This window comes from Tachysurus vachellii, chromosome 12 (genome assembly GCF_030014155.1).
Source record: "Tachysurus vachellii isolate PV-2020 chromosome 12, HZAU_Pvac_v1, whole genome shotgun sequence".
In the NCBI taxonomy this organism is placed as follows: Eukaryota; Metazoa; Chordata; class Actinopteri; order Siluriformes; family Bagridae; genus Tachysurus; species Tachysurus vachellii.
Window position 1 is genome coordinate 15686182 of NC_083471.1, and position 72089 is coordinate 15758270.

Sequence of the window (72089 nt, forward strand, 5' to 3'; positions counted from 1 at the left end):
GGACCTTGGAGATCAAGATACATCAATGAATATTAGATGAAAGAAAGCATAGTATAATTTGTTTCAGCTTCAGTTGACCCTAAAACAGAATAAAACACAAAGCGCTTTCATGCTGACAATCTGACATGGCTTTAGAATGCTATGACAATATACGTATATTGTTTTCTGGTATTATAGGTCACAGTACAGTTACCAGATTTACATTTAAATAATGCTAGCTTGAATTGACACACAAACATCAGCCTTCTGGCTTGTGGAGTGAGTCAGTATCAGTATCAGTATCAGGCTGTGTAATGCAAGCAGTGATAATTAATGTACAGTAGCTTTATCTTCACATGGCTGTTTATCACTTTGGGAGTGTATTTAGAAAGCAGAGCTAAAATTTAAAGTGACGTTAAACTAAAGAGCTAACAACAAACATTTGTCAAATAAGCTACACATACTCACATACTGACACACTGTTTGACCAAATGAAGCAGAAGAAGACTTTACTTGTCATATACACATTATAGAACAGTAAAATACTTTTCATTACATATCCTAGTTTGCCATGATACAAAACTACTGGACAAAAAACACACGCATATGTTATTTCTATAATAACCTCCACTCTTTTGGAGATGCTTTCCGCTAGATTTATGAGCATGGCTTTGGGAATTGGTGCTTATTCAGACCCAAGAGCATTAGTGAGATCAGACACTGATGTTGGGTGAGAAGGACTGGGGTGCAGTCTGCGTTCTAGTTCATTCCAAAGTTGTTGAGTGGGGATGATGTTAATGCTTTCTGCAAGAAACTTGGGATCTTCCACTCCAACCTTGCCAAACTAAGTCTTTATGGACCATAATGTCATGGATACACTGGAAGAGGTTTGAGCCTCAGTTAAAGTAAAGCAAAATTATAATGCTACAGCTTATAATGGCATCTTATAAAATGGCAATAAACACAGGAACACTGGGCTTGAAACTGGATTACAGGAAACCAAACACACACACACACACACACACACACACACACACACACACACACACAGACACACACACATTCAAATAATTATTCATATCTAGGGACAAATTATGAATCATGAGGACCTGAAGGAAAGTCATGTAGACATGAAACAAGAGAAAAACATGCAGAGAACTCCACACAGATAATAACGTGAGCTTTGATTCAAACCAGCCAGGAGCTGTGAAGTGCTAACTCTTTGAATATAAAATAAAACGTAGCATGAAAGTAAACAATTTATATGGATTTCAGTGACTTGCATTTATGTAGCATTTCCAGGATTTTCAGTGTGAACAGGTCTGGAAGAGTCCAGCAGTTTAAAGCTTGACATTCTCCAGGAGCTTCTTCAGTCTTTGTGTTTGTAAGGGGTGTTGCCCCCAGCACTTCCCCAGTACAGAGCTGAACCAAGGAAATAACGGGTAAAAATAGCATAGGGCAGATGCACAGCTTGCTGAAAGCCATTATCAGTCATAGGCGAGGTGTTGCTCTGGGGCTGCTGCAGAGGTATGTGCTCACACTAGGTAGGCAAAGAGGGGGGATGGGAAGAATAAGGTGAGATAAGCCAAGAAAACCATAATATATTTGCGCTGGTTCTCTGGTATTTTAATCACATCAGCATCCATACAGACGTGAGATAATGTTGAGTAATCAACCCAATACCCATTGTACCAAAGCTGGCTTTCTTTTTTTATTAACATTTTTGTTTCATGAAAATATTGTACTCAAATGATATTTTACAAAATGCTATAATGCTCTGGCTTCTACTTTGAAGTTTGCAGATCTGTTACTGGTAGCAGTGATGAGATTTTAAACCTCATATATTCATTAGCAGTGGGTACATTTTTACCTCAGGTGTAAGTGCCAGACACGAGAAGGTACTTAGTGTGGTTCGAAACATCTGGCATGTAAAAGCATTATGCAATAGAAAGAAGATGAGAGGAACTGTAAGCTGATTATATTATTTCTTTAAGAAAATGTTTGGCTTTGGTTTAAACTGTTTAAATGTCTCTGATGTTCTACATGTAGTAACGCAAGAATATATAAATCTAAATAGAAGGCAATGTTTATTGAAGCATAAAATGTGCTCAGTGTGGTTACTGTAAAAAAATGATTTGAGATGGAAAAGTGAATTGCCTCAGTATATGTGGGAATTTAATTAATAAAACAGAGCACATGAGAAAACACACAGCGCAGATGCCTTTGTAAGGTTTAAAAGCAAATACATGAGATGGCAGGAACATCCTATAAAAATGCAGTTAAAGCAGTAGTTAAAAGCAAATCCAGCCATGAGGGAATAGAGCGGGAGGATTCAGAGAGGAGGGGGTTGGGTTGAAGGGTAGAAACAGCAGAAGAAGACACTACATGCTGTCCAAGTCTAAAAGATAAATGCACATTTAGGATGTCTACAGGGACAACCAGACGCTGTCTTATTTTCTGATGAATTTACAGTCATGCACCCTTTTCTCGCATCCATCATTGACTGGCAAACACCCAGATTTTACTGAAATAGCCCAGTTTTTGACATACAGTACAGAGACAAACAACAGATAAGTAAGCAGCTGTGTTTTCTGCCTGATAAGCTTGATAAAACATAGGAATTTTTAGCTTGAATGGACGCTTCAGAGATTAGGCATATTAAATATCAGTCCTGTTGTTTTCAGTTAAAAGGTCAGAAAGTGAATGAAGAAAAGCACTGATTATATAATCCACAAGCATTTTTCACAGTAATGAATTTTGCCTCCAGGGAACATAATGACTTATTGGCTCTAGTTTCATGGTCAGAACACCATCTGCATCTATTAGGTAAAGATTATGCGGCAGATTTACTAATGTTTCTCTTGTTGCAAACCGTATTTCAGTGTTAAAATCTGCAGGTCTGATTTGCTAAATAGGTGTATAGGGGTAGAATATGTTCAGTGGGTGGTCACTTCTGCTTTGTGCTTATGTCTGTTTGTATAGCACAACCAGAGCCGATCGGCCCTATACGCTCACTACGCAAGTTGCGTAGGGCCCCGCAAATTATGCAAGGCCCCGCCTCCCCCTGCCTCATTTTACAGCGCCTGTTAATGTTTACTGTGTAGATGACAATATGAAGCGGAGCTATCCATCTGGCCATTAAAAGAGAAAAAGAAAACAAAATGAGAGTGAAATGCGAGAAAATCAATCAGGTAAACTTGTGTTCTCTTCAAAGTTGTGATTCTGTCTCTAGTCTCTATCTGACTAGCTAAATTAGCTGTGCTGCCAGTGCATCTCTTGGCCTGTCTGTCACACAACAATTTATTGCGTGAACATTCGCGTGAATAAACGACCGTGTTTATAAACGGCAGCTCGATAACCGCGCCGCACGTGAATATGCGTTCCTAAGTGCGTGCAATCGTGCACGAGATGACACGCTCACTTTCCAGCAACATCTGTGTGGGGACCAGTACAAAAAGTAGCGTGATAGCACTCCTAAATGACAATGTTTATAGTCTCTCAATCAAGGTTACAACAACGTTAATGCAATATGGAAACCAATGGATTTATATTGTAATGGACATAATGCCAGGTCAATATGAATGCACATCCCTCAGTAAATAATAACCATCAGGGATCAAGTATTGCTCTCATGCATACTATAAAACATAGTGATACGGTATGGTAAGCCATTTTAGCTTTTATACATTCACATGATATGGATTTTTGATATCAAGAATTCAGTTTTCAATACTAAATATTAAGAGTGTGATTTCTAGTAGCAACCATAATTTTGATATCAGGAATTACATTTAAATTCACTTGGAGCAAACTTTTTTAAAAGGAAGGAGGTTTGTAGTGGGAGCAGTGGGGTGTCAAGTGTGAATGTGTGGCAAATGGTTTACATAGCTCACGGGTCAGGTAGGAGGGTCCCTTAGCAGAATTTTGCTTAGGGCCCCAGTGAGGTCAGGATCGGCTCTGAGCATAACCATGAGCAATGTATCAAGGCTCATAATGACTTTGTCCTAGACTTTGTTTAATTGTGGTGTAGGTAAAGTTTAAGCTAGAACGCTTTGTTTTTCAGTATTTTTTACATTCTGGAAGCTGACATTAAAATACCAGCTCAGAGAAAATTTTGTGTAAATCTGTGGTGCTGGCTCTATAAAGGTAGAAAAACAAATCAAATGAAATCACTGCCTATACCTGTAACAGCTGTTAAAAGCTGTCAAAAGAGACATCAGCATGCTTGAAAAGAATTTAAAAACGGTTTTTGAACACATATTGATTTTATTTATTCTCCAAAGAATTCATTGCTAGTAAAATCTCTGCCAAAGTGTGTCACGGTCTCTGGTTCAAACTTGAGCTCTGGTTCTTGTCTGTTTGAGCTTGGAATATTCTCCTTGTATCTGCATGAGTTTCATCTGGATTATTTTATTTCTTCCTACCTCCCTAAAAGGTGATACATGGACTGGTAGTCTGCTACTTACTGAATTGTTCCCTTGGTGTGAATGAGTGAGTGCATGGTTTATTCTCACCTTATGCCATGACCTTAACCAGGAAGTGGTTGCTGAGAAAGAATGACTAAATAAATAAATTTGTCAAGTTGATTATTAGGAATTTATTGAAAAGAAAATTTGAGCAAAAGCCAAGTTCACCTTTGACTTTTAAATTTTACTGGTCTCTTAGCTCTCATGTCCAATATGCCAATATACAATAATCAATTTTCAAAAAAAAACAACAACAAACAAACAAACAAAAACAAACAAACAGGGGTTTATATTTCTTAAACTTTTTTTTATAATTTTTATATGATTACCCTTATTTGGGTATGATGCTTCTCTGTACCCATTTATTTACCAGTTCTTAGTTGAAACAAAACACATGTTAAAACTGAGGTGATTAGAGCTTAACTTAATAAATATGTATCTAACAGGGCATCTACTTTTTTATGAAGGTTGCAGTGCAGATGTTATTTAAAACCTGTATTATTTCTGAGGGTGAGGCTGCAAACTACTTCTGAAATGTCACTATGAAGATAAAGATTATAACTTCACTCCTGATTGAAATTCTGCATGTTGACTAAGGTTAAGATCCATGTTCTATTTCAATCAAAATCTCATATAGAATACAGCCAGGTCATACATACTGCCCTCGTGTATGCTTTAAAATGATATGGTTTAATTGGGACTGTTGGATGAAATATTTGTAAGATACATTAATTAATGGTACAGAAATGATGAAGCTTTCTTTTAAGGTATAAATTTTAATACATTTATTTCTTCTTTAATTGTATCTACTTTGTGTCTTATTTTTATTCCTTACTTTATATTATTCTATTTTTAATTCTCTACCTTTGTGTAATTGGTTATTTTTATATAAGGACAGTCATAAAAAACATTTCACTACATGTCATACTGCGTATGATTTGAATTTGAAGTTCTCCGATCTGAGAAAACAAGAAATAAATTATATGGGTCTGAATGCTTTAAAAACTAAATGCTCACCTTATGTAAAATAATTATTCAAGATATCAAAATGCTACCTAATACAATAGGCGATTAATATCCAACAAGATCAGAACTCTGCTAAAGCTGCACTTTTGCTGATGATTCTTTTGTTTAAAAGGGGAAACCCTATTTAAATCTGAGGTTTGCTGCCAAGAACGCTGGTCACTTTTAGAGGTTCCTTCTGTGTGTTACCAGTAAAAATTGATGCTCACATTGCTATGGCACAGGAAGCCTAGACAATTCAATTTTATTTCTCCTTTAGGGTACTGCACATGGCTAATGAGGCACTTTGTCTTACAAGACAGAGCCTGCGTCTGTTTCCTGATCAGCTGTTTCCCCCTGGTATAACAGATGAGGTCATCTCATTCTGGCATAGCTGCTAGAAAAATTCATTCAGGTTAGTCACCTGACATTTTCCATCAGACTTTTCAGGCTAATCTGTTTATCCCCTGGAATTTTGGGACTCACTTAGATCTTGAGAAAGATTTTCATCTCCAAATTAGTGACATGACTATATTTTTTTCCCCAACATTTGTTTTTAGCTTGATGTTATAGGTACATACAGGATATTGTAAATTGCACTTCGTTATCTTTTTTTAATGCACGCATTTGAGTTTTCCTAGCCATGACAAGGCACGTATAAAATAAAGTTCGGTTTTATTGATATTAATCACATTGCAGATACAACACATATGCAAGCGCAACAGTTTTAGATGTCACCATCAATCTCTTCTAAACTACGAAGACAGTTGATATGTGAAGTCAGTTCTGAAATACAATCAAAGTATAGACTGCTATCCCATAAATACATTTTTATTACATTCTATTGTAATACTTTTTTTGCTGACATATATATTATTTTGATAAATTCCTTTTTTGTTACATTCCAAACTACCAAATAAAAACTTTAAATTCTATGGACACAAAAATTTCATATGCACAGTTAATGTCAATGAAAAGTAGACATAAATAAAACACAGCAAATAATGTAACCCCATTGCTAATCTACCCTCCTTGTCATATACATGTGCCATATTACTGAGAAATACATACATCCATGTGAACCTCAGTGCTATCAAATGTCCATGCAAAACTTGAGAAAATCAGAACGGTACATACAACCACAACAATACTGTTTTTTTTAACAGGGTTCCTCCAACAGTCGGTGCCTTCATATCTTTAGTTGGTGTTGAAAGGTTATCGATTGCTTTTGATACAAAGGTTATGATTGTGTAAATAAACAGTAATGTCTTCCTTTCTGCATCATAGTACATCTCTCTCTTTCTCTCTGCCAATAGGATGCTTTATTTTATATTCATAGACAAAGCTGTACAAGTACTCTGTGATACAAAATTCAGAACACAATCAAAGAAAGTGTGACCTCAGTGTCCAAATATTAAAAAAGAAAGGCATAACCTTTTGGCAGCTGTTTATATCATTGCCTAATATTACTTTGAATATATTTTGACGTCTTCTATTATTGAACAATCACTGGTTATTTTTCTACTCTTCAGTACTTCTTCAAATCTACATCTCACGTGGCTTGAGAAGGTCACTCGGACAATGTCTACTCAGAGCGGATAAGGTGGTATAGAGTTACATTGTATAGCACCTGGTGCCCATTGTTCCACGCATACAGTGCTCTGTCCTTTGGGTTGTAGTCCAACATAGAGATGTGTGAATACTTATTCTGGAAAGGGATGTCGATGTACTCGTAGGTGGAGGAGTTGGTGTGGAAGGCATAATAGACCTTTGTTCCTCCAGAGTAGCCGTTTGTTACATAGAGAGTTCCGCAGATCATAAAAGCCTCCCCGGCACTCCTTTTCGGGTGGTTAGTGGTCCAGCTCTTGATTACCTGCAATGTAACTGGGTTTAGCTTGCTGATGACGATGTTCCCTGCATTCTGATTGGTGGCGTACACTGCCCAAAGTCCTCCTTCATCCACCATCAGATCAATATCGGAATGACCACCCCATGAGTAGTGGTAGCGGTTGTTGAATCCAGCATAATCCAGCTGGCTGGACTTACTGATCATGGAGGTCTTGATGTCAAACTTAATTATAGTGTGGCTCTGGAACTTGTTGAAGTAAATGGAGCCATTGTAGACCACCTGACCTGTGCCAGACCAAGGGTGAGGGAGCCGATGAGAGGTGAAGTTATCAGTGTTCATGAATTCCGCCATAGACGGGTACTCACGTACAAAACGGTTATTATGGTACCCGTCCATGTAATAAACCTGAGGGTGGAAAAACACCATGATATGAATCACACTATAAATATCTAGACTATATGTAGAGATATAGACTCTCAAACTCAAAGCTACTCCCAATACATCTTATACAGATGCTACATGTCAACCGATTATCCTGAGACAGGTTAAATCTAACCAAGATAGAACTGTTCAAGAAGCATGAACCTGCTATAATGTTTGGCAGACTAAACAAAAATAACAGATTGGTTATGCATGTAGTTCACTAAAGGATGAAATATATCAATAAATATGTGAATAAATATGCAAATATCAAATAGACTTAAGACTTTAGTAAAATGTTTAAAACCTATTGTACATTTTATATACAATAGATAAATATACTGTATAAATATAAGAGGAGATCATGTAGTGGAAGGAATGAAGAAAGTGATATCTCCCATGGCTTATTCTTGTCACTTTATATGATACAAAACACATAGACTAGGTTTGTGCATGCCTGATCATCACACCCATATGTGCTTTTTGAACATCCCATTTCATATTTATAATCTGAATGAAATGTAGGTTTGAGAAATGTAGCCATTTGCTGTTAGAATACCATCCATCTTTCTTGGAAGGCTTTCCACTAGATGTTGGAGAGTGGTTGTGAGGATTTGTCATTCAGCCACAAGAGCATTAGTGAGGTCAGGCACAGATGTTGGGTGAAGAGGTCTGGCATGCAGTCAGCTTTCCAGTTTATCCCAAACATCTTGGTGGGGTTCAGGTCAGGGCTCTGAGCAAGAGACTTGAGTTCTTTCATGACATTTTTCACACTGGCATTGTCATGCTGGAACATGTTTTGGCCCCTTAAGGCCTTTTTCAAACTTGAAATAGCTGGGTCATTTGAAACCTCAGGCAAGCAATCCTGGGTTTGACGTTTTACTTCATATATAGTTTACTTTAACCTCCTACGACCTGGTGTCCACATACGTGGACATCACTGCATCTAAAATGCAAGGCCAAACCAAAGCTCGGGTCTTAGGTTAATCGATCCTTACTATTCCTAATCTAACTTTTCACATTGTACATTCCTAAACCTTGGGTTAATGTTCTTACACTGTATCTGCAGTGTCCCGGAAGCATAACTGGATAGATCTGATTAAATATTGGCATGTGTCTTGCTTTCACATCAGTGAAGAAAATGCTGCAACTACTGTTTATACAACATACAGGGTTTCTGTAACAGTCTAAGACCACAACATTTCACGCTGTACACATTTGGCACTGCAATGCAGGGCCCTGTAAAAGTTCTAATTCTGCTTCAGAGCAGGGTTTCAGCTTAAGCTTCTAAATTACAAGTGTGAGATATTTCTTTATAGGCTTTAGAAGGACAATAACCTGGGGTTTAATGCACTATACCTAAGCTTTAGTTCCAAGCAGTTTAGTGATTAAAAATCTTAATGCTAGAGCACACAGACAATCATGTGCCTCCAGGTTTGTGCCCAAAATACTGGGGTAGGCATGCATGTGGGTCCTACTGATGTGTCCACATAGCATACTGTTGGCCATGTAGTGTATAACCAATTACATAGGTTTAGTTTCACTCTTGTCAAATGCCATATTGATCCTTTAATGAAATTAGATATTAGCAATTGTGTTGGTAATTTTGAAATTGATGTAGGTTTCAAGAGAAATGTGTGCAATCCAATGTGGAATATCTATAATATACAAAGAAATTGGAATCAATACTGATGAACGCCCAGTTTTTCCGGGATAGGTTCCAGATCCACTGCGACAGGATAAATTGGTTACTGAAGATGAATGAATGAAATATATGATTGCTGAACTGTGTATTTAAATATTATTATTCATTCCCACAATCCTAATTTAGCATCTGAACATGATAATTATTGAGATAGATGTTCTTTAAGCTTTGCTGAATGCCTTGTGGTTTTTAAGATGAGTCTGACCCGCCAGTTCCAATAGTCACTTTTCTATCAGATTTTATTCAGAGGAGTAAAAATACCTACAGGCTCACCTCAGGCTATTTGCTTTGAAGTGATTAATATATGAAAAAGCTTTAGATTAGTTCTCAAGCACCCTACTGATATTTAACCGGGAGTTATGAGTTGGTCATGTTCAGTAAATTACAAAAAGTTTTAAAAGAAAGAACCAACCTAAAAGAGCCTATTCGTGGAATATATATTAATAAACATATAAACTAACAGAAAACTGCAATATATGTGTCACACTGACACAGGTGCTCATTTACTTGGCATTGGGAATGATTCTGCTGCCTCGTTAATGATATCTTTTGAGATTTATACCCAGCATTTGCATCTAAATGAGCGTTGGTAAAACAGACCCAGCCATGGAATGTTCAGAAGAATATATACTGTTGGGACAAAAAAGAATGCTGATAAGGTGCAAAAAAAAAACAAAAACGAAAAAGATCTAAAACTGCAGCGTCATGAACCAACTCAAAGTCAAGGGCACAGTGTTCAATGTTAATGCAATTCACCTTCTGTTTTATGTGCTTAATCGTTCCTTTGAAACATTTACACAGAACATTGTTTTTTAACTTACCCTGGTGTCACCATCAGGGGCAAGGGGATCAGTCATCCATGATCCGTATCTTGAGCCGGATGTCTTAATAGTGACAGGGTCGCTTATTCCCGTTAATTTTCCACATGCTGTAAATAATAAAGAAAATTACTGCAGATTATATGAGTGAGACCATTAAGTGCTAAGCACATCACCCCAACCCTGTCTGCCCCTTAACACACTCTCTCTCTCTCTCTCTCTCTCTCTCTCTCTCTCTCTCTCCCTCTCTCTCTCTTTCACATACACACACACACGCACACACAATGGAACACCCTTGAGCTAGTGTCAGGATCAGATTCTTTGTTTCACAAGCGATTTCAGCCATCCTTCCATGGCTGAAAATAAAATCCACTTGTCATTATTTCTCTCTCTCCTCATATGACATCCTTAGGGAGAACCAGACACTGCATTCTCTCACCAAACCTCCATTTTTAGCTCTTCTACCACTTCCCCTCTGCAACATTATCTCTATGGCTTGGCTTAAATAAACCCTGATTGCAAGCAATTCAGACCAGTGAACTGTTTTAAATATTCTGTTATGTTTTTGGTTTTCTTTCATTTTCCTATATTTAAATAGGTATATAGATATTCACCAAAAAGGGGAAATAAAGATTTTATGCTGTTTGGGTGGTGGAACAGCTTATGCTTTATGGTGACATATAATATAATTTTACATCATATTAAATATAAGCAGTTTAATGTTGCATAGAGTAACATAGTGTAACACAATGCTCTGTACAATGTACACAAGCAATCTGGTATTATTGACCAGTGTAATCCCATAATCTATGTAGGATGGTGGGGGATACGTTTGCAAACATGACCCATTTTCAAGCAATTCTCTGTGGAAATTAATACTTAATATATAATAGTTAGATGTTTGTCACAGATGGGAAATCATTGGAAGGCATCTGATGCACAAATGTTGGTTAATAGGCTTACATGTTAAAAAAGAGTGTTATTACCAGCATTTTAGCTAAGATTTAAGAGTGCATCCAACTAAACAAAGCCATTAAAATAGTAGGTCAAAAGACACAGCACTTAATCAGTGAACATGTCGATGTAATTATTCTGTAATGTGCAGTAAACAAGATTGAGGTCATGTCCTTTTTTAGCTTCTATAATACTACCCTGCAAAATCACTCATTTATATACTATCTGGGTCAGACAGGTGCACTATATCTCAAAGGAGCTGAACTCCTCAAGAATAAAATATTTAAAAATTTAACAGGACAAATGGGGGCATTAAATCCTTCCCACACTATTACTACTGTGCTTCTAAATGGGAACTTATTTGTTGTATGCAAACCTTAAGTCACCCCTCAGACTGATAACATTAAAAAAGAGTACTACTTCCACAAAAAATCTACTTCCTACGTTTGTTGTTTTTATATAATCTCAGTTGGCACCAGATATTGTTATTTTTGAGGTCTTTGTGATTGTGTATAAAGTTTCTGTTTCATAGCACAGGCTTCATTTAATGAGAACAGGCAACGATTAACCTTTTTTTTAGAATAATGAACCATGACCAATTCCTACAGGCACAATATACTGTAGCAAGTAAGATAATCTTCCACGCTTTAAATCCTTTATTTATAGATCACTGTCTCTACAGCTTGATGTAGCTTTTGACCCAGAAGAAGACATAAGTGTGCAGCCCACTTAGATTTTACAGACCACAGTCAAATCCCAGCATGGTTTCTGCTCTAAACTAATGCAAAAGAGGATAAATTACATCTTGCGCTGGAAACAACTGTGTAGTTACAGTTAAGATAAACAACCAAAATATTTCATGAACCACCCTGTTTCACATGGGAAATTGTATACGATGAATTCCATTTTTTTTTCTTTGTAATTTTGTTAAAAATCCAATTTACTTTTAGACGAATCTTTTATTCCCAAGAACAGTTTGTGTTAACTGGACGATATGTCTAACTGCACCATCTGATCCATCCTACTTCAATGGCATTAAGGTTATGTCTCCAAAGGCATTTATTTATTTAGTATGGCATTGTAGTTTTTCTTTGTATATCTGTGAAAATGTCCTATTTGCTTTCAAACGAATCCCCTACTCCCAGAGTAGTTTGCTGAAATGGAGGTTCTGTCTGCATTCAGCAGCACCATCTGATCTATCCTCCCCCAACAGCTTTAAGGTTATACTGTATATCCAGAGGTCCTTGATTTATTCATTATGGCAGATTGATGCTCATCACTTCATGCTAGGTGTGAAAAAAGAGCTCCATCACTCAAGGTCAGCCCAAAGACTGTATGATGACAATGATATTCACATTTAATAAAAATAGCTCTTTCTTATATGATGTCCTGCACATTTATGTCATGGTAAATAAAGGCATATTTTGGAGTGAATTGTAAAAGCTTTTGTATCCCCATCTTACTAAATAATAGTATTTGATTACTAAATATGCATTCTAACTACTGATTTCTATTCTGTTCAAATATGATTTAAACTTACCTGTGTACTCTGCTTGTCAGTATTAATCTTAACCATGTTAATAGTCATATTACAGTATATCCTGTATATGCTATAACGTTATTTTTTGCGTCTTTGTGTGTTTAAAAGCTCAGTTACATCTATTGATACAAATATATCTGACTAATGTGAACCCAACAGATTTATATATCTGACTAATGTGAGTTTAGCTTGAAGGTGTTGATGTTTGTGCTCAAACTCAGCCTACCTAATTTTTGCATGCAGGCACGAAGCCTCTCCTCAAGATTTGACACCCTGCTGTGGAGCTCCTCGTAGTCAAAGGCTCCGATCTCCTCCTGCAGCTCGCTTAGCACTGACGTCAGATTCTTGACCTCCTCTTTAAACTGCAATACCAATTTTGCATCGGCCTTGTATTCCTCCAACACTGGTATCATTGGCCTAAGTTCCTCCATTTTCGCTTTTATGGCCTGTAAGGTTAAAATAGGCTTGGTTCAGTAGGCATGTGTGCAACCGTCCTGTCCAAACACCTATCCAGCCCTAACATGCCCTCTCTGTCTAACCTAGCCTGAGTGCAATGTGTGCCTGATGTGGGATATGACATATCAAAAGAATCATAAAACAACTTCTCAGTACACAAAGAACAATTGGTAAAACTCCTTTATTTTTCAATGTTTAAAATGCAATGTCTTAAGTGATTACATGCTTTGCATCACATACAACATTGTTTACTCATTACTTTGTTCCCCTGGTAACAAAATGTGCATTAACAAACCTGAATGAGGAAAGACACGAAGAAATTCACCATAACATAAATAAATATTTAGTAATGGAATGCTTCTACAATGGCATGCACAGAAAGAGCGCAACATGAGCTTTAAAAGTGCTTATTGGCTTAAAATAAACTAAATGGTGCAAAGGTTCAGTAGACCAGCTCGGGATTACAATGGGATTGAACTTGCTCTTCAGTCTCTGCAGCTTTGATATTCATAATTCATAATTTTAGCCCTGCAAGCAAGAAAATGAGAAACTGTTGAATAGCTAACTCACTAGCCTGTCTGAAACATAAACACACACTATACCCAGATACAGGTGTATTCACAAGATGACACATTAACATAAAAATGGGTAAAAGATGCAGCATGCAAATAGACACACAAGGAATCGCTGTGTAACTGTGCAAATAATTGTGATAATGACTGTGGTAATTAATTAAAATAACTGCTACATCAAACATAGCCAGCGAAGCTATAAATAAAGCTAATATTTAAAGAGGATTAAAATCTCATTAAAGATTCATAAGGCACTATGGAGGACACAGAGGACTTCTTAGGAGAAGTGCCTTAGGAGAAGTGACTATTTCTATCATAATTCACTCTGCCCTTAAATAAATAATAAATTAATTAATTCTGTAACCAAAATATCACATTTGTACATGCCCTGTACATGCAGAAATAAACAGCATGTTAAATGTTAAATGGTTTGGAGACTGAGCAGGCTTTTCATGCAGATTAATTATCAGGACTGCATTTTAATTCGTGATCCAAGAAACTGGTAAAGTAAAATATTTTCTCTCCTTGTTTGATTTATTTTTTTTCCAACACAAACCAATTAGTCTTAAGCACATTAATCAAAGTTATTCGACAATAAAGCAAATAAAGCAGGGAAACATCAAAAGCTGTTAAAATGCAGACAGCTGTCATGGCTAAAAATGGAATCGATTAGTCTAAAAGAATGGATGGGTGAGCACAGTATCTTGCCATACCTTGTATTGCTTAGCAATATTTTGCTTGTGGTTCTCCTCCACCTGTTTGAATTTAGTCTCCAGGCCACGCAGCTGCACCTCCATTCGATGAACGTACTGCAGGTCTTTCTGTGTCCTCTCATCTAAAGTCTGGATGGACTGGGTCATGTTCTGTACCTGTTGGAATTGTGAAAACAGACGGAAAATGACCATGCACCACGTACTTAAGGAGAGCATTTTGTACCTGGGAGCAGTGCCAAATCTGCGCTTCTCATCAAAATATTCCCAGTGCTTTACATAATAAGAAAGTACTGGAAGATCATTTCAGATACATTTGTGCAAGAAGGTCTATATATATACTGTATATGTGTGTGTGTGTGTGTGTGTGTGTGTGTGTTATACTGAATATGAATAAAGGTTACTTTTTCAAGGAGCTGTCTCAGCTGCTTAGTCCTGGCATCCCGTGAGCACATGGTCTGCTGAGGAGCCACCACGGTGCACACACACCTGCCCTCACTGTCCTGTGCTGAGCTGTACACCTGCCACGACTCCTCCGGGTTTGCAGGCAGCACCTGGACATAGCAGTCAACAAACAAAAAGACAGACAGACACAGAGACAAACGAGGTCAGTGTGAGAGAGTCCAGACTCACATCAGAGGCACTGTGCCCAATCATTTTACTTCTTTAATAGGTGCCCATAAAATTCTTCTGGCACAGCAGAAATCCTAATTATTTTTCTGTGTCTCTGCACTAATCTGTGCTCATACTAGGAACCCAGCAAGACTTTTCACTTATGTCATCATGCTGGGCATGTGCCATGCATTCACACAAGCTGAACGCTTTCCCCCAGAGAGCTGCATGTACAAATGAAGGGCCCTCACACATATACAACTCACAGCTGCTGGGTTTCAGGAGTTTTCACATATGATGCATCAATTTATAATCATTTTTTCTTCACATCTAAAAAAAGTCATCTGGATTTTTGCAACAGCAAAAATGTCCTTTATATCCAAAATTCCAATGACCACAACAAGAGACTTTTATCACGCCAAAGCTTGTTATCAACATTTTAATAGCTGAATAATGAGTTTATGAAATAAAATTACGTTAAGAATATCTAGAAAGCCACAATATTAAATCAAGATTTTTTTAACTATGGCTGGATTAACCCAGTAGTAATCCATTTAAATGGACCTTTATAGCAAAATGCCTTTGAAAAAGCACATTCATGCTGACTTTCTTAAGAATTGTGTATTTAGGGAGACATTTAAAAGAAATTCTCCGCCCTTCAGTTCTCTCTCACTGTCTCACTTGCAACTGTACACTCCAAATAATTATAGCAGACAAATTTGATGACACTATTTACAGAAACCAAACCATATTGCTTGCTTTTTAAAAAATCCCAATCATATTTGTGTAAACCAGGACTGGGTTTTAAACCAGCTGATTAAACAGCTCATCGTGGTTTTCTAACATTTCACATGCTGAATGTTTACTCTTGATTATTTCATTCTGACTAAGTGTGCAATTATAATTTAGGATCTCAGACAAAATATCCAACAAAGAAGAGATCCTAATTAATTAACAAACAAACAAAGAAGTATTTTTTAATTGCTTGCCTTCTGTATTTGGTGCAACTGTGGAATGTCTCCAAATGTATTCAAAGAAAGAAAAAAACAGTGATGACAATTACAACAGTGTTACATTATCCAGTTATTGTTGATATCATTTCAGAAATGTCAAAAGAAATCCTGATGCAATGTGGAAAGCAATAAACGGATCAATTTAAGAATCACACAAAATTCTATATAATGAAATGAATTCCATCCTTGTTCGCAAAAAGGGTTTTTTTTTCTGCAATTAGCTCTACGCGCTGCACATATGCTCTCCTGATCATATGGCATCAGTTTACTGTGCTCAGATGTGTGGAGTATGATATGAATCTCGGTAACTCACAGCCGTGCTGCGGTCCGCTCCTGCAGGCGGAGCCGCCATCAGCCTGGTGCTGTTCAGGCCAACGAGCGAGGGCAGAGTCTGCGACATCCAGTTAGTGATCATGGCCATGGTGCTGAGCACAACTCCGATCTTAAGCAAGGGCAATGACATCTTTGCGCGCCTTTCTTCCACGTCAAATCCTTCATTATACGCGCTCCATCACGGCACGGATCTGCATCCCAGTGTTTCCCAGCAAAGTTTGGTTGTGCATTTGAGCCCCGGCTGGGGACAGAGTCGCTTGGGACATGATGGCTGATCTTTTCCCTTTCACTCACTGTGAACCCTGCGGTATTGCGCGGATGCTCGCTGTTCGGCTGCACTGATGATGGATGTCCGCTCCGTTCGCCTTCTCTGTTCGAATAACGAGAACTGCGGAGACTCAGCCGAGCTTCTCATTGGTCCGCTGTCCACGCCCATCGCGCAGCTTATTAAATATTCATGAGGTTCTCTGACTATACGTGTATTTTTCCATGCATTACACATATACTAACATATCAATTGATATTATGCGTGCTTTAAAACATTTAGTCCCCCTTCCTCAGCTTGATTAATAAATGATTATTAAATCATTTTTTGCTTCTATTACAGTAAACCTTACTCAGTGTTCTTGGTAAAATGGTGTCAATGATTCATAATTTGCACACATTCATTACATCAGTTTTATTCCAGGCATTAACAGGCAAACAGATTGCAGCAGAATAATGACAAAAGGCAAAGATACCGAAAATGAAACAATAATAAAAATTGTCATAATGATCAGAGTGTTTAAGTGTGTTTAATTTTTATAGTCTGTCTTAGGACACTGACAATTGCTCATTTATTACCCAAGAATAATTCTCCAGTGTGAAAAAACATGACATAAATTAGCCAATAGGGGGCAGTGCAAGTTTCCTTATCCTTTTAAACTAGTGACCTTTGTTGATTAGTGTTTGTCTCTAGACAACACCAGGGATCTTTGTGTTGTTGATTACCACTTAAAATATTCCCTTTTATGGTTCTTTTTACTAGCTGGTAACTGTTGGGACAGGAATGTAACCAAGCTAGTGTTCAGTTCTCAATGCTTTAAATAAATAAACCAGTTGCAGTGAAAAAAAAATTAAAAGCACTAGTCTGATACGGTGAAAGGCATAATAACTATATAATAAATTAGAACTGCCATTTCTTGACAGTCAGTTCTTCGTAGCTTAAATCCAGTAACATGGCTGTCCAAATGGTCACAGGACATGAGCCTTCAAATGTCACCACCAAGTCTCCTGCTTCAATTTACACATTAATGTTTCCCTGAAAAAATGCCTTCAGTGGTGTAATTCCCTTCTAACAATGTTCCACAATGTGTCCGTTGTATCCAACAGAAAGCCGCGTTTCGATCTGAACTCTATTATGTAACACTATTTTTCTTTTATATTTTATACTTTTATTTTATATTTTATATTTCGTTTTTACTATATATATAAGCAATGCATTAATCATAATGAATGTTTTATCAGACACACAACTGGTGACACTTGCATCTTACAAAAAAAGATATGTTTTTGAAAGCAGTACTGAGGAACCTGTGAATTCCGACACAGAACGAGGTATAGTGTGATTTTTGGTTGTTTGTTTTTTTCCTTTTTTTTTCCTTATACTTTAAGAACTAGAGGGTATCCTAAAAGTTCCCATTTGTTGAATAAAATGACAATTTACAAAGATACATATGAAGGTGACATTAAATTAGTATTTTGGAATTTTCCAGTCTGGCATAGGGCTGAGAAATGCTGGAAATGGGGAAAGGGGAAAAATATGCAGTCTAGGACACAAATTTAATCTTCTGAGTCAAGAAAAGTGCAAACCCACTGAGATCATGCATGGCATTTACTGCTTAATATGAGAAAATATATTCTTAGTTATGTTGTTTAATATTGTGTAAGTGGAGACCATTCAAACATACATCACTACATTTCAACAGATATTTCAGATCTCACTTTTTAACTTCTTAAAATCTTAAAAATTGGAAAGCAATGCCCTCCTCTTCAAAACAAATTTCAATATTTATCTGCAAAAAATCGCCATGATGGTATTATAACTGTACACACAAACAGACACACACACACACACACACACACACACACACAATGTCCTAGTGTTTTAATGTCTTCTGTAGATACTGTGACAGACAGAATTGATCTCAAGGTTAATTTGATATCATTTGTGTTAATTCTGCGATGGGATTTGTGTAAATATTAGGATAAATATAATATCTGTGTGATGTTAGAGGCGGAGGTCCCACTGCTTTGAAATAGGATCACCATCATCACTACGGCAGGCTTAAAAACCCCTAATCTACCCAATTATGATATGTGTTTTGCAGTGACATATGTGGATTATTTCGTGTCATATCAATTATCTCGTGCCAGTTGGATGGAGAGAAAGAAAATGGCGTTTATAAACCTACTTGAGTGAGTTCTGTTCCCATCAGCACCAGCAGGATGAGACTCAGGATCTTGCTTGCAGGCTGCATCTTCTTGTCGCCGGTGGCACCTGGTCCGAAGCTATCGCATGCAGATCTACTTTAGTACAATCGTCCAGCTCTGTTTTACGCGCCCGTCTTGGTTATTTTCTTTAAGTATTCGATGTCAAAATAAGGAAAGGGATGAAATCAGGGTAGCGGAGCTGTCTTTTAGCATATTTATCGCGTCTCGGTTTGCCGACGCGTCCTCGACCTGTTCCTTTGGATGCTTCTGAAAACGGCAAAAAAAAAAAAAAAGAAAGAAAGGAAAGCGCAAACAGGAGGCAATGTGTGTGTGTATATATATATTTACTTCATCGCTAGCAAAAGTTGGCTTCCTAATGCGAGAAGGGCAGGTGTGGGAGGCGAATTTGAGAAGCGAGGATCTAGCCGTGGTGTGAACCGGAAGTGACACGAGAAGGCGTGGGAGAGTCAAGAGCGGCGGGGCGCAAGGGGTTTTGTCCAAACCGCATACTACACCACTGAACACGATGCGGTACGGCACGGCCTAAGGCGGTGTGCCGGTTTGGTATCTCCTTAATAAAAGCTAATGCTGCGTAAAATAATGGCGCATCATCATGCTGACAATTTGAACAGTGTTTTGAGTAGCGGTACTTGTGTAAATGTGTCTCGATGAAGTAGGTTGCTATGGCAACTGCGTCATTGGTCCTCGATTGCATCCTAGTCGCAAAAGCGGTTACGTTATTAAGTGTTTGTTTGTTTTTCCCGAAATGATCAGTACTGTGACTATTGTGTGTGTGTGTGCTGAGCTAAGAAGACTTTTATAAGTAATAAAAGTAAAAAGATGTAATTCTTCCATCATATTTTAAAGTAATATGTGAAACACCTCCAGTTGTCTCCTTACTTGACTTCATACACTTGTATTTATGCTTAGATATTACACATAATCAAATGGACTTTATTAAACACTATAAGGTACAGTATCTAAAATATCATTTAAATTTAGAACTTTAAAAGAGTCAAAATGGTTAAATCTAACACACAAACAAGATCTTTGGTTTGATCCCTCTGCAATAGCCATTAAAGGATTCACATAGTATATTACTTTAAGATTTTTATTTGAAAGGATCTAAGTGCAACATCTTTAGAAATTGAATCCTTAGACATTAAAAAAATCATATATTTTTAAAATTATGCCTAGGACTAAGACACTAAATCACACATCTCAATGTCTCTCCGAAGATTTTGTGGTCATCAATATTACCCCAAGTAGTGTTTGATCAAGCTATTTTCAGAAGCATGTAAAACTATTCCACCAGAACAGAGTTTGTCATGAAATTGCATATTCTTTTATGGTTTTCTAATGAATACATAAGCAGTGCTGTACCAGAAAGAAGCCCTTGAGGAATACAAGACAAGCATGCCCCACTTTCTCTACCTTCCTCTCGCCTGCTTTTTGATCCTGAGATCAGTGGAAGAAAACAATGTTGGGTCTGTACACCATTTAACCATTTCCAGCACTGAGAGACTTAGCTACCATCTTATATGGGTATTATATTTTTCTCTTATAATTTCCCAATTATACTGTTTATCAACAAATGAAATAAATAATCAGTCAGTTTTATACATTTAACACACACACACACACACACACACACACACACACACACACACACACACACACACACACACACACAAAGTTGTAGACAGGTGGGAAATGAAAAGTAAGAGAAAAGAAAGAATGCTTTAAAAATATATATATTTCTATATTTATATTTTTATTATTTTTGTCAATTTACAATATGTAAAGTGAACAAAGAGAGGGAAAATCTAAATCAGTTCAATATTTTTGGTGTGATTACCCTTTTGTTTCAAACCAGCATCAATTCTTACACTTGCACACTTAATACACTTGCACAAAATCAGGGATTTTGTATAGTGTCAGGTGAATCAATTATACCAAGCAGGTGCTAATAATCATCAACGTCATATGTAGGTTGAAATATAGTCAGTAACTAAAACAGAAACAGCTATGTAGGAGGTTTAAAATTGGGTGAAGAACAGCAATACTATGCTACTAAGTCGATGTTGTGGAAGACAGTTTTGTGTCATAAGACATACATCATGGCAAGACTGAACACAGCAACAAGACCCAAGGTGGTTATAGTGCATCAGCAAGGTCTCTCCCTGGTGAAGATTTCAAAGCAGACTGGGGTTTCAAGATGGGCTGTTGAAGCAATTTCAAAGAAGCAAAATGAAAAGGGTAATGGTGAGAACCATAGATGCAGTGGTCGGACACGCAAATTTAATGCATCAGAAGAAAGACACATCATGCTTACTTTCTTTTCACATCAGACACCAGGTGGAGGTTCCTTGCAAGTTTGGGGCTGCATTTCTGCCAATGGAGTTGGGAACTTGGTCAGGATTAATGATCCTCAATGCTAAGAAATACTGCCAGTTACATATCCATCATGCAATACCATTTGGGAGTCGATTGATTGGCCACAAATTTATTATTCAACAGGACAACAACCCCAAACATGCAGCCATTGTCGTTGAACTATCAGCATAGAGAAGAACAAGGAGTCATTGAAGTGATGGGACTACTGTCTGGGATTACATAAAGAGAAAGAAGGATTTGAGGCAGACTTCAGCCACAGAAGATCTGTGGTTGAAGCTCTGAAGATCTGTGCTTCTCCAAGATGTTTGGAACAACTTACCTGATCGGTTTCTTCAAAATCTGTGTGCAAGTGTACCTAGAAGAATTGATGCTATTATGCAGGCAAAGGGTGGTCACATTGAATATTGGTTTAATTTGGACTTCTCTTCTGTTCATTTACTTTCCATTTTGTTAAATGATAAGTAACAAAATAAAAATGAAAATTAACTACCAACACTATTTTTAAAAGCATTTTACAGATCCGTTACAACACTGAGTTTTATTACTTGGAGAGTGGGAGTGACAAAGAGTCATTGGGCTGAAGTGTGTATGTGTGTGTATGTGTGTGTGTGTGTGTGTGTGTGTGTGTGTGTGTGTGTGTGTGTGTGTGTGTGTGTTTTATGCAAGAGCATTTTCAAGACGAAGGCAACACATCTACTTTCTTGCTTCATGTTCGTGTGTGTCAGAGAGTCCATGTCCCAGGATTAGATTCTTCCCCCTTTTCATTAATATTTTATGACTGAAATCATGAGGTGATATTATCTGTAATGAAATGAGCACAAAAGCATATCAAATATTTCAGCAGTGACAATAGCCACTTGATAGCCCCAAGGGATTACTAGAAAATTAAAGCAAGGCTGAAGCGTGATGAGATATGAATGAAAAAGCCAGATTATTATCTCAATTATTCTAATCAACAACATTCTATGGTCAGCACCAACAGCATCCAGCAGCAGCAGTTTTATAGCTTCATTAGGAAAACAGCACTGCAGAACATTGCCAGTATGAAGCTCTGGACACAGCTCTGTGGGGTTTTCATTAATAAAGTGCACAAATCTAAAGCACTGACACCTAGAGTATGTTTTCTTTTACTTAGTTCACTGCATAAGCTATATTCTGCCAAAATATTTTATACAATCTTTACTGTGTATTAGTTTCTAATTTCACCTAGAATTCATACAAAGCAAGTACTGTACATGCAGTCCTGTGCAAAATCTTAGGAACCCTAATAAGTTTTTTAGATGTTTATGAATTTTGAATTATTGAGTCAGATTCCGGATATAAAAGTTATCAGCCAATTTTTTTTTTAAAACTTCACAAAATGGATACCATACTTAATTTTGACTTCATTATATTTAGGGAACATTTCCATCACATCATCACAGCATTTCCTGTGCTTAAGACAGTACAATACTGTATTTCAGTATACTCTGCAGTCAACCCAGACCAAGTTATGATATATGACACAAATATTGGTAAGTGTTGCAAATGCGAAAGAATTCGAAATAGAATCTAGGTAGAGCTGGAGAAACATGCCGGAGTACTGACGTCAGTCAAAATAAGCAATGAATAATTAGATTCTCTCAAGCTATGAAGTTGCGAAATCTCTTCACTAAATAACAGGTAAATGCCATCTACACCTTCAACTTTTCAACACATTATTCACAAACACAACACTATCTCACCCTCACACGCTGTTTATAGGAAGTTCTTGAGACACTTTCAGGAAAGAGAAATGGCTAAACATGGTAGTTTTCAGGCATATACAGTCCCATTATGAGGTGACAAAGATATGAATAATTCATTTTTAATGCTATTATATATTTTTTAAAAATCTTCAGTGCTATACAGTTAGATAACATACATTCTCTAGCTTTCCTTTAATAATGAAGTTCTAACCACTTCCACTGAATAGTCTACAGCATGTCCAGAGTAAATGTTTGACCACAGTTCTGTAAAGCACTATTAAGTAAGATCACTCCTGGTCCCAAAGGTTTACTAAAATCCTTGACTGAAAACATTTTTCCAGCATCATCATTTCATAAGCAGGACTTAATCAGTAACAGGGATAAGAGATGACAGATGTCAATAGCATCATTTCCATAAATACTAGGAAAACAATTATTTATTTAAACTATTATTTCTACTCATTCATTCATTCATTTTCTACCGCTTAACCAAACTAACTCGGGTCACGGGGAGCCTGTGCCTATCTCAGGTGTCATCGGGCATCAAGGCAGGATACACCCTGGAAGGAGTGCCAACCCATCGCGGGGCACACACTGTCATTCACTCACGCAATCACACACTACGGACAATTTTACAGAGATGCCAATCAACCTATCATGCATGTTTTTGGACCGGGGGAGGAAACCGGAGAACCTGGCGGAAACCCCCGAGGCACGGGGAGAACATGCAAACTCCACACACACAAGGCGGAGGCGGGAATCGAACCCCCAACCCTGGAGGTGTGAGGCAAACGTGCTAACCACTAAGCCACCATGCCCCCTTTATTATTTCTACTGTTTATTCTTATTTTTCTGTACAAAACAATTTTGAGTTTGCAATTTTGTGTTTACTAATTTGAGTCAAGTGGTCTTTTTTTTATACATATTTTTGTCAAGCTGTTTTTTTTGTTGTTGTTTGTTTTTTAACATATTGTCATGCTACGATTTAAGTAAAGTTTTATCCGAGAGCACTGCTAAAGGTTTTTATGCCATAACCCAACAATCCCATGAAAAACCTTCTTCCTCACAGAAATTTATAGTCATAAAGTAAGTGATAAAGGATTTCTAAAATGACATAGGTTTCATATCTAATTACATGCAAACAGACTGGCATTCTTGGTTCATAGTAAAATTTAAAAACAATCACTTTGTAGTTTTACTGTCTGACACAGTTATGATTGTCAAGTTAAATATATCATAAAACTGCAAAGATCACTGATCAAAGCATTGCTGACTTAAGGTCTTCTTCCGGTCATATCACTCAGGCTGGAGTGAAAATTCTAGCATGAATGATCACACCCCTCATTCCATCCGGCAACTCCAGGTATTTCAATCAGTGGAAACTAGCCACAACAAAGTCATTCTTTGAGCATTAGTAATAGGAGAGGCAGCTTCACAGCCATTGATTGATCATAATAATGCTTTTACAAACCCCAAAAGACATTATATGTTCTCTCCGTTAATATGCCATGGGCTGTGAGAGACTGCACATTAATCATGGAGCCAGCAATAGCACTGTATGAGTGGTGGTTTGCTGTGAGCCATTTCAGCTGCACTGAAATGGCAATGGAGAGAATATTGGAACAATATCATGTTATCATGTTTCTTGTATAATACAGTAGATCAGAGTGGCTGTTCATTCATTTATTTCATTTTTTATTCTAGGATTATTCAAGGAAAAATTATGAATAATATTATACATAAATATATTCACATAAAATGCCACGGCAATATGGGGCCATTTTTAAAACTTGTACATTTTTGACAACACATGATATAAATGATGATTGAACATAATTTGAAATTAAATACTTACAATTAAATAATAACAGTTATGAGGATGTGATCTCCTCTCATCAGTTTATCCCTTCTGCTCTAAGTAGAAAAGAGGTTTCATAACAAGATTTAGATAGCTGTTAGACCTAAGGCAGCTGTTATGTTTTAGTTGAAGGGTGTGCAAAGGGAGTACAAGAAAAAAATTAAAGCTGTTAGAGTAGACAACTTGAATGATTTGTGCTTATGGCTTTAAAACTGCTCATATACTACAGTCCTTCAGATTTTAGATATAAGATTTTAAAATCTTAGTCATACTTCTATAGCTAAATGTGTGGAGCACATGTATGTGGTTCCAGGAAGCGCTGTGACTTGAGTCATAGACTGTCATGTCTATCTGCCAAGATGAAGAGAATGGAGATGCAGCTCTGGCTGTGAGACCATCTGTCTCCCTCGTCGGTCCATGGATGAAACAAGCTCCCCTCCCTTGTGTCTCTCCATACTCACAGTGCACTGCTGAGGAGGAGAAGGTGGTGCTGGCACCAAGCTAAAGAGCAGCTTATTGAAACCTTTCCCAATGGATAAAGTATTGTTTGTGTTGATGATAGAGAAAAGCTTTGGTTATGCCTTCAGAGAGCATATTAATTAGTAGTGGGCATCAGAAATTCAGGCTAATGAATGCAGACTCAAATCCAAGGTCGCATGCTTTATTCTCAAGCATCAATACTGCAAGCATCGTTCTTACACAATGCAAGCTGCTCTAAATCTTTTTTGCAAATGTTTGATTAAGGATGTTAACAAGGTTTGATTAATTTATCCATCTGGTCAGTTATGCTTTTGAGCGCTATGCTCAGACTAGTCTCAAGGCTCTCAGCCATTTATGTCCCAGTCATTCATCTATCATTAAATCGGCTACATTTGATTTGAGCTACTTTATATACCTATATCATATATAATTAACTTTTTCTGCAATAACTAGCACTTCTAATATGAACTTTTTGAGAATAAATTGCAAAAAAATCCATGTTAGTAATTTACATAAGCTCTGACTTTGATTAGTAATAAACAAATCAGTTTGACATTTTAAAATAAACCCAGAGCTATACCATAGTTTTAACAGTTAAAGCATGGTTTTAAAGCATGCACTTCTGTGCAACTGCTTTAGTTTCCATGTAAGAGGTGGGAGAGGTGGTAGATCAGATATGTGTCACAAGTAGTGATTGAGCTAAGATTTCACTCTTCTCTTCTCTGAGCTGATAATAATGGATGGCATGAGCAAGCCTCCCCATCTGTCATCCTTGTGACAGCCAAGTGAATGCAGTAAGCCTTGAAGCTGTTACACAAGCTAAACCGAACAGCCAGGAATACCAAACCCATTAGTTCACAAGACATAATGAATACAACTGACAAAAAGAAAGTGAAGGGAATGTCAAAAGAAACTGACCATTAGACCTACACAGTGCACATTATCAGTCTGAGGGTGAGGGGAAATTACAGCATTCTAACCAAGTTTCAACTCACCTTCAACATTAGGTTTAGTATTGGACAGTGAAGGCAGAGGACTGGGAATAAGCATCATATAAACCAGCAAAGCCCACAAACAAGTTCTTAAAATATTTATGACACCACACCTACACTTTGCAGCACCCTAAACGAAAGAAAGCAAAATAACCTTGGAAAATGGAGATGGGTGCCAAGTTATTTTTATGATGCTAACAAACCTTAGACCCACATTGCACAACTTATTTTAGAAAAACTGATAGCAGAGAGCTTATATTGCATAAAGGAAAATTGTAGAATAGTCTCTGCAGTTGCAGAAATGAAAATAGGAAGGTTACATGTAATACTACAGGAACTGTTCAGCAAACCGATTAAGGATTATGAAACAGGAATTTTTGTCTCATAAGTCTCATAAATGTAAACCTTGAGCTTGTTATTCAATATTCCACTTTTTTCAGGGAAGGATTTATGTGACATGAAGATATATCTTTTGAGAGTTTAACCAAATAACCAAATACAACAAATACAATTTAGGCCAAAATTTTACATACACCTATACACTGAAATGCAGTATCTTTAATGTTACTAAATGTTTCCTGTGTCAATGAGCACCTTTCCTTTATTTCCATGAGAGATCATTTCAAAATGATAGCTAAGTGATCTTGTGCTCCAGCAGATTTCTTTGCTTCAAAAGTATACAATTATTTGGTTTTCACAATACTTAGTTTTTTCCAATAACCATTGTGTTACAATTTTGGAGGTATGTAAAGGACAACTTGACCCACTTAGAACAATGTATTGATGTCTTGTGTTGTGGTTCAGTATATCTGGATAGTCTTCGTTTTTCTGACGTGCCCCAGTCCCTTTTCAGTTAAATAGCTTTTTTTAGGGCAGTCTTGGTGTAGGTTCTTTTTGTTTTGTGGGACATCCTTTCAGCCCCTGGCAGTGTAGTACTTTTTTAATCCTGATCCTCTAGCATCTGTTGTCTTGGCTTGAAAACTGAAAATTTCTTAACTTGGTTTAAAAAGTAGAAACTTTCATCCCAGTGTTCATTCATCCCATGCATCTTTCTGAAATGGTTGAATGTCGGTGTCTGTGTGGTCCAAATATATTTTTACAAATATTTGCATACAGTTGTTCGAACAGATGCTAGTAGTAACTTTGAAAATTGCTGCTACAAAGAAAATAAAATGGCTGTTTTGCTTGAATTTCCCATGGTATCAAAAGAAAAAAAAGCACTGGCTTGAAAGGTCAGCCCTTAAAACCAGCCACAGGTGTAAATCTGTCGCTAATCAATTATTTTAAAATGACCTCTAATAAAGTAAATGCCGTAACTGACTTGATAAAATGTATGATAACTTGAGACTGAATATATTTAGACTGGGTGTATGTGAACTTTTGGCCTCTGTAAGTACTTTCACATTTAGTAAGCTACTCTGTAAATTGCTTTCTTAAATGTATACTCATTGTTTTTTTATTTTAATCGAATATCCAAGGCTTGAAAAAAACACTGAAGATATGCCAAGAAAAAAAACATAATGGGATTCTAGTGATTTGTAAATGCAAGACAAATATGTGTTTTTTTAAAATGTTGTGTTTTGCATGCTATTGAGCTGGACCCATTTCTAAGCCAACAGAAGATGTTTGTTTTTACAGGCAATTTGCAGAGATAATTCTGCTCTCTCTCTCCAGCACACAATTCTTCTTGGTTAGTAGCTAACTATTAGGAATCATTGGTATCACAGGTAAAAATGGTGTTTAAAAATTAACATACGTAGCTTGCTACAGTAGTTAACAACATTTATATTGTTTTAACAAACCTATGTAACTCTCCATCAGGACTGTCAATCTAAAAATTTGGCTCAAGCTACATAATTTTTGTGAGACCCTGAAAAGTTGACTGGGGGAAAAATATGCGCGGGTTAAGCTATTTTGAAGAAGCACAAAGAAACAGGCAATGTTGAGGAACGTATATGCAGTGGTCAGCCAATTAACTTAATGCAGCAAATGAAAGACACATCCTGCTTCCTTCCCTTCAACATCAGAAAAAGTCCAGCAGGGCCAGAAGTGGTCTTCATGCAAGAATTGCGCGCCATACATCTGACATAGAATCAAGGCTAAAGCCTTGCAAGTCTTAATGCTCAATTCGGATATTTTTTTGTTTGGCTGTTCACATTACCTTTTAAAATGTGGCCTATATCAGATACCAGTGTGAACTGTTTGCTGTTTCAAACTGACCCGCATGCGCAAACGAACAATAACAATGACGTCACACGTAGCACGCTGTTGCGCTAAAAAGTTGGCGAGGTTATGGAGGAAGTATTGTATCATCTGGTGCAAGCAAACATATCATGTAATGCTATAATGTGATGTATTCAATGCAAGCATTATGAGCTGGTTCACGTAACCACTTTATATAACACTCTTAACACACACATTACCAGTCACGTTTGTGCCATGTTTTCGCATAATTGTGACGAATGTCGATGTAGATTGACGTAAAAGTCTCATCAAATCCGCCTTGTCTGTTCACACTGCGGCCACATTGGAAAAGATCAGATTTGGGTCTGATTCAGGACCACATATGGAAGTGGCCCAGATCTGATTTGAAAAAATCAGATCTGGGCCAGATTTGAGTGTTCACACTACTCCTGAAGAAGTCTGACCTGGTCACTTGACCCCAAAAAAATTGGATTTGGGCCACTTTTACCTGCAGTGTGAACGTGGCCTAAGAGACTCAAAAGCCACATTCACACTGCAAGTCTTAATGCTCAATTCGGATATTTTGCTCAGATCTGATTTTTTTGTTTGGCTGTTCACATTACCTTTTAAAATGTGGCCTATATCAGATACCAGTGTGAACTGTTTGCTGTTTCGAACTGACCCGCATGCGCAAACGAACAATAACAATGACGTCACACACAGCACGCCGTTGCGCTAAAAAGTTAGCGAGGTTATGGAGGAAGTATTGTATCATCTGGTGCAAGCAAACATATCATGTAATGCTATAATGTGATGTATTCAACGCAAGCATTATGAGCTGGTTCACGTAACCACTTTATATACCACTCTTAACACACACACGTTACCAGTCACGTTTGTGTCACGGTTTCGCCGGCGCAAAAAAAAAATGCAAAAATAAAAAAAAAAAAGGTTTCGCCGGCGCATAATTGTGACGAATGTCGATGTAGATTGACGTAAAAGTCTCATCAAATCCGCCTTGGCTGTTCACACTGCGGCCACATTGGAAAGTGGCCCAGATCTGATTTGAAAAAATCAGATCTGGGCCAGATTTGAGTGTTCACACTACTCCTGAAGAAGTCTGACCTGGTCACTTGACCCCAAAAAAATTTGGGCCACTTTTACCTGCAGTGTGAACGTGGCCAAATATGCACAAAAACATAGGAATTTAGGTGCAGAAAAATGCCAGCAGCTGCTCTGGGCTGATGAGCAGGAGGTAGGTTGTTTGCCAAAGGGCTGGAGAGCAGTAAAATAATGAATATCTGCAGGAAACAGTGTAGCATGGTGGAGGTTTCTTGCACGTTTGGGGCTGCATTTTTGCAAATATAGTTGGAGATTTGGTCAGGATTAATGATGTCCTCAATGCTGAGAAATACAGTCAGATACATATCCATCATGCAATTAGGGAGGGGACTGATTGGCCCCAAATTTATTCTGCAGCAGAACAAACAACCCCAAAAATACAGCCATTGTTATTAAGAACTATCCTTAACGTAGAGAGGAACAAGGAGTCCTGGAGGTGATGGTTTGGCTCAACCAGAGCCCTGATCTCAATATCATTCAAGTCTGTCTGGGATTACATGAAAAGACAGAAGATCTACAGCCAGATCTGTGGTTAGTTTTCCAAGATGATGTTAAAAACCTACCCGTCGAATTCCTTCAAAAACTGTGTGCAAGTGTACATAGAATAATTGATTAAGTTTTGCAGGCAAAGGGTGGTCAGACAAAATATTCATTTGATTTGGATTTCTCATTGGTTCATTTACTTTCCATTTTGTTAATCAATAAAAATCTATTAACACATCTATATTTTATATTTATACTTTTGTACAGTATAATATATTCTTTTCTTTTTATATAATATTCATTTATATATTCTTTTGACTAACACAATAATCTATAATTTGTTTCTATTGGAAAAACTGTTGGGCTGACTGAAACTAAAGTGTATACTTTATTCGGTAAGAACTTTAGTATCCTCATTTTAAAAAAATGTTTTGTAAATGCATGCTTTTTTAATCACATTCTGTTGGATTGTGTACTAGCCACTGTGGTAAGAAACAGGATTTGGCAATTTATGGTATTAAATTTTAAGCTAGCCTTCGAATGGCTAGGATACAGATATGCTGTGAATTTTGGGCAGTGTACAAATTTGTAATATATTTTCCAACCTCACATGGGACAATTTGATAAGGCTGTAGGCCAGATTTGGCCTCTGGTCCTTGTGTTTGTCATACATGATCAACATCCCTAACATTCTTATTGAAAAGCTGCCTATTATATAGATGTATATTTTTATCTACATGTATATCTAGTTTAGCTTTCAAAATTATTTTCTATCATCTGGCTGCCAGCATGTCAGCTTTAAATGTAGCAATGTCCTTGATGTAATTGTGAAACAAAAAACACCCCAAAAACATAATCAATATGCCTGTACATACATTTCTCTCTATAATGAATTCATAGAGTTATATATATATATAATATAATATATAATGAATTCTATCTATCTATCTATCTATCTATCTATCTATCTATAGATAGATAGATAGATAGATAGATAGATAGATAGATAGATAGATAGATAGATAGATAGATAGATATACAGCTAGGCCACCACTTAGCCCCATTTAGCGCGTAACAGAATACCAAGCCATAAAAATCTTGCAGATTTACGCCATTTGATAGTGTTAATTCAAGTGAATAGCACTCAATGTCTTTTCCTGGTATTGCATAGTAACACCTGGATAACATTTTTGTTATTCTGATTCCTAAATAAATTCTTGACAGATATTTGACAGACATCTTGTAACCAAGCAGCATATTTGCTTGGCTAATTAGGTCTCTTTTAAACATGTAACTACTAATAAGGTGGCTAGTAAGGGGTGTTTGGTAAATAATTATGAAGCATTGCTAGCTACAGTAACATCATGGTAGTTATTTGTGTTGCTAACTTATGTTATTTAGCATAGTGTAATTTTAAAGGATTTACAGTTGCTTTCTGTTTGCTTCCTCTTGCTCGTCTCTCTGGTGCAGTTCTTCTGTATATTCTGTCTCAAACCTGGATGATTGGATATCATTGTGCAGCAGTAACTCAAAAAATCCTCACAGATCAACTTGTTTCTGTCAGTTGAGTAATCCAGCTGATCAAAATAATTTACTTACAAATCAAAATCATAGCTTATTAGCAGTAGTCAATTAGTTATCTTACTTCCTTGATCATACCATTATCTAGTGAGTGCCACCACCCAAAGTATCTAAAGTGTGAAATCTTGCTACTGAGCCTGCTGCTCAATCTTTACATTTCACAAGAAAGCATGTTCACAACAGATCTAGCAGTGAATTAATTTTTGACTTGGGTAGGCATGTAATTTAAAAACATGATTCATTACTTGTATTGGAACATGCATTAGCCAGCTTACATGACTCAAAGGCACCTGAAATAATTATGCAGCAGTAGCTGGAAATATAAAAATCAATACAAATGTGTTTTTAAAATCTTGCATTTTTTTTACTGGGAAAACTGGTTAAGGCATAGATTTCATTGTCAACCAATGCACGGATATGTGAAAGAATGGAAACAACAGAGACAGTACCAAAGAAGTCATTCAGCAGTACCCCAGTAAAGAAAGCTGAGACGTGATAATTCAAAGAACCATAATTGCCTTTTCCTCTATATTTCACTCTGTGCTGCTGCAGTCTTAGCTACAGAGTTGAATAAAATATGAACACCATCAAAGTTCTAGGCCACAATGATTGCCCATCTAAAAGACCTTATGAGTTAAAGAGAACTTTTATCAAGGAGTACAACATTCCCATGGGTATAAAATCTGTCATTCGTTTCTCATCTGAAACCAGTTTTGCCATGTCTATTACACTATGTAACAGAATTGTTACATCTTTCTTCCAACAATGAGGGTGTTATTCTCTCTTCTCTTCTCTTCACTGCTTCAAACCCTATCCATGTTAACAGATGGTTTCAGTCTGGGAGTCTATAGTGTGGGTGTATGTTTTGGTCGGCTTCATCACAGCTCTTAGGTCCCAGGCATTGAATTCATTATAAACCAATATACTGATTTCTTTACTCAATGATTAGGGCGTTTGTTCTTTGCCACCTTCATTAAGCTATGATCTATAAAACTTAACTCAGACATTTACTTTATTATAAATTAGATTTTAAATTTAATTAAATAAAATATGTATAAAATTAATTTACAAATGCACAGGATAATATTCTAATTAAACAGCACAGTACAAATATTAGAAATCAGTATCAGTAGTTTATAGACCAGCCCGGCCCAGTTGGCTGTGCAAATAACGAAATCACTGGTTCCTTTTTTCCCTCTTTCTCTCACCTTGTAGATACACTGGCTCTAAATGTAGTCCTACACATTGCTGAAATCACTTTCACACCCTACACTCTCCCTTGTTGTCATAGCAACATGATCCAAGAGATCTTTCAGCATTCTATTGAGCAATAGTGTTGTTTTCCTAAGTCAAAGTAAGGCAAACACAACAATATGCATGTTAACAAGTGTTTTTCAGGTGAAGTTTTTTGATATACAGTACACACACGCATGCACGCACGCACACACACACACACACACACACACACAAACACACACACACAGTGTGAGGTTAGTTAGCCTATAAGGCGCACACATATAAAATATTTTGACATTCAAACATTTAATTTAGAATAAACAATATACTATTTTGGCCAGTACTGTTTTTTTGAGGGATTTTTTTCTGTTTTTTTTTTTTTTTTTTTTTTTTTTTAATAAAGCTTAAAATAACTTTATATGTTTTAATTATCAATAATACTGTATGGAATTTTACATACAAGGTTTGATTACATATGAAAGTACATCACTACTTTAAAAAAAAATGAGTTAAAACTGCAGTTTTAACTAAACATTACAAATCAACTAAAGAATACAAATGTCCCTGCTTCTGTCTCAGCACTGCAGAAGATTATCACACATTGTGACTTTCAGCAACAATTAGCATTTTCAAATGCTATACTGTATGTTGTCTGAGCATGCATAATGAATGATATTTGAAGCGGAAAGATATCCTGGAGTACAAACAAGATGACCCTGGCACCACACACACATGCACACACGCGCACATGCGCGCACACACACACACACACACACACACACAAACACGCAGTGTGAGGTTAGTTAGCCTAACCAACAGACACAGAGAGGTGAGAATAACAGTCCATTTGACAGCTCTGCTACCCCAGAGCCATAGATATATAGTTCATGTGAAAATGAACTTATATATTGCAGTTTTGGTGTTACAGCTGGGCTGTAAAACTCTCATTGGTGAAAATTTATTGTTTCATTACAACATCATAGACAACATAAAGCAATTCTCTGGAACTGACATCAAGGACAGGGAAGATTTAATCTTTGATAAAATAATATTTTCTGTATGTTTCTGCTGTTATAATGAAAGTCAATTCAACATAAATTATGTATGTTGAATATTAAATTTTTTTTAATCATGTATGACCTATGAATCAAATTGGAAATTGCCATTAGAAAACACTCTCTCTCTCTCACTCATTTTCTACCGCTTATCCGAACTACCTCGGGTCACGGGGAGCCTGTGCCTATCTCAGGCATCATTGGGCATCAAGGCAGGATACACCCTGGACGGAGTGCCAACCCATCGCAGGGCACACACACACTCTCATTCACTCACAAACTATGGACAATTTTCCAGAGATGCCAATCAACCTACCATGCATGTCTTTGGACCGGGGGAGGAAACCGGAGTACCCGGAGGAAACCCCCGAGGCACGGGGAGAACATGCAAACTCCACACACACAAGGCGGAGACGGGAATCGAACCCCCAACCCTGGAGTTGTGAGGCAAACGTGCTAACCACTAAGCCACCGTGCCCCCCCAATTAGAAAACATTTGTGCTATATATCAGTCTTTGCATTATAGTGATAATTCAGCAGTGATAAACCTTTTTGTCTAGGATCAAATGCTCACTTTCAAATATCTCTCTGAAGCTCCATACATGTCTAATCCTCAAAGCTGCTCTTCAGAAGTTGTCTGTGAGATAGAGTGAAAGGCATATTGATTCTCTCTTTTCTTTCATGGTTACTCACAGCAATTTCCTAAATGGAGATTAGATAAGAGGTATTTGAAATCACAAGTAGTCTGACATGGCCTCGGCACACATGAATGAGTGGCTTGCCAAAAAAAGGAAATTTTACGTTTTTTTACTACTCAGCCTTTTGAGCACAGAGGTATGCTATTCTAATTTCATCTGGAAATGGTGTCATGGTACATTAGGTTTTATTGTGAGGTCCTAGATGGATCTTTCCCTGTCTGATAGTTGCTTAATAATTTACTGTGCTGCTACAAAAAGGTTACAACAGCAATTAGTATATCTGAGGAGAAAATTATTTTGCAAAGTGCCACCAGGAGAAACATCTTTTAACTGTCCAACCAATTTATCTTACCCACAAATTACTCAACAACAGGACTGCTGAATGGATTTAGAATTTAGAAACTGGGATGATAAAATTTCTTAAAATCATGTATTTAACCAGAATGAATAATAATGGATAATTTACAATTGTAATCAGTGCACTTGAACATGTAGAAACTGTGATTAGATATTAAAATAGTAATTGTGTTCTAAAAATAAAATGAATCTAAAGGTATATACAGAAACAATATGGAGATTTAAACAGAAAATCAAGCTAATCAGCACATTGTTTCAGTGTATTAAGTGTATTAATCCATTTAAATTTTAGAACAATTTCCAATAAATGTATCACAGAGATTTTTATTCAATGATGAGGGCACTGAGCAGCTGCAGTTCTGTGTTCTAGGCTGGGTGCCTGCTATTGATTTCTTCCAGTCGATACAAAATAACAAAGGTGGCACATAGCAAAATTATATATATATATATATATATATATATATATATATATATATATATATATATATATATATATATATATATATATATATATAATTTTTTATTTTTTTTTTTCAAAGTGTTATGCCTCTTAAAAACAACTGACCTGGATTGGCAAGTCTTACACAAGCCCCAGGTGAAATCTATACCATGCCTTCATTGTAGAAAGCTGTGAGAAATAGGAAATGGAACAGAAATAAAGAAATCAATAAAGAAGGGAACAGAACTGCTATGCATACATAGCATATACTTATGTTTACAAAAAAGGGAGATTAAGGGAAAATGCTATGCTTTTATTTAATGGCATCTCTGCGGAAGCATATTGATTGACACTTTAGATCAAATATGAGCACTATTAGCAGTAATCTCAAGGCTAAATTGTGATAACGACTTTTTTTAATTAAGGCATGTGATCAAATGATTAAAGAAATTAAATAGCAAAGGCACTATAACTGAACAATTATAAAATTCTTGAATGTGATCTCAATAAATTGTGATTTTTGTACACTTTATATGATTAACTAACATTTAACATTTTGCCATTTCAATCATTATATATCATTGATTTTGTTCAGTCTGTAATGATTATTGACATTTTTGCATGCATTTTTATTGACATGATGATGTGCACTGAGACCATGTAAAGCACAGAGATGTTGGTATGTGCCCTCTGTTGGAAATATTGTGGAAGTGCATCTACTGAGCTGCTCCTTATTACCAAAACTGACCATCATACACTGTATTAGGAACCTGTGCAACTGCCCATTTATGTAGCTATCCAATCATCCAATCATGTGGCAGCAGCACAATGCATAAATTCATGCAGATAAAGGTCTTTAGTTCAATTAACTTGAGGATGTGGAAAAAGTGTAATCTCCATTACTAAAACCAAGGCATGGATGTTGATACCAGATGGGCTGATCTTAGAAAATGTCAGTTTCCTGGAAAATTCATAAAAAAGTCTTTCAAGTTTACACAGAATGTTGCGGAAAAAAAAGTTTTTAGTTTCATGCCCAGTAAAGTCAAAGAGATCACTGCATGAATGAGCAGGTTTATAGTGTTCATTTTAAAGTTCACTGACCTGGTTGAGTAAAACCATTATATATATATATATACCCTGCTCTGAGAGAAGAAAGTTTTAGAATAATGCTGTCTTATGTATCTTAGATTTTTTTGAAGTTTTTTCTTTATAAACTTGGCAAAACTTAAAAGCCAGCCACATGCTCTGCATACCTTTGATAATAGTAAACAGAAAGGTATTTTCTATCTCGTGTCATATGTGGACAGATGGGATGCAGTCCCATGAGCGCTTTCAGTCATTCTTCCTCAAAGCTCAGTAAAGCATGATGAAGGACACATGCCTGTGACATTGGTGACATCTCATCCATCTGAGAGATTCTGCTCTGCATCACATTTTAATTAATGAATTAATTAACCTGGTGAAAAATTAACAATGAAAATAGTATTTTAATTACTTTACCTAGTTTCAAATGTAACAAATATATAACCTGTAGTGACAATAAAATGAAATGAATATTGTAGGCTTTTTATAGAAGAGGTATAGAGAGAAGTTGCCCCTTTTGTGTCATCACAATAGACAGTGCCTTCTTTGTTCTTTCTTCTGTTGATGTAGATACTGGTGAGCATGCATGTTTCTTCTGTGTTCTGACTCACCAGAGTACAGCCCCAGATTGTCTGCCCTCAGGCTGCCTCTGCTTACAGCCAAAGCTCTTTATACTGATTTCAGAGATCAGAGCCCCCTAAGAAACCTCCTGTCACTTATGTTTTATTCATTGAAGATCACAAGCCTTGGGTATCATAGAGCAATGCTTCTGAACTCCAATCTTAGGGACAAACTGCCTACTCTGCTTACAAGTTTTCTTTGTTCCAAACACACCTGATTCATCACAGTAACTAAGTATCCATCCTTTGGAAACTGAATTAAGTGTGTCCTGGAAATAAAGAAAATTTGATGTTGTGAAGGATAATGGGTGTCCTGGACTGGATAAAAGTCACAGTCTAAGTGGATATTTTCTTAGAATGACATGCAATTACATTTGGTAAATCTTGAACTCAGATAATTCAATTTAGATGGCATCTATGCAATTCTTACATTTCTACACTAGACCATAATAAATATATGAGAGACTATGGAATAATAATGATCAGCCACACCTCCTTGGATCAAGAGGTGCAAGCTTTTTGTTGGTACATGGAATAACTAGACTATAGCAGGAGCCAGAGCTTTTTATTCCATAGCCCCTATGGAAAATTTGTTAACAACTATTTGTTAACCAAGCCTTTTTTTAATACATTTTAGAAGGTAAAAGAACATATATGGAACCATGGTATACTCTATTTTGGTACTTTATGTTGTATTGGATGTGTTGACAATCACACATTCTCTCAGGTTTATTGGCATTGATGTGGCTGAATGATGAGGTTGTCCCAAGGTTCTGTCTTGCCTGAGTTACTTTACTGTGTTGCCTTGCTCTCCTTCTTATATTTGAGTTATGATTTACACTGACCAGAAACACAGAATGCTTTAAATACATACAGCAGATTAGAGAACAATTTATTAATACTTTCTATAAATTCTTTTTTCTGAAGTATTATTACTTGTCACACAGAGTTGGTAAAGGCTGTAGAATCCATGTACGATGTTTAATGGCAACAATCCGAGACAAATGGTCCATTAGGCAATCAAATATAGCAAGGGCAAAAACAAAGAAAAGAAAGTTCATAAACTAGAACAGCAATACAGAAAACAAACGGCTTGGTATGCAACTGAATAGTAATAATTGCTAAATTTGTCGTGAACATGGTCTATAAAAGGCTAAAACCCGGAAGTAACAAATGAACCCAGAAGTGGCTCAGAACTCTGTCAAAGCCTCTCTCTGGTGGCTCACGGGGAACTGCGGGTGTGACTGTTACAGTCCCCCCTTCCTAGGAACAATTCCAGGTGTTCCTCTACTGCCTAGATCCTGGTGCTGGTTTTTCAGTGTGAGCTCTATGAAATTTCTCTGTGAGTGTGGGGTCAGTAATATTGGCGGTTCCAACCAAGGGCCTTTCTTTTGAGATATTGGAGGAGGCAAAAATGGAATACAGTATGGTGTGTACCAGGTAAGCTTGATCACCATCAATTTCCAATGGAGGTATTGGGCTGTTTTCTGCACTATCAGAGGTGGGTGAGGTGTTAGATGGCTTGAGGAGTGAAATGAGGAATGAGTGTGGGATGTGATAAGTTAGAGGGATCTGAAGGCTATAAATGACTGGATTAATCTGTCATATGACCTTGAAAGGTCAGCGCAAACAAGGGCTCAGCTTCTTGCACAGCAAGTTTTTTATAGAATGCAAAACCTGGTCTGAGCGTAGATGGTGCAACCATCGATAAATGTTTCAATGTCTCTGAAGAGGGAGGGCCATCAAATAGTGTTCTGGACCATCCTCGGCATGTGCTGGATGCCCGAATGTCCAGACCTGTGTGAAATGTGCACCGATTGAATTACTCTTTGTCCCGCAGTGGAGGGGACATGCTGTTTGGTGGACGGGCACTCAGGTAGTAATGGCTCTGTATCTAGGGTGCACTGAATTTCTTCCATTAAAACCCATCTCAGCAGGGTCATGACCAAGGAGAGCCAAAGAATGGGTTTGGTGGCCAGAGGCTTGTCTATGGGGTCATTATGGTGAGAAAGGGCATCCCATTTACTATTCTTTGATTCATCGTGACAGGTTACTGTAATATTTAAGTTGGTGAAGAACAAGGCTAGGCTATCTGGCTTGACAGGGGGTTCAGTCTCTTGGTGTTTTTTTAAGTATTTAAGACATTTATGGTCCGTTATGACTTGAAAGGGGTGTCAGGCTCCCTCTAACCAGTGTCTCCATACCTCTACAACTTCTTTTATAGACAAAAGTTCTCTATTGCTGACATAATTACTTTCAGTCACTGTTAACTTCCTAGAAAAGAAATCACAAAAGTATAGTTTGCCAGGTTCTCTATGTCATTGGGAGAGTACCCCCGATGCCAGAACTGGAGACCACAAAGAGCAGATTTGGGTTAAGGTGGTGCAATATGGGTGCCATTGTAAACCTCTGTATGACTTGTTGAAAGGCCTCTTTTATGGACTCTGTCCAGTCTCTGACCGGTTCGTAATAGCATTGAGTCTCATCTAATCAGTGCATGGTCTTAGTCCGCCATCCTTCTTTTCATCAAAGAACAAGCCTGCAGTGGCAGGTGATGTGGAGGCAGCTGTGAGGGCTTCCTCGTTGTTCTCCCCCAGGGCTCGGGTTTTCAGGGATTGATAGAGGGTATACACTGCTCTGCAGAGGGGAGATTTTGGGAACTAGCTCTTAAGTCTTCATATTCCTTTGGAATAGGTACTGTGGTAAAGTATCTGAGGTGGATATCCCTCTTAAGGCACTGACACAAACAATACTCTGACCAGCATGTGAGTTTCTTCTTTATATTTGCTGTGGTTAGACCACAATACTTCTAGCACGTTTTATATAATAACCAAAGCACTTTAACAAAAAATTTTATTTTGTGAAAAACACAGTGATCAAAATTAGACAACAGTAACCACTGTAGCACAAAAGAATATTACAGCAAGAATTTTGAAGGATATAGCTGTCAAAAATTAGTAGAAAGTGTAGAGGACCTTGCATCGAATGACTTCCGCACATCTGAAGCCAAAAAATCAAAATCAAAATAAAATTTTATTTGTCACATACACATACATATAGAGTACAACGTGCAGTGAAATGCTTTTTACGTCTGTCCGGTATTCAAGCATAAAAAGGGATGGAATTAAGGATAAAAATAAAAACCAAAAGGAGGTAGATAAATAAAAAATATAAACTATATAAATTATATTAAAATATATGTGAAAAATATGGGGGCACAGTGGCTTAGTGGTTAGTACATTCGCCTCACACCTCCAGGGTTGGGAGTTCGATTCCTGCCTCCGCCTTGTGTGTGTGGAGTTTGCATGTTCTCCCCGTGCCTCTGGGGTTTCCTCCGGGTACTCCGGTTTCCTCCCCGGGTCCAAAGACATGCATGGTAGGTTGATTGGCTTCTCAGGAAAATTGTCCGTAGTGTGTGATTGAGTGAGTGAATGAGAGTGTGTGTGTGCCCTGCGATGGGTTGGCACTCCGTCCAGGGTGTATCCTGCCTTAATGCCCGATGACGCCTGAGACCCCATGACCCGAGGTAGTTCGGATAAGCGGTAGAAAATGAGTGAATGAATGAATGAATGAATGAATGAATGAGTGTGAAAATATATGTATATACATAAATGCGCATGGCAAATATTGGCAGTACAAATTAAAATGATTTATTGATTGTCCTTAAAGTGTCCATGTGCAGTATGGTGTGGTATAAAGTGGCACTGTGCTGTGCAAGTCCAGATTTAAAGTGTCATAGTGCAAAAAAAGGTTGTGTATAAAAAAGTAAAGATGGAGGGAGAGGTCCAGTACTAGATCCTGGGTGTTTCCTGGTTTGATGTCAAGCAGGACATCACTAGTTTCTTACACTGCTCTGGTGTTATCTTGGTCCACTGTCTGCAACTTTAGCTGGGATTTGCTACACATGGGATTTGCTACATACCGAAATGTTACACAGACAGATACTTAGGGCAACTCTGTGTTGCTCTCCAGGTTGATCACTCTTTAATCTGAAATACCTTCTTCCTCACAGTGTTACTAATAATAGACTTCCATGGTGTGTAGAAAAAAATCATCCAGCAGATCACCCTTTTTGGTGACATTTCTAAGGAATTATGTTTCTTCACCATAAAACTGATGATTCATCAAGCACAACAAAATCATCTGTCCAGTGGTAAACCCTGAGTGGCTTATGGTTATTTTGAGACTACCAGAAATTTCAGTACATGAGCGATCTAGGTGCAATCTAGATGTGTGACTGTGTTAACCATACTGTGAATCTTCCACACTGTTATCTTTTGAGAATCACCTATTTTATACACGAGAAGTGCTCATCTCCAGCTCAGATAGGAGGTAAACTTCTATTCATTTAGAACATTGTTATATTTGATACATTTCTGCATAAATCTGACCCAAAACATCCTAAAAAGTCCTAAAAGTAAACAAAGTGTACAGAATCAAACAAATGAGCCAACAATAGTATGCTTCTTGCAAAAGTATGTGAACCTTTGTTTTCAGTATCTGTTGTGAGCCCTTGTGCAGCAATAACAGTAAGTAAAGTTTACGGTAACTTTTGATCAGTCTTGCAGCTTAGAAGAATTGTATTCCCTTTCTCAATACAGAAAAACTTCAACACTCAAATTTTAGTGGGTATCCTAACATTAACTGCTTGCTTCAGGTCCTTCCTTTTTCTTTTGGATTGAAGTCAGGACATTGACATGGCCATTCTAAAACATGATCTTTGTTTCTCTTTAATCATTATTTGGTACACAGACCTTGGTGCTTGTGATTGTTGTCTTGGTGTATGACCCTTTTTTTCATGAACTTCAGCTCATGGACAGGTGTCTTGCCATTTTCATTTAGAGATCACTGGCATAATTCTGAATTCATTGTTCCTTCAATGATGGCAAGCTGTCCTGGCCCATATGCAGCAATATAGGCCCAAATACATGATCCTACCGCCACCATGTTTCACAGGAGGTATACGGTTCTTATGCTGGAATTCAGTATTTTCCTTTCCCCAAAAATAATGCTTCTCAATTTAAATTTTATTTTGGTCTCATTCCCCCACAAATAATTTTTCCAATAGTCCTCTGGCTTTTCCTCATGATCTTTAGCAAACTTCATGGGCAGCAATGTTCTTTTTGGAGAGTAGTGGCTTTCTCCTAGTGGCAACTCTGCCTTGCATGCCAAGGTTGTTCAGTGTTCACCTGATGACAGACTCATAAACATTAACATAAGCCAAAGTAAAAGAGGCCTTTGGTTGTTTAGAAGTTACCCTGTATTCCTTTCTGACCCAACAGACTATTACATGTCTTGCTTTTGACCACTTCTGGGGAGGGTAGCAATGGTCTAACAAGAGTCCAAACACTTAAGAAAGGATTTTGTAACTTTTCTCCAGTTCGATGAGCAACAATAACTCTTTTTGAGTTATTGTTTTAAGTCCTCAGAAATCTCAAATCTTCCACAAACACACATCATGAACATCAGACTTTGATATATCTCTGTTCTTTAAATAAAATAGGACACTAATGGAGACCTGACTGTCATCTTATTGACTGAAATAGTATAATATATTTGTTATATTGTAAGTATACGTATAATATATCCGTTTGATTTGGTTCACTTTGTCTGCTTTTGGGACTTGTATGAAAATCTGATGATGTTTTGGGTCATATCTATGCAGAAATATAGAATTAAGCATATATATTGTTAGAACTAAGTCTTGTTAGATTTAAAATTGATAATTCAGATCAGTTAAGTGAAGCAAAGTCCAAATTTCAGCAAACAGGAGCTTAAAAGGGATTCTTAATTTATTTTAGTGGTTTGGTCATCTTATCGATAGTTGTAACTGCCTTTTGTATGTTTTTTGGGCAATTACTACTCCCTACTAGCTGAATGTATTAACTCTGTGGGCTCATTACACAAGATGGCACTGTTTCTTCCGTGTTAAAGCTCACTGAAGCTACTGCTGGTCCAGTCCTGATTTCTTTTTAAATCTCCAAACAACCAGACACAAAAGGGAAGACCAAAAAGTTCTGACTGAATTTAAACCAAGGAATAGCATGCGGCAGACCAAGCTGTTACACAGAAATAGTGTGTGACCAGCTGTCAGTGTAGTGTAATATTTTTATATGATGTATTAGTTTTATATAACATCACGTCTGATGTGTGGAATTTCGCATATACCATAATGATTTGTCAACGATGAATATTTTTTATTTAATAATGAAAAACACTTTTTAAAAACACAATTTGTAGTTAGACTTAATGTTGTGGAATGTTGGAGAGACAAGTTCCTGTTTTCACCTTGTTTATAGCTGTGATAATAATCACCAGACTCTCTCTTTCTCTCTCTCTCTCTCCCCCTCAGATGTGCAAACATTATTTTATGAGAGAAAACAGTAACGGAAAGCACACTTTTGACTCCTTACAAAAATATTAAATAGATGTCTTCTAACCAAAGATTCCACCACGTAAATTATTATCCCCGATTATAAATCAGTTTATCAGTAATAATAATAATATCAGAATTTTTTAGATTATGGGCAGTACAAGACCTTACAATCATTGACAAACTATTGCTGAGAAATGTTCACTTATTTGTTTAATAACAAATAACTTTTACTTTTACGTTACGTAATAACTATTGACAGTATCAAATATATGGCACACTATTACAGCTTGTGGTGCAAATATGTTTCATATTATAGTGACCATGGCTTGTTTTTCAATATTGGTCAGCACTTATGTTTGAATATGTGACATCTCTTACACCTCTTCACATAAATTATTAGTGAATCAAACAAATTATTTGATACAGATTTGATCTAAAATCCCATAAACACTTGGGAAGCCATTAACATGACACATTTATAAGTGTGTCAAAACAAATTATTACATGTTTTTTTTGACAATTACGAACCAAGTCGAGAAAAGATGGTGGGAAGATTAATGCTGTGATCAGTGTGTACATAAAGACATCAAAGTAAATCAAATGGAATTTATTTTCAAATTACATTTTAAGGGCCGACACCTACAGGACAAGGCAGGAGAGCAGAGTGATGTCCTCCAAAAAAACAAGGAGGCATGTTGGTGACATTTGTGCTTGGTTCAAAGCCCTGAAATAAGTTGGCAAGAAGACGTGTCGTTAAACAAAAAGTAGGGTCTAGTAGTGTAAATAACAGCATAGAAGCACATATTTCACTTGTGTAAATTTTTTGAGTACATGGCTGATTGCTGTGGCATTGTCTGGATCCTTTTGCTTTTATTTGAACTTGTGAACGTTTGTGGCATTGTAATACGTGTCATTTGGAGCCCCCAAGTTGCCAACAATGGCCACAAAATGGACACCACACCTCCATTTGAACTACATTGTTCACACCATCCTCAGCTCCTGGAGGAGGGGTCTTCTCCAATATCTTATGGATTGAGAGGGATATTATGGATATCGTATGAATTGCTGAGTAGACAGCAACAACATTCTAGATCCCTCACTTACTGAGGAATTCCATCACACACACCTCACCCACACAACTGACTAGCACCTTAGACCAAGGAGGAGTTCCTAGGAGGGGGGCTCTGTAAAGACGCAAATGCCAGTTCCTCCACCACACCACCATAGAGAAACCTTGACCGAGTATTGAGTGTTTCCAGGTCAAGGGTTACTTTAGGGTTGAAAGACTCTTAAGCTATGCTCACGCCGACTTCTGCACAAAGTACTGTTTCTGGGAAGGTGTTGCAACTACACCAAGTCCGGGACTCGACAGCTGATTACACCATTAAACTCCACACTTTGGTAGAGCAGCGTGGATGAAATGATGGAGCACAACAAGCTATCTTCTGGGCCTTACAGGCAAAAAAGGGTGTGCAAGGATGGTAACATGGACTTGCCTCGGTACATCACGGTGGCCTTTCGACTGGACCTGCCAGATGCTGCCTAAAGCAGAACCTCTCAATTCTATGTCTTACTGCCTCCATAGAGAACCCCAATCTCCAAACTTAATAAAAGAATTTAAGAAGGAGCATGCCACCAAGTTAGCCCCTCACCATCCGTAGGACTGCACCAATCGACCTCCTGCTAACACGTCACCTTCCCAGTGCAGGATTTACCCGTTATCGATCCTAGAGACCCAGGTCATGGAAGACTATATTGAAGGTGCTTCTGCAGCATACTGTGTCCCAGTGATTTGTCAATGAAATCTACTGGGACTTATTGAGCTCATAGTGTATATCAATTAGATCCTAATTGACTCCACAATGTACAAAGCCCACATAGACCTGTCTTGCACCATATTGGCACATCTGTTACAGCACCAACTCATGGTGAAAGCATGGTCTTCCCTTTGTGGAAACAGGGGCATTAGCTGGAGGAGGCCTGCTCCCATTCCAGGTTATTACGGATCATAAAAACCTTGAATATCTAAGACTGAAGAGACTGAACCTGCTTTTGAGAAACAAGGTGAGCCCTCTTCTTCACCCATTTTAATTTTACCACACCTTACCACCCAGGGACCAAAATTATAAAGCAGACACCCTCTCCTGACACCAAAGTTCTGGCTTGAGACCCTATCCTCCTACCCACCGTCATCAACACTCCCATTCATTAGGATCTTATGAAGGGAGGTCGAACACGCCCAGGGTACTGAGGCCACTTCCTCAAAATGCCCTCCCACAAAGCAATATGTAGCCATCAACATCCAACAAAGAGTGATCCAATGATTACACACCTCTCCAAGGACTGGTCTCCTTCTAATGGTAATCATTGGCTGTAGATGTGAACAACTACGTTGACACATGTCCAGAAGACACCACAGCAACTACAGTCGGGCTTGCTAGAGCCTCTCCCCATCCCGCAAAGCCTGTGGACCCACATCGCAGTGGACTGGTAGCAGTGGATCGTTTCTCAAGAGCATGAAAATGGTGACCCTGAAAAGCCTCCCCACGGCTATGGAGATAACATTATATATAAAATTATATCAGTGTTCTCGTCAATGATAATATCTCACTTACCCCTATAATTGTTATGGCTGGCTTTTTTTTTATTCTGACAGTTCCCAAAAGAATTCCATCCAATGTCACCTTCTTCTACAGGCATTCTTACAAAATTTGCTGCTTAAGTTTGCAACAATTAACTTAGTTGGTTCCATTTCCGAAAATATAAACAAAGAGGCAATTTAAGACACAGCAAACTAAAGCAGATAAAAAAAAGTAAAACTTTAATAAATATGACATGCACTGCTGTGCAAGAACACCTTCGACTTCTCAATGAGAAGAATGTTGTTTTAGTAAATATAATAATACAATATGCACGTTTTCAAGTTGTTTTCACATTCTTTTTCAGCCTTCTTCTTTTCCTTCTCTATTTTTTTTTTTATTCTTTTTTCTTTGACTGTTTTTCCTCCCATGTTCTCCAACAGTCCTCAAGCCCTTCTTCTTTCTTTCTTTTCTTTCTCTCTTTTTTTGCTGTTGAATTGCTGCCTCAGTTATCCACTGATGAGTAGATCCTGTTTAGAAAAAGGATGAGTTGAAAATCAGATGACATTTTTGGGGGTACATTTCTTTTAAAATTATAGTGAAAATATACTGGCTACATGTAAGTGAGGTTCGTAGAAAAGTGGAAGAAAAACGTACTCATAAGGTAACGCCCATCCCCATGTTTGCTCTTTGCAATTGCATTTTCATGATTGTCCTTTAGGTTTTCATTGATCCAGCCAATCAGGGTCCTTTTTCCCCACAATCTTCCAAGGTATCGCAAGGAATAGAGGCTGTTTTTCTGGAGACTTTCTCTGCTGTTACTCGACTGAGTGAAAACCTGAGATTCAGGTTCCTCAGGAATATTGTTGACAGGGATTCTGCAGGGACTATGTTCAGTCTTCTTTCTCCATCTCCTTCAATCTGCAACGATCAGTTCACTGTATGTGGGAACATCTTCTGCAATTTTTTTTTTTGCATTTTGTCTTGCCATCCCTGTATTCCCTAATTCATTTTTGTCCAGTTGCTTGTTTCTTGTTACTGTTACCTTACGCTCTTGATGTTCTTTCCACCGAGCTCAGAGCTTTCCTGATGGTGTTGCATATTTCTGAAGAGTCTACAATGATGAGTTCAGTGTCTCATAGATCATCTTCTGCATCTGCTCTTTCTTGATTTTTTTTTGCATTTCTGCATGTTTCTGTCTTGCCTCCTGCATTTGCTGAATATTCAAAGGTCTATTCTGTCTTTCTTTTATTTGTTCCTCATTTCTTTGCCTCTCTGTTTTCAGGAGCATCTCTTCTTTTCTTTGGACCTTTTCATCCAGCTGGCTATGCAATTCTATATCTATTTCAAAATCTTCTTCAAGTTTGGTTGAACGATTCTGAATATCCTCAGACTTTGGCAGGCTTTCAGAATCCCTGAGGCGCTCTTTCATTGTCCACCTTTTTTCCTCTTGTTTTCTCAACAGCATTTTCTGTTTCTCTTCTTGCAATGATGGGCTCACTGTCTGAGGGAACAGCTTCCGCATCAGCTCACAGTTTTTTTGCATCTTTTCTTCATGCTTGGGTGAACAATTCTGAATATCCGCAGACTTTGGCAGGCTTTCAGAATCACAGAGGTGCTCTTTCATTATCCACCATTTTTCCTCTTGTTTAGTCACCAGGACGTTCTGTTTCTCTTCTTGTAATGATGGGCTCACTGTCTGAGGGAACAGGTTCTGCATCAGCTCACAGTTTTTCTGCATCTTTTCTTCATGATTGGGTGAACGATTCTGAATATCCTCAGACTTTTGCAGTTCTTCATCTATTTTGAAACCTTCTTCATTTTCGGTTGAAACCTCCTCGGACTTTGGCAGGTCTCCCGGATCCCAGAAGTGTTCCTCCTCTTGTACTTGCTGTTTTTCTCTCTCTATCTCTGTCTTGTTAATTTGCAATTCACCTCCTATTTGGATCTCTTTAATTAGCTCACTGTTCATGTCCTGTCTATCTGCTGTTTTCTCCATTTTCTCTAGCAGGGCCTTATCTATCACTTTTGCCATTTCATTCTTCATTTCCTCCTTTCTCTCACATTCTTTCGGTTCCAGCTTAGGATTGTTTATTTCTTTTTCTTTTTGTATTTCTGAGAGTATTTTGTTGTTTAGTTCTAATTCATCCACCTCTCTCTGCTTTTCCATTGTTGAGAGCAGTGCTGGAAGCAGCTTCCTCTGTCTTTTGTCCTGCTCAATCATAATCTCTGTTTGTTTCTCTGTCAGAATTTCAGTCCGTCCCATTGCCTTCTCTCTTATCTCACAGATTTGCCTCTTTAACTCTCCAACTGTCCCCATCTCTAGCATCATTTCCCTACTTTTCTCCACAAGTTTCTGTTCTGACTTCTGCGTTTTCTGGATCAAAAATTGTCCTTCATCTGTTTCTATCATTTGTTCATGCTCTATATGTTCCCTGATGTCTTGAAGTGATTCTTCCACTCCCTGACTATTTTCTTCAATTTTCATCCATGTCACATTCCCCTGCTTATTGCTATCACCCAGTTTGTTCTCCAGCATAGGCATTTCTCTCACTTCTGCCATCTCTCTTTCAATAGCAAGTTCTCTATGCATTGGTCTTACATGCAGCAGCATTTTATCCCTTCTTAATCCCTCGTTTATCTCTGCCTTGTATTCATCCCATTTACTTATCTCTTGGTGATGCTGTGCAAAACTCTCCTTTGGCGCAGCCAGTTCCCTATCTAAATCCTTATATGTCAGGCTGTGTCCTAAATCTTTAATATCTCTCCTCTTCTCCATATCTTCCAGCTTGGCCAGTCTGTGCTTACGCTTTGTGCGTTCCTGTATTTAACAAAAACTTTCTTCATTAGTACATTAAATTGTGCACTTATATAACAAATTTTTAAGAATACATGTATCTCCAAATATAACAGCTGTAGTTGTAGGGCTACAACAACTAATAGAAATTATTAGATTATTAGATTATTTAAATTTAAAAAATTATTTTATAGTTAGCTACAGTTAATTTGCACTTAATTAGTTGGACTGTGTTATGAAGCACACCATGGCAACTGCTACAGATTTTCATTTAAATTAAGCATGCACTTGAAATGCTGGACCACAGAGTTGAATAATAATAATTATTATTATTATTATCACTATTATTATTATTATTGTTAATAACAATAATAATAATAATAATAATGATAATAATAATAATTATTATTATTCAACTCTGTGGTCCAGCATTTCAGCATTTTCAATATTAACAATAATAATGATAATAATAATAATAATAATAATAATAATAATAATAATAATAATAATAATAATAATAATAATAATAATAAAGGGGTGAAAATCTATCGGAATGTCTTCAGTCAGGGAAAACTTGCTGAGTATAATTTATTGGTGCCAACTAAAAGACCAAACTGGGATATCGTGTTTATGTGATCAAATTGTATACAGTGGAATCCCCATTCAGATTAATAGCAGTTGCACACAAACACACACTCTTCTGGCTTACAATTTACATCCTTTTATGTCCTTCACTACTCCCTATTTGTTTAGCTCAGTTATAGTGATGCTTAATATATTAAACAGATATATTTTTATGTGACTATATAAATATGCACTAAACAGGCAAATGTTCCTGTGAAAGAGCCACAATGCTGCTCTGTATGTTTAGTTCACCATGCCGACCCTCTCTATTAACGATGCAGTGGTGGCTCAGTGGTTAAGGTTTACAGAAGGTCAGGGTATTAACCGACCTGAGGCTTCCTAAATACAGTGATGCCTCGAGATACGAGTTTAATTCGTTCCGTGACTTTGCTCGTATCTCAAATTGCTCGTATCTCAAAACAATTTTCCCCATTTAAATGAATTGAAATCCCATTAATCCGTTCCAGCTCGCAAAATTCCACTCCAGTTGTTTTGTTTATGTGTTTTGAATATGAAAAATGTACAGTACCTGTATTTATAAATGACAAATATTGTATAAAAACATACAGTAATAAAAGAGAATGTTAAAAAAATAAACTGGTTTTACTTTACGTAAGATGCGCACGGAGGTTGAGGGAGGAGTAAACAGGAGGAATTTTGTCTCATACATACACACGCTTTCGTTCACTTACTCGCTACTGTACACTCTTAATGCTACTTTACACTTAAATGGAACTTAACTAAACTTCACTAAAATTAACGAACTTAAATCAAGCATCGTGTCAGTTCTGGCAGGCCACGTCGTCAAGCGTGCATCAGTTGTTAATCAGCTGTCCACGACGCGCACCAATCTGGTTACTACATCCATATTACCCGACCATTTAAATTCCCATTCATTGAGCCGCTCTAGCGCGTCGCTGCTGCTGCGATCTAAACTCCCTCCTCCAACCCCGACTCCACCATGCATTTATTTATCAATTCATTCATTTATTACTTTCCAAAAATGTGTAAACGAGCATATCTAACTCTATGCATGATTAGTGGTTCTGTTATACGGGGGGTTTATTCTATTTTCTAGTCACTGCTCTTCACGCTCTGCCCACGCATGCGCACGGACGGGCGCGTGGATTCTTGCCCAGAACAGAACCATACTGCCAACACTAACTGTATGCATATCATCTAATAAATTCTCTTTTGACAAAGTGGTCCTGACAGAACTGAAATTCTCTTAACTGAACTTAATTGCTACAATTTCTGTTTTCTTTACATTAAGTTTGCTTAATTTTCTTCATCGCTTTTCTCTTCACTTGTTTTTGCCTTTTTTGTCACACTTTCCTCACTAACATCTGCTGGTCGTTTTAATAAAAATCTGTCCGGTCGGCATATCAGATGAGGTGTAGTCGCACAAGTAAATTTTTTTTAACGGATCCAACGCTCAAAACGATGGTCGGCACCTCACGCAGCTCCTTTGCGACTCTCCATAGGAAATGAATGACTTCCTGTTTATCGGCCGTCGTTTGTCGTGTGCAGTGGAAAGGCGGCTTTAACCGAGTGAGACGCGGGAAGCTGAGGCAGGGGAAACAGAGCACACGTGGTTGTTGGGTATCTTTGTTTCGGCGGCGGCGGCTCGGATGCTCTTATCTTAAAAATTTGCTCGTATCTCAAGCCAAAAATTTGGTTGAATCACAGCTCATATCTCAAAAAATTTGTATGTCAGAGCACTCGTATCTCGAGGCATCACTGTATCTGGAATACCTAAATAATCTAAGTTCCCTTTACTGTAAATGCAGGGTTTTTGGATGAAAACAATATACCAACAGAATATAAATAAAAAACAAACAAAAAACATTTATGACCTATTTAAACAGCTCCCACCAATGACATTACCCCTGGTGGCAGATCAAACTGTCTGGTGGCAAATGTGTTAAAGTCTGATGAAATCAAGATAGGGCATAATTCTAAAAAAATTAAAAAGTTGTTAAACAACAGTTTATGACCCTAGAATCATCATAGCCATGGTGTAGTATGGTGGTACCAGCATCGTACTATTGGGCTGTTTCTCTTCAGCTGAGATTAGGGCTCTAGTCAAGATCATGATGAATATCTCAAAATACGAAACGAGAAGACCTATGTTTGGCAGCTGAGGATGTTATTTCCAGTATGATAACAGCACAGATTCAAGTCAACAAAGGAATGGCTTCAGATGAATACAATAAAAAAAGAGCAGATAACAGGTGGCAAAAAAAAAATAAAAATCCGACATGTGGAAAAATAATAGAGCAGATTTCCAATAGAGCAGATTTTTTTTTTTTTTTTAAAATAACCCAACATTCAGAAACCAGGTGGGAAAAAAACAAGAACACCTTCCTAACTCCACAACCATTAGAAAAAGTAATTAGCAGCCATGTGTTACTAATGAGATTAGTAACACATGGCTGTGTGTTACAAAATGGCCCCAGGCCATTATCCCCCACCACCAAATTTACATCAATACCACATTCACATCCATTAGAATGCCAAATTCATCACTCCAGAGAACAGATTTTCACTGCTTCAGAGTATAGCGGTGGCATGCTTTACACTATTCCAGGTAATGCTTGGCACTGCACTTAAATATCTTAGTATGTGTAGATGCTTGGCCATGGAATCCCATTTCATGATGCTCCTTAGTCAGTTATTGTGCTGATGTCGCCTCCAATGGCAGTTTGGAACAACTGTGTAGTGACTGATGCACCAGATTATGTAGGAAAGGTGATATCCTATGACCTCTTTTGTAGACAGTAAACTGTTTACTGTCACCTTACATTAGTGTTGGTGTCTTATATTGGTTTGACATAAGCAGATTATCGGATAAATATCTGTAACGTTGTACTAGCTGTTATTCAATTAACCCTAATTATTCTTGACAAAGAAATACTTTTTAAAATAAGTTTTCATATATGGAAAAAAATCTGATTAATCAAAAATAAATAGAGATATACTAAACAATTACCAAATATTTCTTAGTTGCAGCCCTAGTCCTCACCATATTTAATTCATTACAAATTAGTAATCACGTATCTTACCTTCCAGGATACTTTCTGATGTTTTCTTTCCAGTTTATCTCTTCTTTTCTGTTCATGTGTTTGCCTTTCCATATCCAAGTCCTTCAGGTACAGCTGGACATCCAGGTCTCTGAGCCTTTCAAGCTCCTGCCTTTCTTCCAGAATCTATGATATCCACAGATTAGAAGAAGAAAAAGAAAAAAAAGGAATAAAAAGAGTGGAATCATGTTTAATGGTTTGCATTGATCTCAGTGTGTGTGTGTTTAAATATTTATTTAAGTCTACACACCCCAGTTAAAATTTGCAGGTGGAAGTTGCATTATTCTAATTAATGCCAAATAAAGTTCTGCTGTTTCTGTAGGCTTTTTTTTTTATATTGTTCATCTGACTGCCGAAGCCATGGTCTGTAAATAATCTCATATCAAAAGGTATGGATCACAATAAAATAATTAGATGTTGTACGGAACACCATAAAGGCCAACATCAACAACTGGAGAAAACAGTGCACCACAGTTTTATTACCAGGAACAGGATGTCCCCCAAAAACCTATGACGGAGGCAACTGCAACCTTAATAGAGCGGCATTAGACAACAATATCCCATATTCTTTACGTCTTTGGTTACAGATTAGCGTGGCTAGACAGAAGACCTTTCTAGCAAAAAAAAAATCCAAGCCTGCCTAAATCACCCCATGTGGCAGATCAGAAGGTCTGATGAGACCAAGGTAGAACTTTGGATACCTTTAGAATAATTCTAAAAAATGTTTGGCAAAAAAACACAGTTTATCACTGTAGAATCATCATCCTGCTTTCGGTTTATATTGACATCAATCCCAAAAAAAAAGTTGATTCACTGATTTTGAACCCCAAACTTTTGAGTCAATTCCACACACCCCAAAATTACTGGCCTCAAGGCGAACACTACAAACAAAACTGACACTACATCCAAATTCCCAGTTAGACACAGCTATTCAATATTTATTTATTTTGCTCAAGATCAGTTGAGCTTGCAAAGACTTGGCAGAACCATAAAAAAAAAATAAATGAGTACTTTCACCTTACGTTGGTGTCGGTGTCTCGTTTTGTTGTAATAGTATAATATTCTTATGGTGCAAATATCAATAATGTTATATTAATAATCTGTTATTAAATTAAGTCTAGTTTAGAGAGCTGTAGTATTACTAGACGATTAAAATGCTGCAAAGAAATCCATTTTAAAATATTATGTTACATTAAATAATTTGATTAATCCAAAATGCATACGAACAGACAACAATTATCCATATAATTCTATGATTAAGTTAGTAATTAGAAATCTTACCTTCCTGTATGCTTTCTGATGTTTCTTCTCCATGATCTTGCTCCATTTCTGTACTTTTCTTTGCCTCCCCAGATCCAAGTCCAGCTGTAAATCCAGATCTCTCAACATTTCAAGCTCCTTCCTTTCTTCTCTTCTTTTTATCAGCCATTTAATTTTGATCCAGTAAAGTGAATCTCTTTTCTCTATCTTATGTAACTCGATCTGCTTCACAAGCTTTCTCTCCTCCTTTTTCTTTTTCTCAAGCTCCATTTTTTTTAGCTCTAGATCTTTCTCTACCTCATTTCTCTCTCTGCGCAAAGCTTCCAAGTGCGCCATGTCTCTCAGCTGCACTTGCCTGCGCTTTTTATCAAAGAGGTTAAAAGTCCCAAAGAATCCCAAAGAAAGCCGCACCATCCTGTTTGTTTCGTTTCCTGTAACGCAACAGATAGAAACGAAACGACCGAACGCGTGTGAACAGAATTAGACTAATTTGAATTCATTCGAAGTTCGATCACGTTGCTAAGAGTCATGATGTCACGTGACGTCTGAGTTAACTAAGCTGTCTAGCTAGCTAAGCTAACTGCGATAGATGAATTGAACTAAAAGAGTTCTTGTCCTGTATATTATCTCGACGAGCGTCGACGAACAACTCGGCATACCGTCCAACGAGAAAAGACTCTGTTTATAAAACGAGTCTCAGTTAGTTTATAATGTTTCAGTCACTTGGCTCTAGCGTTAGCACTAGCGTTAGCACTAGCGTTAGCACTTTAAACCGTCAGAGGAAATAGATAGACTCATTTTTTATATACAACCTAATGTTCCCTTAAATCGGTTCTGATTGATTACATGCCACTATAACTAACCATTATTAAGTTATCTGTGTTTCTTGAGACATGCCTTCATCAGCTTACACTCTATTGGAGTCCATTATTTCTTATTTGTACTGTACATGTAATTCAATCTATATAATCAATTTTAAATATATCAAAAATTAAACCAAACGATGAATCATGTCATCAAATCAGTATATCAAAAATTAAACTAAAAGATGAATCGTGGCATTAGTAAAGCAGCCCTAGTGCATGATGCTACCACCACCGTACTGCACCCTGGATATGTTGTTTTTGAAGGTGATGAGCTTTTGTTGCACTAAACAAACCTTTTGGAATGAAGGAATTATTATTCCATTTTGAATTGCCATAACATATTTTGCCACCAGGTGTGACTTAGTTTGATGAGTTTAGTTTGGATATAATTTTGTGAGAAAGGGCTTTTGTCCAGCCTCTCTAACCCACAGCCCCAGGCATTTAAAGAATATGAGAGATTGTTGTCACATGCAGAGCGTAATCAGTACTTGTCAGATATTTCTACAGCTCTTTTCTTCTGTCATAGGTCTCTTGGCAGCCTTACTGGTAAATATTTCTCTCTTCATACATTTTGGCAGGACTTCCTGTTCTTGGTGAGCCATTTTCTGTATGATGATGGCAATGGAATGTCTGATGTTTTATTGAAATTCTTTTATATACCCCTCTGCTGATACTTACCTTTCAACATGTGAAATATTGTGCATGTTTTTGTAAGCTTTTTGAGGACCATGGCTTCAGCAGTTGGATGAAACCAAGAACATTTAAACAAAATCCTTCAGAAACAACTGATCTTTATTTGGGTTAATCAGTATAATTTCACTGATGACAGCTGTAGGTTAATTACTTTTGAACAGGAGATGGAAAGTGATTGGTTCATTCTTTATAAAAGGGTGTGCAGACTTATGCAACCAGGTTATTGTAATTTTTTTCCTCTAATTTTCATAAAATGTTTTATTGTATTTCATTTAATTCTACACAATTACAATAATTTCACATTGAGGGTGTAAAAAGTTCTCATGTGATTTATTAGTTTAACTTTTCTTTACTTCACCAAAACCTGCAATTTATCAGTGATGTGTTAATAGGTGTGTCGTTCATCTGTAGTATCTGTTATTATGAGTTTAATATATGATTCATCCTCTATATGAGGACTTCATATTAAAAGTATTTTTAAAGTTGGGAGTCGGAAAAGGAGCTTGCTCCGCTCGCTCCACGCATCCACCTGGTAACGCAATATCAAGTAAACAGGTGGCTCAAGAGGTTAAGGTCCTGGGCTGTTGATCGGGAAGGTCGAAGTTCATGCTAATCCCTCCCTGCTCCAAGGGTGCTGTATCATCCCCTGCGCTCTGACGCCAACATCCTCAGTTGGGGTATGCAAAGAAAAGAATTCCACTGTAATGTATATGTGGCTTATGGGGCATTGACATGGACTCCTATGCTGTTCTGTTGCACCAGTTAAGCCAGTAAATATGGACTACAACAAGATTATAGACACTTTGCAGATGCTTTGCACCCCTAAACTCATCATAATTGCGGAAAGTATTGCCAGTACATGGTGGTGTTAAAGAAACTAGCGGAACACTGAATTTGGAGACAGTCTAAGTGATCAGCTGTGGCACAGGTTAGTGTGTGGTTTGAACAGCGAGTTGATACAAAGAAAATTGCTAACTGAAACGACTCTCACTTATCAAAAGGCCATGGACCAAAAGATGTTGAGGGAAATGCAGCAACTGAGTATCTCACTGAAAGTAAATGCTATGTCCCTGCAACCTGTAACACCCAAAGAGAAATGTTACCTTTGTGGAAAGTCAAACCACAGTGAAAGTGAGTGTTTTTGCAAGGACCATATGTACCACAAGTGGCCACATTTCGCTGATGTGCAAAAGCAAGAAAACAAGGCCAGACATATCCAGAGCAACTGTTATGGTAAATTCAGTGGACTAAAAAAAACAGGGTAAGAAAGTGGTCATAAAGTGTATGACATTGGACAAGGACGACAAGAAACTATACAGTATATTGATACTGAGGCAACTTTAAACAATGTGACTAGCAATTGCCAAGTGAGTGTAATACAAAATTCAATGAAATGAACATTGTCAGTGCTGAAATATAAACCCCTTACTTAAGGACCAATCAATATAGAATTAGATACAGTGGCAGCAGTTTCTCTCATTTCAAAGAAACCATGTACAAGGCTAAGTTGAACCATATTTGATTGCATCTTAAGAATCTTAAGAATGTCTTAAGACATATATAGGTGAAGTGATTCTTCCAGAATGCATCATTAAGGTGCGTGTAAAACTGAACAAAGTGTACGATTACGCTTGTATGCTGTAAAAGAAAGTTCTGCACCATTGTTTAGCCAAGACTGATCAAGACAAATCTGATTAAACTGGTGGGAAATCAAAACAGTAAGACCTGTGCACCAGATTGACGAAATGTCTCTTGATTTTCTGTTGAAAATGTATGCTGAAGTGTTCAGTGAGGTTTTAGGCAGATTCTGTGGATTCTATGTTAACCTAAAGTTGAAACCTGCAGCCAAAATTCTTCCAAGCATGTGTTGTGCTACATGTACTCAAACCCCAGATGGAAGTATAGTCCATCTGGTGGGACAAGGGATCATGCAACCTGCTTGGTTCTGTGAATGGGAATCCAAATTGTGGCAGTAGTAGAAAAAGGGTGGCAATGTGAAAATATGCAGAAAGTGAGTGTAAACCCTGTCCTGTGTGTGGAACATGCCAGCTTCACTGGGAGGAGGACAGTGATTCAGTAAGCAAGATCTTTCAAGTGCTTATTCGCAAACGGCAGTCATTGAAAATACATGTAAATACCTCACGATCATGACTCACAAGGGTTTTCATACAAAAGATAACCATTTGGTATAACATCAGCACCAACTATTTTCCAGAGAATTATGGATCATGTTCTCCAGTGACCACTTCATGTTCATTGATTCTTGGACAATATTCTAGTCACAGGGAGGGATGATTTCAAGGCAAATTTGAAAGTGGTGCTGAGTTGACTAGAGACGTTTGGCACAAAGTTAACATGAGCCAATTTTTATCTTTTTTGGGACTGGTAAATTATTACATAAGATTTGTGCAAAAATGGGTGACCAGTAATTTTTCAAATTAGGTACTGACATAATTAAAAACTTACCAAGCTTTACTGAACTATGGATAACAATGTAATAAAATCAAACTTGTCAAAAACAAGAAATGAATGATCACGGTAAGTCAGCCATTTTTTTATTTCATTTTTATTTGTAAACATAGTAAGACATCAAGAGATGCAATATACAGTTCCATACACTCATAAAGTGAGTGTGAACACTAATTACCCACTTGACTGCTGCTATTGGTGCCAGAAAAGTTGTATAGACTCTCAGCGGCTCAAATTCAGAATGCTGAATTCTAGCAACTAACTCACAGGAAGGGGGGAAATGTCTTCCCTGTCCCCTTTAGGATTTCCATCCATCGTCCTTTGCTTAATATTCTACAAAATACTACAGTTTTTTGCTACAAAACATTAAAATGATTACTGTCTATTCAGCCGGGGATAAATATTATGCTTGAACTCACTTGATATTTATAAAAAGAGCATGTTTTATAGTATAAAGGAATACATTATTTTTCTGTCAAAACCACAAAACCTCACCACTTGAAATTACATGTACATTTTTGCTGTTAGAAAAAATACATTGTTAGCTAGCTGTGGAATGCAGAACCATCAGGGTATAGATTATTTTACCTACTGTTTTCAGTGTTCCTTCCCATTTTATTTTATTCTAATGTCCTTGTCCTAGTGATCAACCAACCAATGAAGTTCACAATCCCCACAGTTTCCCAAAATGCACAAATAATTGAATCAAACTTAACCAGCAATTTCTAAATTATGCTATGTTTTTTACTCAGTGTTATATACAAGTATGTAATCGTCGCTGTCGGTGTCACTCCGCGGGAGAGCTTCGCGGCATATTTCTCCTTAATAAGAGTCGCAACGAATCAACACGTCTTCTGAGGTAAATGTCTTCAAAACACTGGGCTCAATGAAAAAAAAAATCTTGACCCCCGCTAGTTCTGGTGCTCGTCTAAGGACAGGAATTTAGCGCAAGACAATCCACTGCAACGCGGACTAAACCCTGTGTACTGCAGATAAGGTACGGCGTTTTTTTCATTTCCTGAAAAATAACGGCTTTGGAGATATGAGGATTCCGCCGGACAGCGACGTAATGTAAATTCTGTGTGTTATACTTACATACTTTAAGTAATGGACAGAGAATCAGGGCCATTGTACTGTACAAAGTTCTGGAAAGATTCTTCCAAAACTGGTACTTTTATATTTGCGCTGTAGAGCGACATCTAGGGGATCTACTGTTAAACAGCACCTTTTTTTTTTTAAAGCATTTGTTCACATTTCCGAGCACCGAGACAAACAATAATAAAATAAAATAAAAAGCAGGATATCTTTTCAAACTGACATAATTGTGGCTTATTATTTTAAAGATTTAATCTTTAAATTCATCTGAGTCAGTCTCTTTCACGTGCATAGCTTGTTGGCTCCAAATGGGTCCTCATAATAGCAGTGGACCGAATTGGACTGGATGCTAGCATTCAACCCATTGAACAGAATGTGCTGTTCTACACAGTACAGATCATGACATGTTTCTCTGTCCCAGCACTAAAGAAGATGTATATGCTATATATATATGCTAAGGTGCAACAGATGTACGGATACAGAAATGTCATGGATGTCGTGTCATGAATGTCATAACAGATAAATTATTGTATTAAATGCAGTGTGTATGTATAGTCCAGTGTTGAACTGTTGAAGTTAAAGTGCAGTGTGTGGCATACCATATTTTGGAAGTATGCTGTAGGGTGTATTAGAATTAATTGAATGTGGGGGATGTGGTAGCCTAGTGTTTAACATGTTGGTCTGCCAATTGATGGGTTGTGAGTTCGAATCCCAGGTCCACCAAGCTGCCACTGCTGGGCCCCTGAGCAAGGCTCTTAACCCTCAATTGCTCAGCTGTATAAAAAATAAGATGTAAGGTGCTCTGGATAAGGGCGTCTGATAAATGCTGTAAATGTAACTGTGGCCTAAAAAAAGTCCCTGGAGAAAATGTAACAGGCTTCAGATATTAGAAAGTAACACAGCAACTGGACTGACAATGTGGCACCCTCCGCCAAACTCAAAATGGTTTTTGGCTAGATGCCCACTCTGGCCTTTTGCAGGTCCTAAACTGACAGTCACAAACCCTAGAAGCACCCTAGACCCTAGCAGGCTTCTGTGTAACCCCTATTTACTTTGTGGGTCAGGTCCACACACCACTAAAGAATCTTGTGCGGACTGCAGATGGGGGACGATGGGTGTTGGCAGGACACTTTACAACCGAAACATTGCTCACTGGGCAGCACTCACAAAAGTGGTCATAGAGATACCACCTGACCCCAAAATTTCCAGGGCTTAGGGCATCAGATTCCAAGGGGTTTTGCTCACTATACCTCTGAAGACAGGTTGCTTTCCATCCCATTCTAGCTTTACCAAATACCAAGGAGCGACCCTGACACATACAGTAGTGATGGTTTTGCAGGTTTGATTTAAAAGTGTCTAGTCAATCGAATCCAAGCAATTGTTCCCAGCTCCTGCTGAAGTTACTAGGGTTGTCTGTGACACAAGCCATAACTTGTAAGAGAACAGACACCTTTCTCACTGGCAGTGAGTCAGTGCTGTACTACTCTCCTCATGTAGGAGGCATGTGGAGCCACAGTGTGAACACAAACTGATGGTGATAATACAGTGCTGCATGCAGGCCCATCCAGACAACATGAGGTCAAACAGACATTCCTGTGAGATCATTGTGTTAAACATATAACACTTTTATAGTAAAAGTGTCTTATCAGCACTTTTACATTTTTTAAGTATTTTGTGGTGATTAATTTCTTTGCTTTAATTCTGCATATTTTCCTTTGGTTGATGGATTGGGTTGAGCACCTGTTTGTGCCACATTCTCATGTGGATGATCGCAGGCTAGCAGATCTTTTTGTAAGTGTAGAACATCTGTGTGACAGTCTGTAAAAAGCCTTTGGAAGTTGTTTGAATTCTGGATTTTAGAAGATTTATCTGTTTAGTTTTTTTCCTATAGATATATTCTTCAGTAATTTCTGCTAAGAAGGTTTTAAGAGAATTTGATTAAAATAATTTTAAATCATTATTCGAGTAAAAATACATGTTACTGAAATAAATGTGGAAAATTTGTATTTATGATATTTCTAAAATTGTCTTGGCTTACAAAAATCATTCCAGAGGTGTAGCCATTTTCTTAACAAAGTTTGTTAACAAAGTGCGATTTCTGTACAATTTTATGAGGTTTTTTATTAGATACATGTCATGACAAACAGGAACGAATTCTGTTTGTAAATAGAGAGTGGCTGTTAATATGTTTGCAATGCTCCAGCTCTGTCACATCAAAAAAGAGACAAGCGTGAGAGAAGCACTGCACATCAGACAGTTATTGAAGTTATTTATGACTTAAATAAACATTTGAATATGAGAAACCTATTTCAGTTTGAGAAAGCCTGAACTCTGTATGAAGTAAAAACAAACAAAACAATATGATAAAAATGTAAAAATGTTTACAATATGAAGGGATTTTTTTGTTCAGGCCACCACACATTTCTTGATTCCATGATTCTCTTTATCAGGCTCTGCACTAAAGTGTCATCAGAATCAGCTTACAGTGCTCCTTGAAAATCTGTTCTGACATCTTTTGGAGCTTAACAGCGACCCATCAGGTTAAGCCACTGTGGTACTGATCTCTGCGAAGCAGCACATATAACAGATGAAGGAGGCTATAGAGGGAAGCAGATCGGCATTCCCTAACTACCTTAATTTCCTTCGAAGGGTAATTGGGACATTTTGGAAATTTAAATGACTGCGGATCTGAATTATTCTGTTTATTTCTAGGAAACTTTAGGAAATGGCCATCAGTTATTTACAATTAAGTTAGTAGCTTGTCTAAATAGTGTTTATTAGAAACACTATTTATACACCGTTCATCAGTTCTTAAGAATTACATATACTGCAGGATTTCCAGTAGTTAAGTAACTGAAAAAATTGTATGTATGATGTTATACAATCATTTATATCCATTCTCTCAACAGGTGCCATAAAGTATGGAGTCAAAAGTGCTAAGGCAACTACTACTTTATCACTTTTAGTTTCTCTCTGATAATTCATTTCCTCCCTTTCTCCTATGTTTCTCTTCATTTTGCCTGAACTCTTCAAATGTTATTCTGTTTTGGTCTGTGGGCCTCAAGAAATCCATTTTTATTAACACCAACAAACACCATGAGAACCATATGGTTTTCCAAAAAAATATTATATAGTAAATATGCAGGGTAATAGTTGCAATTTATATAATTCATGTAAAATATAATTCTGTTTGTATTGTCTTCATGATTTATAAATTATATATTGTTGCAATAATAGAGATGATGCTGTTTTGCTTAATTATCATCCAGATTCTGCAAAAGCCTTGGAGAAAATATTCTGTCTGAACATCTGCCCCTACAGTTGTTAAGTAGTTCTGTCACACCTCCTTAGACATAGTTCAACACATCACAGCCTTGTGAAACTTACTTGTCTCCTGTCATGACACCCAGCGAGGAAAGGAGAAAAGTCAGGAACAGAAAAGAGAAGAAGACAGCAGCAATGGGCTGTGCTGAGCATGAGCTCACTAAGCAGCTCTAGGTAACAGAGAAATTATAAGAACATTTGCTAAGTAATCATCAGCTACTTTGAGAGTACGGCTGTAATGATCTAAAAACAATGATGGTTTGCTTTGGGTCATAATTCTAATGTTGTTTACACAACATTCACTATTAGACATTATTAAAAGGTTAGTGCTAACAATTCTACAAACATGTTGCAGCACTGCTGTAGACTGCAAGTTATATGTTTAAGTTATATACTAACTAAGTCATTTTTATTGATTTCTAGCTTGAAATGTTCTTGTGCTGTTGCAGCGTGATTGTGCTGGTTTCTGAAACAATTACGATAATGTGGCAAGAGAGCAAGAGCATTTCACTTGACATTTTTCAGGACTAAACATCCCAATGTTGTTGCTTTCCAAAATATATATATATATATATATATATATATATATATATATATATATATATATATATATATATAGAGAGAGAGAGAGAGAGAGAGAGAGAGAGAGAGAGAGAGAGAGAGAGAGAGTTTCTCATGTGGTATTAGTCCATAAGACAGGATTTGTACCTTCAGGCTGGATTATCTTGAAATGCACTTACTCTAAACTAAAAGCATTGCAGAGAGTTGTCTATTAACTATTGTCACGTTTATCACTTGACCGTAGAAACGTGAGAAAATAATGATTAATAATGATAAACATGGTCAAAGTGTTAATTGCCTCACAGAGCCAGTCTTTGCACCATGTTTCTCTCTCTCTGTGTGTGTGTGTGTGTGTGTGTGTGTGTGTGTGGGTGGGTGCGTGTATGTGTTAGTGGCTGGTGCTGGTGTGTGTGTTATCACAAGGATTATTCTCACTTGCGTAAGTGTTTGAGCACTCAGTGCTGTGTGAACAACTCCAGCTGCACACATGTCTCCCTGTTCAACACTATTGCATGGACTCACACTCTACTGCTGCTGGGTACTGCTGCCACTTTTTATAACACAAGGTGAGTCGGTCTGCATGTATGTCTCTTACTTGACTCTTCCAGCCAAGACAATTGTTTGTAAGAGGTGTATATGTATTTTCACTTGGTAAAACTCTGATTTTGTCTATTATGTCTAAGAAATATTCATTAATTAATTAGATCACAGTTTATACAGTATAAAGTACAATAGTTTCCAAATCATGACTACTGTTGCATTTACAGTACATGTAGGTATTGTAAATAATAAATCAGACATACTTAAAAGTTCTTATTCTTATCATCCATATACACAAAAATATGATCGACAGAATGAAAAGGAAAAGAAAACCCTTTGTACCACCATCATAATCATATTTTCTTATGAAAAGACTTCCATTGCCACAACATTCACATGGAGATTAAAAACATAAAAAAAAAAATCCAGCTGTTTATACAATACAAAGAGAGGAACTGTTGAATGGCCATTTGTTTAAATTTCTGTTATGCTCTCTTTGAAATGGATGTTTGAATTATTGTTTAATCATAGATTCATTCATCTATATTATACTGGAGTCTACCCTAAAAACAACAAGCCTGGAATAAACCTGGATGTCACATCAGTCCAGCACAGAGCATCATAAACACATACATTTACACACAGTTCAACCAGCATTTTTGGGAGGTGGGAAGAAGCTGTAAAATCTGGGGGACGCTCAAGCAGACACAGTGAGAACATGGAAGACACTGACAGTAAGCTGGACTTGAGCCAAGGAAACAACCCTCTACACCATTTTGATTTTGATTCAATCAATAAATGCAATATTTTCAATAAAAACAAATATATTTTGGTTATGATGTTTAGTTTTCCTACATCTGTATTGTTTTATGTTATTCTCATTTCACACTACATTACATACAGACACTAAAACGTTAGCAAAGCAGCCCCAGGTGAAGATCTGATTTGCACTGCGCATAGTGCAGATCTTTCAACAATTGTGGCATAAGTATGTAAATGTGTGATATAAGAACAAGAGCTGATTCAATTTATTTATCCCACATCCAGATTGCTGTCTGATGATGTTCTGTAATTGGCTCACATTTGAAATGATTACAACTTGGATTTAAATAAGGATTTCTAGGCAAATAAGATAAACCAAACTAAACAAAACAAAAAACAGCATATTTGTGTCTATGTGGGTTTTTTTTTTTTAGCTTATTCGCTGCAGTGTTATGCCTGTAACATCCAGGGCCAGAGATATGTGGATGTAGGCTGTTCCAGTCCTGAAGTCATCACCTGCACCCATTTCTACAGAGGCTTTAAGCAGCGTTTCTGCATCAGAACAGAAAGCAGTAAGTTCTCACATCTTTAACACATCATAAGGCTTCATTTTTTAGATAATAAAGATGAACTAATGGCTAATTTTAAAACAAATTGCAATATTATTTATTTTTTAGATGGAGGCAAGTTGTAAATCTGTACATAGATTTAACATTAAACACAAAACAAGTATTTTTTAATGCATTATCAAATATCAGCCTATTATTTTCCAATATGCAAATAAAAGGTTTGCACTTTACAGTAGAGCGAACAACTGAATAATTAGCTGAGGTGTTTTAAGGGGTTAATATCAACAGTGGTACACAGACTAGTGAAACATCCTGGATAAAACGCAGAAGTGGAGATGATTTTTGCCTTGGATTAGTTCCTACACTGGCAGTGTAGAATCCTGACTCCTCGGTTCTTAGTCCAAAGCTGCCTATGTATAAGTGGCAGGGTAAGAAGCTTTACAGAAGGATAATCACTCCTCTGACTGCTCTGTGTTGATCACCAAGTTCCTCTTCACACTAATTAACCTGCATTAACCTCAATATCCACACTCTAAACCACATGTGCTTTGTGAATAGCAACACCTAGACCACATAATAATTTAGTCATCAGGGTCACTTGGCAAAGCTCAATTAACATTCTTCATGCTATGGTGCTGTTCTTAATTTTGATTAGTCTGAAGGTGTTGATTCATCTTCTCTAAAAGCAGCTCTGATAGTTGTGCCAGCTGAAATTCAAATCATAGGATTATTTTAATGCGTTCATTATAATACGTTAATGTTTTTATCACTCATTCTTAGAGGCATTCCCTATATAGTCTTTAAATATATTCATCATTATTTCAATCGACGTCTTCTTCTTCTTCTTCTTCTTCTTCTTCTTCTTCTTCCACAGATCTTCTTCCATTATTATTCCACAGACTGATAATAAACAGATTTTTGGAAAATGCCATTATTTAAAAGCAAAAAGAAAAGAAAAATGAAAAATGTCACTGATTTGTTGAAGCTTTCTGTAAGGAGATGTGTATTTAAAATGTTTGTCTTATTAACCTCACTATTTTTACAGTTTATATCATGTAAGTATAATTGTTCTAGCAGACATTCCACAACATAGAATTGAACTATAAATGGTTCAAAAGTAGGACGTCATTCATTAATGTCAGGGATAAACACTTCATGTTTTTAACTTATGAAGCATCAACCATAATGACGTACCTAACAATTTTTAAAAATAAAATGTAAAAAATTGGACAATATCACCTCAACTGTTAATGTGGTCAGTATAACCTTAACTATCAATGTGGTATTCTATCTCTAAACTATCTGAGCAAACAGTACAGTATATATTTTGTTTTCAGAGGATTGGACCACTACAGTATGTAATGTCTAGTATCTTAATTGCACCATAGCTCTCTCTAGATCAACAGTGAGAACTAATCCAACACTTTGCATGTCTTATCCACTTTCCTCTGATGCCTCACCGTCACTGCTTTAGCCAGTTCAGCGGCTGCAGTCCTCAACAGACACAAAAACTGTGTGATGAACACCAGTTTTAGTCATTTTGTAAAACATAATTTACATGCATTTGAAAATTTTTATATTTCAGCTACAGTTACTGGCATGTTTATATAATTGTCATGAAACAATTAAGTGAATATTTGAAACTGTAAAGTCTTTTACTCTAAAACATTACTATAAAGCAAAACAAAGGCATTGCATTTAATTAATGGTTCCCTGTGCCTGTTTGTCCACAGTTGCTTTAGGGATGGTGCTCACCAGTGGATGCGCTACATCCCGTCACTGCCACACAGAGGAACTTCCAGGAGTGAAAATACACTGCTGTGACTCCGATCTGTGTAACTGTGCTCCCTGGCATCACAAATCATTAACATCACACACACTTTACTTAATAATAGCTTCCTTTGCCATAGTGTGGCTCCAGCTTTAAAGCAAGAAAAGAAAAGAAATGTGGGGACAGAGGAGCACAAGTGTCCAAGAAAAATTCTGGAAATCCTGCACAATATCTTTAGTCCTTTATGTCCTTCAAGCGTTGTCTTTGCTTTGCATTTTTATGTTTATTTTATATATGGAAATGGTCATATATGGGCTAATTCTGACATGCTTTAAAACATTTTAACAAGTAGATTTCCTAATGACCAAATACAAATACAAACCATTGTGGTTTTTATTTAGTTGAACCCTAATACTGTTTTTTTCCTCTTTAATGAGCAAATCAGCCATTTAAAGGCCAGACTACTTTGTTTGCCATATTATACATTTATCATATAGTACTATATCATTAATATTTATCATATAATATTATACATTTTTATGTCATTTAATGTACATTTTAGCTAATGATGTATTACGACCTTGCATAAAAATGGCATCTTGTTTTCATAACATTGTCATATGAATATTTTTATGCTGACAAATATGTGACCTCTTGCTTATAACTAGAATATTGTCTGTATTGACAATAATGGGTTCTAATGTGTTAGAACATATCTTAATTCCTGTCATTTCATATAACCTACACTTATTATGGGTTAACTTGGCATAATACATTTTTTCAGTATTGCATCTACTCTAGTATTTGAGTGCGACATACTTAAAGATGCTTTTGGGTTTTACGATTATCATAACCTAAAGTTTTCTTATTTTTCCAACCCTAGAGTCTTTCCATATTTTTTACCGGATATGTCTTATGGATTTTGAGGTACAGACTCACAGCAGTGTTCTGGCCATCTAGGACTGGAACCTGTGCTAAACGAAGTGGCCAGAAGATGTCAGTATTTCTTGCTGCTTTCCAATACCAGCCAAGTTGGTCCAATAATTATTTCACTGTGTCTTTCTGTTTTGACCAATTTGTCCTTGATCATCCTAACTATTTATCTAGCAATCGTTCAAATCAGTGCTTATTTACACATATACTCTGGCATTTCCTTAAATCACCATCCAAGGATTAACAAATATTTTAAAGAGAAAGGTCTTAAAAGAACAGCACTGCTTTGTTTTGATTTGTTTAGGCCAGTCCATGAGGAAAGGGGAGATGGAGAGAAACATTTCATTTATAGAGAGCTGGTGACATGGAGAGGCCCCTCTAAATCCATCCCTCATCCTTTTTATGAAAGGTTGCTTGTTTTATCTTTTGATTTCTCTTCATGATTCACACAGAAATGAGGTGAGAAAAATGTGCTGAGAGAGCACTCTGACAAGGTTGTAAGGGGGCATATGAAATAAGAAAGGAAACATATTTTTTTGGCAAGCCTTCAAAGCGCATGCACATGGTACTGCTTATGAGGATTTTAGTTTTATGGAGCAGGAGCATTCAGCAGGATAATTCATTAATTATGTAGGACTACATATTTTATTAAAAGAAACAAAGGATTTTCTAGTGGGGGAAATATAGATAAATGCAAAGACAATGCAGGTACAGGAAACCTGGAAGACTGCTTATGTTTCTGAAATTCTTTTATGTTAAACAAATTTTAATTGTCCTTTTAACTGTCATCATTGCCTAAATTTACTTTTACTTTTAAATGAAAACATACATTTACTTTTACTTTTTCTTTTACTGGACCCTGTGGCATTTATATTCTTAATGTCGAGTGAATTCTGTGCATGCAAAAAAAAAATAACAGAAACAAAATGCATATAAAAATTACTTATTTTAAAAGTTACTGACTTATTTTCTAGACTAATTATTGCAGAGGAAATGGTTACTGCTGTAATAGTCCTGCGACTGTCAAAGTCAAAGATATGCCTGTAAACTTGTAATGCAGAGTATTGAACAGAAATTATATTTATAAGATACTTCATTTCATGCATGTGTGTGTGTGTGTGTGTGTGTGTGTGTGTGTGTGTGTGTGTGTGTGTGTGTGTGTGTGTGTGTGTGTGTGTGTGTGTGTGTGTGTGGGGCGAAATGGAACATGCTGAGGTGAGATTGTTACTCTACACTTTCACACAATGATGATGGAGACACAATGTGAGCCAGCTGGTTTAATGCTGTCTGAGATGGTAAGAGATGGTAAGAGCACGCACACAAGAGAGATTCTTTCAGAAGCGTCAGTCTTTTAATATGAAAGAAAGAATGTTCATTAAATTTTCAGAGCTGATTTCAGCTTTTGCTTGCTAGATATTTTTGTACAGTTTGTACCCTTTTTCTGTATTTTTCTGGCGTAATGTTGATCATGACAGTTTTTTAGTAACATTTGTGAGACCACATACTACATACACACACACATTTTATATATATATATGAATTCACTGTACATATTTCATGTTATGTTGAGAATGAGTATGTATCTTTTTTAACCACTTCATTAACCTTTTATGTATACTCTCCCCAAACATACTTTTCACATGGTATTTTATTCACCTCTGTGTCTGATCTTGGGTTCCTGTGAGCACATACCACACTGCTTAGTCGTATGATTTATTGACTGAATACACACTTCTTTACAAGTAAATATTGCATTTTAGAGAGACTGTTAATAGAACAGATTAAGCAGAAATCAGGCAGCTATTCCAGTATTGTAATTCTGATCCGTGTATTGTGTTTCTCCATTCAGTACAGCAGGATCCTTTAAATGAGGCCTCCATTCCATAAACCCATTATAACACATGACTGCACCAGTGCCACAGTGTGGTGTGAGCAGAGCATTTAGAACATACATACAGCCTCAAAAACAAAAGCAAATGTGTAATGTGATCAAATAAAAAAAGATCAAAGTCATCACTCAGTTTTGCTATTTGTATGCTACTGTGAGGAATGTGTAATGTATCATTGATATTATAAGCCAGTGATTGTGGTTACAGAAAACCATATACTCATATGCGTGCATACAGTACATACTCCAAAATCTCTATTATTTCTTCTTATCTTTTTTTTTCAGAATTTTAGATTTATTTTAAAGCTGAATTCATGAACAATCTTAAATGACTTAGGTGATATATATATAGTTATTGCAGGTTAGTGCAGAGTTAAAAATGAGAATGCTGATGAAGCAAAATTATAAAAATTAAACATCTTTTTTAAACAGATCAGTTACCCTATCAGCATTTTGTTTTACTTCTGGAGAATGGTATTATGAAAGTTGACTAAAATACAAAACATTTTAGTATTCTGACAGATGTGACAGAATAATTAATAATACCGTCATTTGAAAAAATTAGGATGCCCCATGAAAATCTGTGTTTTTTTAATATAGTTAAATGGACATTTGATCTTTGTTTTAACAATATTGGAACATTTAATTGCAAATAAAACCAAAGAAAAGTCTGATCTGTTAAATGTAATAAAAACCCCACAATCATTTACAAGTGGAGAACATTTAAAACATCTTCCATCATGGCCAGGTTAGTCTGACCAAGCAAATTTAGACCAAGAGCAGACCGCAAGATGCTTAAAAAAAGTCTCCAAAAACCCTTAAATATCATCACTAGCTGTAAAAATGCATGAATCTACAATCAGAAAGAGGCTGCACAACTTTAGTTATCATGGGAAATGTGCAAGTAGGAAACCTTTGCAGAAACAACAAAAAGAGACACAGAGACTAAAGCAAAGACTTTTGGAATAATGTGATTTGGAAGAATGCACAAGAATTATTTGGACACCATAACAGAGGGCATATTTGGAGTAAACCAAATACAGCATTCCAGCAAAATAACCTTATACCAACTGTGAAACATGGAGGTGGAAGTGTTATGGTTAGACCTGGTCAACTCACCATCATAGAATCCACCATGAATTCTGAATTGTATCAGATGGTGCTTGAGAAACATGTGAGACCATTTGTCAAAAAATTGAAAGCTAAAGCAGAACTGGACCTTGCAACATGACCCAAAACATACCAGTAAATCCACCAAGGACCTTCTGAAAAGTAATAAATTGAGAATTCTGGAATGGTCAAGTCAAAGCCCAGATCTAAATTCTATTGAGATCCTGTGGGGTTTCAGAAACAGACTGTGCCTGCAAGAAACCCGTCAAAGATCAAAAAGCTGAAAGAATTCTATGTTGAAGAGTGGGGAAATCTTTCTTCCAGTTGATGTCAGAAACTGGTAGTTGGCTGTGAAGAACGAATCACTGAGGTTATTTCAGCCAAAGGGGGGAACACTAGCTATTAGGGCATAGGGTGAGAATATCCTAACTTTTTCCTCAGATTAACTACTCATTTTTTTTAATTTTATTTGTTCAATAAGTGAAAACAAAGTGATTTTTTGTTGTTTTCATGCAAATACATCACTCATCTACAGGCACAAAACAAGATAAGAAATTGACATTTCTTAATAAATGACAAAATATACTAGAATATACTATAACTAGAAATGTTTAGATTTTTTGGATTTTTTTAACACCTTGTACATTCAATGTCAATGGTCACAATAGTCTGATCATAATATCACAAATCATATGGACATTAGCTGTCATTAGCTTTAGTATTTTGTAACTGGACAATTCTAGCTATTAGAATCTGTCTTTTCTTTAATGAACTTGGCTTCTATGGCCCCCGTTTCGTTTCGTTTCGAAAAAAAAAAAAAAAAAAAAAAAAAAAAAAGGGCAGTGGTGGCTCAAATGGTTAAGGCTCTGGGTTGTTGAGCGGAGGATCGGGGTTCAAGGCCCAGCACAGCCAAGCTGCCCTCAACCCTCCCTTCTCCAGGGGCACTGTATCATAGCTGCCCCGCACTCTGACCCCAACCTCCTCAGTTGAGGTATGTGAGGAAAAGAATTCCACTGTGCTGTAATGTATATGTGGTGATAATAAAGGCTTCTATGCTGTTTCATTTAATGTTTTATACTTAGTTGATGAAAGACACACAAAGTTGCTTATATTTAAATATTAATGCTGTGCTTTAACTTACATAATTTACAGCCGCAGTTCAAGAATTATATGTTTATAACTGGGGATTTGCACTGTTATTTTTATTTTCTTCAAAAATCTCTGAATTTCTGCATCACTGAAGCTTCCCTTGTGCCTGTTAACCATCTCTGCTTTCTTCCAAGGAAACCTCAAAGACATGCTTAAACTGAGACAGAGGCTTGGCAAGGCTCTTACATAATTCTTTTATGAAGATGAATGATTTAAGCTTATGTTGCACCACAAACTAGAACATTTCAGAATGCACCATATTGGATATGGAGGTGACGTGGGTCCTAAGATTAACAAGTCTAGACATCCTACGCTGAATGAGCTGGTTTTGTCTTCTGTTTTGTATTAAGTTTGAATTAAGCCTGGGGCTGTTGATGCAGGAAGTCATTAGGAGGATAGGAGGAGGAAGTTCTATGGGATCATGGAT

General features: G+C 37.0%; 2 protein-coding genes and 1 pseudogene across 4 annotated transcripts; 2 read left to right on the forward strand and 1 right to left on the reverse strand.

Moving 5' to 3' along the window:
• Positions 1–6105: 6105 nt before the first annotated feature.
• olfm1a (olfactomedin 1a) lies at positions 6106–19325 on the reverse strand. 3 transcript variants are annotated; one of them, XM_060883162.1, is made up of 7 exons: positions 16410–16814; positions 16073–16090; positions 14876–15025; positions 14475–14630; positions 12960–13179; positions 10243–10349; positions 6106–7701 (listed from the first exon to the last, which is right to left on the reverse strand). In XM_060883162.1, the coding sequence occupies exons 1-7, from the start codon at positions 16557–16559 to the stop codon at positions 7033–7035; spliced, it is 1470 nt and encodes a 489-aa protein (XP_060739145.1). In that variant the 5' UTR covers positions 16560–16814; the 3' UTR covers positions 6106–7032. The 3 variants fall into 3 exon arrangements, with proteins under 3 accessions (XP_060739145.1, XP_060739147.1, XP_060739146.1); XM_060883164.1 differs by lacking the exons at positions 16073–16090; positions 16410–16814 and adding an exon at positions 18883–19325; XM_060883163.1 differs by lacking the exon at positions 16073–16090.
• Positions 19326–55879: 36554 nt separating this feature from the next.
• LOC132855446 (U2 spliceosomal RNA) lies at positions 55880–56057 on the forward strand (annotated as a pseudogene).
• A 7357-nt stretch (positions 56058–63414) lies between these two features.
• On the forward strand, positions 63415–66822 carry LOC132854336 (uncharacterized). The gene is made up of 3 exons (XM_060882631.1): positions 63415–63506; positions 64677–64814; positions 66545–66822. The coding sequence occupies exons 1-3, from the start codon at positions 63428–63430 to the stop codon at positions 66736–66738; spliced, it is 411 nt and encodes a 136-aa protein (XP_060738614.1). The 5' UTR covers positions 63415–63427; the 3' UTR covers positions 66739–66822.
• The last annotated feature ends 5267 nt before the right edge of the window (positions 66823–72089 follow it).

Coding starts and splice junctions, on each gene's coding strand:
- olfm1a (XM_060883162.1), bottom strand. CDS start 16,559: ATGTCATTGCCCTTGCTTAAGATCGGAGTTGTGCTCAGCACCATGGCC. Junction 14,631..14,875: donor TGAGACAGCTCCTTGAAAAA/GTAACCTTTATT, acceptor CAATTCCAACAG/GTACAGAACATGACCCAGTC. Junction 13,180..14,474: donor ATATTGCTAAGCAATACAAG/GTATGGCAAGAT, acceptor TTAACCTTACAG/GCCATAAAAGCGAAAATGGA.
- LOC132854336 (XM_060882631.1), top strand. CDS start 63,428: ATGTCTCCCTGTTCAACACTATTGCATGGACTCACACTCTACTGCTGC. Junction 63,507..64,676: donor GCCACTTTTTATAACACAAG/GTGAGTCGGTCT, acceptor TTTTTTTTTTAG/CTTATTCGCTGCAGTGTTAT. Junction 64,815..66,544: donor CTGCATCAGAACAGAAAGCA/GTAAGTTCTCAC, acceptor GTTTGTCCACAG/TTGCTTTAGGGATGGTGCTC.